The following is a 72,089-nucleotide window of genomic DNA, read 5'->3' as shown; positions in this document are numbered from 1 at the left end:
AGGAGGCCAGAAGGAATTGTAAAATGACGTGGGGGATTCTTACCTGGGTGCTACTGAAAATACTGTTGTATGACCGTGTCCCTGTTGTCCATGTCGTCCCCGTCGTCTTCCTCCTCTTCACTCTCCACAGGCTCCACAGCTGCTACAACACCACCATCTGGACCATCCTCATGCAGAAAAGGCACCTGGGTCGCAATGCAAGATTGTGAAGCATACAGCAGGCCACGATGATCTGGCACACCTTCTTTGGTGAGTACATGAGGGATCCCCCTGTCATATGCAGGCACCTAAACCTGGCCTTCAGGAGGCCGAAGGTCCTTTCTATGATCCTCCTAGATCGCCCATGGGCCTCATTGTACCGTTCCTCTGCCCTGGTCCGGGGATTCCTCACTGGGGTCAGTAGCCACGGCAGGTTGGGGTAACCAGAGTCACCAATTAGCCACACATGGTGTCTCTGTAGCTGTTCCATCACATAGGGGATGCTGCTATTTCGCATAACATACGCGTCATGCACTGACCCAGGGAACTTGGCAATTACATGGGAGATGTACTGGTCAGCAAAACAGACCACCTGGACATTCATAGAATGGTAACTTTTCCTGTTTCTGTACACCTGCTCATCGTCTTTTGGGGGTACTAAGGCCACATGGGTCCCATCAATGGCACCAATGATGTTGGGGATATGTCCAAGGGCATAGAAGTCAGCCTTCACAGTGGCCAATTCACCCTCCTCAGGGAAAATTATGTAGCTCCGCATGTATTTCGTCAGGGCAGACAACACTCTGGACAAAATCTTAGAAAACATAGGCTGAGACATCCCTGATGACATGGCCACTGTTGTCTGAAAAGACCCACTTGCCAAGAAATGGAGGACTGACAGAACCTGCACCAGAGGGGGAATTCCTGTGGGTTGGCGGATGGGGGACATCAGTGCTGGCTCCAGCTGGGCACACAGTTCATGTATAGTGGCTCGGTCAAGTCGGTATCGAAGTATTATATGACGTTCCTCCATTGTCGACAGGTCCACCAGCGGTCGGTACACGGGAGGAGTCATCCTTCTCCTCGCAAGTCCCAGCGGACGGTGCCTAGGAAGGACAACATGGAGCACAGAGTCAAACAACCCACAGGTACGTAACTACAGCTTGCACAGTACACGATTGTCAATGCATTGAATGGCTTGTATGAGTGGCAATGCAAGGCCTAGGCCTGTGTGACGCAGTAGTAATTAAGCCCTGTGGCCCCTTGTAATGGCGGCTGCCTGACCTGAGAAGTGTGACAATGGGATGTGAGGTCAATGCGCTGGCGTGACACACCGTGGTGGTAGGCGGTCGAAGACCGCGGCGCAAAGCCGCATTGGCTAACATCGAACCCTATGGGTTTCACGGGCCAATGACTAGATGCGCCGGCGGTCGCGGAACGCACCGCGGCGGTACGCGCCACCTAAGGGCGTGACCGCCATTTTCTATCTGATTAATCACTCGATACCTGATCATCCATAGGAGAGGACCTATACTGCAAGTGCTGCAGTGACCTCGGTCTGGGAGATACAATGGCTGCTGCGACTGGGGAAAGGGCCCCTGCCTTCACGACAGAAGAGTTGGAGAAACTTGTGGATGGGGTCCTGCCCCAGTATGCGCGACTCTACGTTCCTCCAGACCAACAGGTAAGTACACTGTGTGCACGTTGCATGGGCTATGCCTGGGTTGTGTATGGTGGATGTAAGATGGTGGGGTGGGGAGCGAATGAGGAGTGCAAGTGTCAAATAGGTCAGCGCCCATCAGAAGATCGACATTTGGCGTGCCATCGCCAAGGAAGTCCGGAACCTGGGGGTCCACAACAGACGGGGCACCCACTGCCACAAGAGGTGGGAGGACATCCGCCGCGGGACCAGGAAGACCGCCGAGTCACTGCTGGGGATGGCCTCCCAACCTAGGAGGGGTGCCAGCCGTACCCTGACCCCCCTGATGTCCCGGATCCTGGCGGTGGCCTACCCCGATTTGGATGGGCGTGTGACGACATCACAGCAGACACAAGGGGGTGAGTACCAGCACATTCAGCTATCTTTACACGCAGTGGAGGCGTCTGGGTGGGGGAGGAGGGCTGTGGGTGACATTAGGCCAGGGCGCTTTCTGTAGTGTAGTCCCCTCCTTTAGGCATGGCCCTGTGCCCCCGCCCCCAACCTCCTGTATGGTGCCAGGTACAGCTAGCCATGGTCCTGCATCACCCATGTGCACGTTTGTTGTCCCTAGACCTGTTGGCCCAGTCACAAGTACTCAGTAGTGTACCCCGATTGCGCGGCTTAGTGCATGAGGCTCCTGTGTCTGTCCTCTCCGCCAACGGTGTTGACAATGCATGTACTAAACCTTTTATTATGTCTCCCCCCACCCTTTTTCTTTGTCTTCTTGTGCATGTGTGCTCAGCATCATCAGGCGGAGGAGACTTGGCACCGGAGCACGAGGGAGCTGCGACTCACAAGGCCCCGGTGGGCCATGGCACAGACACCGAGGCCACCTGTGATACGGAGGGCGAGGGGAGCTTCACAACGGGGAGCCGTGGTGAAACCAGCGACACCGACACATCCTCGGAAGGAAGCTCCCTAGCGGTGGTGGCAACATCCGTGCCCCCCGCCTCTACTGGTACAGCCGCCACCCAGCGCACCAGCTCCGCCCTCCCAGCAGCCCCTCAGCCTACGCTCCGTGCCCGCTCGCCCAAGAAGGCGGGCGTCTCCTTCGCCCCAGGCACCTCAGGCCCTGCCACTGTTACCCCTGCTGCCCTTAGTGAGGAGGTCATTGACCTCCTGAGGACCATCATTGTTGGGCAGACTACCCTTTTGAATGCCATCCAGGGGGTAGAGAGGGAGGTCCATCGTAGCAATGCATACCTGGAGGGCATTCATTCGGGTCAGTCTGCCCATCAACGATCGTTCAATTCTCTGGCCTCAGCACTGACGGCAGCCATTGTCCCTGTTTCCAGCCTCCCTCTTCTAACTGCCTCCACCCTGTCTCTGTCTCCTGTTCCTCTGCCTATCCCACCCACACCATCAGACCAGCCTGCACACACCTCAACACCCAAGGGCAGCTCTTCCAGACATAAGCACCACAGATCACACAAACATTCACCCAAGCAACACCCAGATGCAGACATGCCAACAGCCACTACCACCTCTGTGTCCCCACCTCCTCGTCTCCCTCCTCCCTCCCTGTGACGTCGCCACTCACACCTGCATGCACACCACCAACAGCCAGTACACCCATCACCAGCACACCCTCAATTACAGTCCGCACACGTGCAGTCACCACCCCCACTGCCGTTTACACGTCCCCTGTGTCCTCTCCCACTGTGTCTGTCACCCCCTCTTCCAAGACACACAAACGCAGGCAGCCACCCACCCAACAGCCAACCACCTCACGACAGCCTCCAGTCCAGGCACCTTCACCCAAGGACAGCACACCTGACTCTCCTACAACCACCTCCTCTTCCTCCACTCCCATAACCACTGCACCTACCTTTTACCTTGGTCCTAAAAAGTGTTACCTCTCCAATCTTGACCTCTTTCCCTCACCTGACCCACCCCCTCCATCTGCTAAGAGTCCCAAGAGCACCTCAGCCACCACCAGCCCGGGTTCACGTGTCAGCGTAGTCCATGGATTTTGGAGTCCCCCCTTTGCCAGCAGTGAGACATCGGTCAGCAGCAAGGGGACAGCCAGCCCCCCCCCTGGAAAGAGGACCCGGAAAGTGAGGGGCCGCCACGGGAGGAGTGCCACGGCTGCCCCCAAGGACCAAAGTTCGGACACTTCACCTGCCGCAACATCCAGGGGAGGCAAGGCCCAGAGAGCCACAGCGAAGGAGGGCAAGGGCAGCAGGGCGGAGAAGTCAGGCAGCAGGAGCGCGGACCAGGAGGGCCCCACAAGCCCCATCCCGGGTGTGAGGGAGGACACCCAAGGGCTCAGGACACCGTCACCGAAGGGTCCAGCAACTGCACGGTCGGAGGGCGACTGAGCAGGGAGTCCTGCCCAGGTCAGACTCCCTGGAATTACAGGCCAAACACCGCTGAAGAGGGCCCCGCCGTGCAGGAAGGCAACGCTGAAGAGGGCCCCGCCGTCCTGAAAGGCACCGCTGAAGAGGGCCCCGCCGTCCTGAAAGGCACCGCTGAAGAGGGCCCCGCCGTGCAGGAAGGCACCGCTGAAGAGGGCCCCGCCGTCCTGAAAGGCACCGCTGAAGAGGGCCCCGCCGTGCAGGAAGGCACCGCTGAAGAGGGCCCCGCCGTCCAGAAAGGCACCGCTGAAGAGGGCCCGCCGTGCAGGAAGGCACCGCTGAAGAGGGCCCCGCCGTCCAGAAAGGCACCGCTGAAGAGGGCCCCGCCGTGCAGGAAGGCACCGCTGAAGAGGGCCCCGCCGTGCAGGAAGGCACCGCTGAAGAGGGCCCCGCCGTCCTGAAAGGCACCGCTGAAGAGGGCCCCGCCAAGACAGGCCCCACTCCGCTGGGCCCCGCCGTCTCAAGCACCGCTCCGCTGGGCCCTTCATCTCAAGCACCGCTCCGCTGGGCCCCGCCGTCTCAAGCACCGCTCCGCTGGGGCCTTCATCTCAGGCACCGCTCCACTGGGCCCCGCCGTCTCAAGCACCGCTCCGCTGGGCCCTTCATCTCAAGCACCGCTCCGCTGGGCCCTTCCTGTCAAGCACCGCTCCGCTGGGCCCTTCCTGTCAAGCACTGCTCCGCTGGGCCCTTCATCTCAAGCACCGCTCCGCTGGGCCCTTCATCTCAGGCACCGCTCCGCTGGGCCCCGCCGTCTCAAGCACCGCTCCGCTGGGCCCTTCATCTCATGCACCGCTCCGCTGGGCCCCGCCGCCTCAAGCACCGCTCCGCTGGGCCCTTCATCTCAAGCACCGCTTCGCTGGGCCCCGCCGTCTCAAGCACCGCTCCGCTGGGCCCTTCCTGTCAAGCACCGCTCCGCTGGGCCCTTCATCTCAGGCACCGCTCCGCTGGGCCCCGCCGTCTCATGCACCGCTGGGCCAATGACTGTGCCGGTTCTGTGTCGTGCTAATGTTCACGCTGCACTCGGCCCACCCTGCCTCCTCCATTGCCTGTGGAGACAGTTATCCACTTGATGGACTGTGACTTTGCACTCCCCAGGATATGACAGTGGGCAAGCCACCCACTGTAGAGACTTGAGAGACTGTGGCTTTGCACTACCCAGGATTGGACGGTGGGCATGGTGGCCCCTTCTTGGATCTGGCGTCGTGAACTCATGTGGCTGTGGTGCCCCCCCTTCCCTTCCCCCTGAGGTGCCTGTAGTTTTGTCATGTGATGCCCCTGCAGTGTTCTCTCCAACGGACTCAGGTCTCCTTTGTGGGCTTTGCCCATGTGTTGATACACTTCGGCCCACGGACATTTGCATTTTCTGTGACTGTGCAGGACTTTCTGCCTCTATTTCTCGGTCACGCAATGTTTACATTAGATAATATATCCATCATTTTCCTATTTTGCCATGTCTTCAATGAACCTATTTTGTACATAAATGTTGTTTCTCACTTGAATCATATCTTTTCGTTATTCTGGGGGGTTTGGGTGGGGTAACTTTGACTTGGTGCTCTGCATTGGTGTGTAGATAGTTGGGGGGTGGGTGTGATGCGTATGTGTGTGCCCGTAACCCTTCCTCCTCCCCCCCTCCCCTGTGTCGTAGGTGCGGTACTCACCGTTGTCGTCTGCGCCGGAGTTCGTACTCGTGGTAGATGAGCAGGTAGATGAGAGCGGGTAGGATGTGTAATTCGCGCTCCATGCTGCCCTCCGTCCTCGTGGAGTGTATAGAGGTGAGCGTTTTCCCGTTCGTAGTCTGTTTCCGCCGTGTTTTTATCGGCGGGGCTCCCGCCCCGGGTGAGGTGGCGGATTGGTGAGTTGTGATAGGGTGGGCGCTACTTTGTCTGCCGCCTGCCTGTTGGCGGTGACCGCCGCGCTGTTTGTCTGTCCCGCCATGGCGGTCGGAGTGGTAAAGTGGCGGGCTGTGTTGGCGGTTCCCGCCAGGGTCAGAATTCCATTTTTGGAACCGCCAGCCTGTTGGCGGATTGGCCGCCGCTTTATCACCGACCGCCAGGGTCAGAATGACCCCCTATATGTCTTCACAAATATAAGAGACTCTGACAAGAAAGAACAATTTGTGATTTCTGTTATAAAAACTAAAGCAGATTTATGTATACACAGCATTGGGCGAATTCCAGTAGGGATAAGCGATTGTACCTTGATTTTAACTATTGAGGGGGTAAATAATAGTTTTACAGCTTCACATAATATATATTTTGTTTGTGGTAACTATGGATATTACAAACTACCTGTTGGGTGGTCAGGTGTGTGTTATGTATCTTTTCTATTACCCCCTGTGTTTTTGGCCCCTGCATCATATCACCGAGATTTTAAACTGTTCAATGACATCATTAAAAATAGATATAAACGGACAATAAGTACAAATGAGGTAGACCAAATGGACACTTACCTGCAACAATATGTTGATTTTAATTTACGGTTGTTCTCCTTTGTGGGTTCTGCGTTAAACAGTAGGAAAGTAAGACGATTGACTAGGGTTGTAGAAGCTGTTACCAATCAGGCAGCTCTGGCACTTGGGAATATTACAGAGGAGCTCCAAATTGCGAGGATTGTAGCTCTCAAAAATCGCACGGTACTAGATGTGATATTAGCTGATCGAGGTGGTGCAAGTCGCATCATCAGTAGTAGTTGCTGCGTTTTCATTCCAGATCACTCACCTTCAGTATATGATGCAATATCTAAATTGCATAAAATTGCTGCAGAAATTCACACAGAGACTGGTACTTGGACTTTTTCGGGATGGTTTTGGGCTCTTGTTTCCGCCTGAGGCTGGAAACTACTGACTATCCTGTGTGTAATGATTGCAATATTTTTCACATGCTGTATCTGTATTCAGTGTGGTCCAATGTTCTGCTCCATGTGTATTACTGCTTGTATGCCTACCAAAAGAAATATTACAGAAATGAAAGCACAACACATGTTAGATAAGGAAATAGCTGAAATGATGAGCATAAATATACAAGATGAATATTTAGATTATCCCAGAAAGACGAATGTCTTCAGCTAATGCTGAAAGGGTCGTCTGTTGTAATTTAGTAGCGATTAGATTAAGCATTAGCAGAAGACATCTTGTATTTAGCAACTATTGCGAACATTTCGCGGAATCCTTTTGTATTCATGGCAGCCATTATCTCTGCCACATGCTGCCATGTGCTCGCCATCTGCTCTGTCCTACCTTCCTGTTAACTACTCTTGAAAATCTGTCTAGTGACAAGTTATATTTAGCATCTCCCACTTTCGCACATGCCCAGAAAGATCTGCAGCTGTTAGTAATTAGTAACAGACAGTATTGTGTCTACTAACCCTTGAAAACTGTTAGCCCCTCCTACCAGTTGACTGTGCATTTCCATATGACCTTATATGTATATAAGTCTTGCTTCTATAATTGTATCACCTTCTTTTTTAGCCCCTGCGTGGGTTTAAAAGGAGCATGCTCTCTTAGTTCAGTGTGCTACTTCAAACATTGCCGAAGGGTGCTTTTTGAACTGTAGTACCACCTCTTGAGGTTTAATAAACTTAGGGGGTCATTCCAACCTCGGCGGTAAAAGGCGCTTACCGCCGTTCAGAAGACCGCCATAACACCGCCGCGGTCGCGGTACACCGCCACGGTCATTCTGACCCACAACAAGCAAACCGCCAAAATACAGACATCCACAAAAGTCCACCACACCAAAGGGCAGCGAGAAACTGGCGATGACCAAACCTCCACCGTCACGCCAACAGAAAAACGCCCATGCTATTACAACCCACGAATCCACGCGGCGGTCTTTCAACCGCGGTATTCCATTGGCGGTACACACCGCCGCGCTCAAAATACACACACACTTACAAAACACAGCCACATTGGACAAATCGAAATACACACACCTGATCCACATACACACACCCAATACAACATAAAACACACACCCACATCACCCACAAACCCCCACTCCTCGAGATTCGTGAACACGAACTGAGAAAAGAGAACCGAGCACCCAGACGCGCAATTCACTGTCACCCTGCAATATTACCACGCACTTCAAACAACACACCAATACACAGCACCACACTTAGCACCACACAATCCACCCCACACATCACCCACACCACCCCATGGCACCGCAAAGACACCCCAGATTTTCTGATGATGAACTCAGGGTCATGGTGGAGGAAATTGTACTAGTAGAGCCACAGCTGTTCGGGGCACAGGTGCAGCACACCACCATTGCCAGGAAGATGGAGCTATGGAGCAGAATAGTGGACAGGGTCAACGCTGTGGGACAGCATCCAAGAAATCGGGACGACATCAGGAAGAGGTGGAACGACCTACGGGGGAAAGTGCGTTCCATGGTATGCAGGCACAACATTGCGGTGCAGCGGACTGGCGGCGGACCCCCACCTCCTCCCCCAGAATTTACAACATGGGAGGAGCAGCTCTTGAACATCCTGCATCCTGACGGCCTCGCAGGAGTAGGCGGAGGAATGGACTCTAGTAAGTCTTATCTTCACTCCTTCATCCCCTCCACCCCACCTGCATGCCGACCCATACCCCCACCCTCACCCCCACCCCCATCACACCTACTCCTTGCAAATGTCTCACCATTACAACCCACCCATCCCAACACCTAGCCCTGCATGCGTTCACAAAGCATGGACACCCATCACCAAAGCATGCACACTGCACATACACATACAACCCCCCCCCCAAACCACCGTCACAACAGCCCCCACAAAGGAATGCCAGCACTGGGGTACACGGGCACCCACCCATTGTATGCTATGACACACACAGAAGCAATAACCATACTTTTATACCCCTGCAGGACCCGAACGCCAGGTCACCGCGCAGGAGGGTCCACAAATGTCCACTCCACCCCCAGAAGAGGCCCACAGTGAGGATAGCAGCTCTGTCTCCCTGGATCTAGATGACCAGCCCGGTCCATCGGGGACCTCGGGACAGTTGGTTCCCCTCACACAGCCACAGGCCACAGCAGACCTTCCCCCCTCTGGAACCACCAGCACAGCACTCACCCAGCGGGCCCATTCCTCTGTCCCCAGGACACGTCAATCAGCGGTGTGTCCACCACTACAGGGAACCCAGGCCAACCCAACACCCCAACAACAACAGGGACCTGGGGGCAGTGGAAGTTGGCACACGGTCCAGGGGACAGAGGCCCATGGAAACAGGGGAACTGGGAGGGCTGCTGTGCGACAGGGGGGGGCAGGCCCAGGTAACCCACTCTCCACGAGGCCCTCTCCTCCATCATGGGAGCATACCACCACTCCCAGGAGACGATGGCCCCGGTCCTGGCCAGGTTTCAGGAGATCCAGCTTCTGCAGGAGCAACAGTATATGGGGTTCAGGGAGGAACTAAGAAACATCAGTTCCGCCATGGGTACCATCGTAGTGGCCCTGAATCAGGTAGTCACCACATTGCGGGACACTGTGGCACCTCAAAGGGCCCCTGACACTAGCATGGACCAAGAACTGCCTACCACCTCTGCCGGCGCTAGTGGACAGGAGGCCCGACACAAGACCAACAGGCCACCAGAACCCCACCCCCTGCAGAAGGAGAACCACCCCGCAAGCGGGCCCTGAGATCCAGGAAGAAGACAGAGTAAGATGTCAAGACCCCCGCCAGGAAAGGATACCGCCCTGATTGTCATCCCACTGTCCCACATTGTCACCCTGTCCAACCTTAAACTGCCCCTGCTCCACTTTCCACAGGCATTTGGACAATGCACCTGTGATACCTATAGTCTGGACTCTGCCATGGACAATCCTCCACCATCACCCATCACCGATTAGCAACCACCCATCCAATTTAGAGCACTTGAATAAACACACTTATTGCACAAAACAATCTGGAGTCTGGCTGTGATTTTGTACAAATGTATTAGACATGACCGTGCCAAAATATTCATTCACATTGTGATGCCAACAAACCGCTGTCACACAGCTGTAGTCCATGGGGAAACAAAGCAGATGTCACGCAGTGGGGCCCACATCTCTGAAAACGGAAGGGAAAGTCACAATACACTGGGGGAAAAAGTCAGACAGTAGAGAGGTAGGAGTCTTTAAGTAAATGTAATATGCTGGTGTGTACTCTTACCTGTGTGTCATTGAAAATACTGCTGTATTACTGTGTTCGTGTTCTCTATGTCGTCCTCTTCGCCTTCCTCCTCTTCACTCTCCACAGGCTCCACAGCTGCTACAACACCACCATCTGGACCATCCTCCTGCAGAAAAGGCACCTGGCGTCGCAAAGCCAGGTTGTGAAGCATGCAGCAGGCCACGATGATCTGGCACACCTTCTTTGGTGAGTACATTAGGGATCCACTAGTCATATGGAGGCAGCGGAACCTGGCCTTCAGGAGGCCGAAGGTTCGCTCAATCACCCTCTTAGTCCACCCATGGGCCTCATTGTACCGTTCCTACGCCCTTGTCCTGGGATTCCTCACTGGGGTCAATAGCCATGACAGGTTGGGGTAACCAGAGTCCCCTAATAGCCACACCCGGTGCCTCTGGAGTTGACCCATCACATACGGGATGCTGCTATTCCGCATGATGTAGGCATCATGCACTGACCCAAGAACTTGGCATTAACATGGGAGATGTACTGGTCAGCCAAACACACCATCTGTACATTCATGGAATGATAACTCTTCTGGTTCCTGTACACCTGTTCACTCCTGCTGGGGGGGACCAAAGCAATATGGGTCCCATCAATGGCACCAATGATGTTGGGAATATGTCCAAGGGCATAGAAGTCTCCTTTCACTGTAACCAAATCCCCCACCTCAGGGAAAATGATGTAGCTCCTCATGTGTTTGAGCAGGGCAGACAACACTCTGGACAACACCTTGGAAAACATGGGCTGGGACATCCCTGATGATATGGCCACTGTTGTTTGAAAAGACCCACTTGCTAAGAAATGGAGTACTGACAGCACCTGCACTAGAAGGGGGATCCCTGTGGGTTGGCGGATGGGTGACATCAGGTCTGGCTCCAGCTGGGCACACAGTTCCTGTATAGTGGCTCGGTCAAGAGCCTGTATGTCAGTATGCCATGTCGTTCCTCCATTGTCGACAGGTTCACCAGCGGTCTGTACACGGGAAGATTCCTCCATCTCCTCGCATGTCCCAGCGGACGGTGCCTATGAAGGACAACAGCGAGCACAGAGTCAATCAACCCACAGGTACGTAACCACAGCTTGCACATAACACGATTCCCAATGCATTGAATGGCTTGTATGAGTGTTGATGCAAGGCCTAGGTATGTGTGACGCAGTAGAAATTAAGCCATGTGGGCCCTTGAAATGGCGGCTGCCTGACCTGTGAAGTGCGACAGCGGGATGTGAGGTCAATGCGCTGGCGTGGCACACCGTGGCGGTAGGCGGTTGAAGAACGCGGCGCAAAGCTGCATTGGTTAACATTGAACCCTATGGGTTTCAGGAGCCAATGACGATGTGCACCTGCGGTACGCACTGCCGCGGTACGCACCGCCGCAGGCTTGACCACCATTTTCTATCTGCTTAATCACTCGATACCTGATCTTCCACAGGAGAGGACCTACACTGCAAGTGCTGCTGTGACCTCGGTCTGGAAGAGACAATGGCTCATGCGACTGGGGAAAGGGCCCCTGCCTTCACTGCGGAGGAGTTGGAGAAACTTGTGGATGGGGTCCTCCCCCAGTATGCGCTACTCTACGGTCCTCCAGACCAACAGGTAAGTACACAGGGACCATGCGTAGTGGGCAATGCCTGGGTTGAGTCGGGTGGATGAAAGATGGTGGGGAGGGGAGCGATTGAGGCATGCATCAAACGACAGAAGAGAGCATGTGCCACATGGCAAGGGTGGGGATGGGGGGCCACTCACATCGAGCATGCAGAAGGTGATGACATTTTTTCTCTCCCTGTACATGTCACATAGGTCAGCGCCCACCAGAAAATCGACATTTGGCGTGCCATCGCCAAGAACGTCTGGACCCTGGGGGTCCACAACAGATGGGGCACCCACTGCCGGAAGAGGTGGGAGGACATCCGACGCTGCAGCAGGAAGATGGCGGAGGCTCAGCTGGGGATGGCCTCCCAACGTAGGAGGGGTGCCAGTCGAACTTTGACCCCCCTGATGTTCCGGATCCTGGCGGTGGCCTACCCCGATTTGGATGGGCACGTGAGGACATCACAGCAGACACAAGGGGGTGAGTACACATACATTCTGCTGACTTTGCGCGCAGTGGAGGTGTCTGGGTGGGGGAGGAGGGCTGTGGGTATCCCTAGGCCAGGGCGATTTCTGTAGGCTAGGCCCCTCCGTAAAGCATGGCCCTGTGCCCCCGCCCCCCACCTCTGTAGGGTGCCAAGTACAGGTATCCATGGCCCTGTGTCATCTATGTGTGCAGTTGTCGTCCATAAGCTTGTAGGCCATGTCCCACGGATTGCGTAGTGGACCCCAAGTACGCGGCGTAGTGCAGGGGGCTTCTGTGTCTGTCCTCTCCGCCAACGGTGTCACCAATGCATGCACTCAACATATCTTTATTTCTCCCCCCACCCTTTTTTGTCGTCTTCCTGTTCATGTGTGCATTAGCATCATCAGGCGGAGGAGAAGTGGCATCGGAGCACGAGGGAGCTGCATCCCACATGGCCCTGGAGGGCCATGCAACGGAGTCCGAATACACCAGTGGGACGGAGGGTGAGGGGAGCTCCACAGCGGGGACTCGTGCTGATGTCAGTGATAGCGACTCGTCCTCTGAAGGGAGCTCCCTTGTGGCCCCCGCAACAACAGGTACAGCCGCCACCCAGCGCACCAGCACCGCCCTCCCACCAGCCCCTCAGCGTTTGCCCCGTGCCCGCTCACCCAGGAAGGTGGGCATCTCCTTCGCCCCAGGCACCTCAGGCCCTGTCACCCCTGCTGCCCTCAGTGAGGAGGTCATTGACCTCCTGAGGACCATCATTGTTGGGCAGTCTACCCTTTTGAATGCCATCCAGGGTGTAGAAAGGGAGGTGCACCAGAGTAATGCATACCTGGAGGGCATTCATTCAGGTCAGGCTGCCCATCAGCGATCGTTCAATGCTCTGGCCTCAGCACTGACGGCAGCCATTGTCCCTGTCTCTAGCCTCCCCCCTCCAACTTCCTCCACCCAGACCCAATCCCCTGTACCTCTGCCTATCCAGACACACCATCAGACCAGCCTGCACACACCTCAACACCCAAGGGAAGCTCATCCAGACATAAGCACCACACATCACACAAGCATTCACACAAGCAACATCCACATGCAGACATACCAACACCCACTGCCTCCACTGTGTCCCCCTCCTCCTCGTCTCCCTCCTCCCTCCCTGCGACGTCTCCACTCACACTTGCATGCACAACATCTTCAGACACTACGTCCATCACCAGCACACCCACCAGAACACTCCGCATACGTGCAGTCACCACCCCACTACCATTTACACGTCCCCTGTGTCCTCTTCCAGTGTGTCTGTCACCCCCTCTTCCAAACTACACAAACGCAGGCAGCCACCCACCCAACAGCCATCCACCTCACAACAGCCTCCAGCCCAAGCACCTGCACCCAAAGACACCAGACTTCACACTCCTACAACCACATCCTCTTCCTCCACTCCCATACCCACTACACCTACCCGTCCCTCTCTTGCCAAATTGCTTTTCTTTTCCAAACTTGACCTCTTTCCAACAACTCCCCCACCCCGTCCATCTCATAAGACTCCAATCAGCACCTCAGCCACCACAAAACCGGGGCCTGTAAAAACTGTTTGCCATGGACTGTGGAGTCCCCCACCCTCAAGGGCAGCCAGTTCAGCTAGGAGCCAAGGCACGGCCAGCCCACCCCCCGGAAAAGCATCCGAAGATTGCCAGTGCCCGGCGCGAAAGACCAAAAACACCAGGGACAAAAATCCCTACATTGGCTCCGGCAGGAAGTCGGGTGCCACCTGGCACACCGCCAAAGGTGGGTAAGGGCCACAGGCGAACAGGGAAGGGTGGGAAGGGCAGCACGCCCGACAAGTCCGGCAGCAGGCCAGCTGGCCAGGAGGGCCCCACCAGCCCCATCCCAGGTGTGCAGGAGGACACCCACAGGCCCGGTACTGCAGCCCAGGAGGGCCCCACCAGCCCCATCCAAGGTGTGCAGGAGGACACCCACAGGCCCGGTACTGCAGCCCAGGAGGGCCCGCAAGCCACGTCCCAGGTGTGCAGGAGGACACCCACAGTCCCGGTACTGCTGCCCAGGAGGGTCCCGCAAACAACCAACAGATGGGCAGGAAGGCCCCACCAGCCACATGTCAGGTGGCGAGTGACATCCATGCCATGGCTGGATCCGCTGGCCGGGACACTCTTCTCAAGCACCGCTGAACTGGGCACCGCCGTCTCAAGAACCGCTGAACTGGGCCCTTCATCTCAAGCACCGCTCCGCTGGGCACCACCGTCTCAAGCACTGCTGAACTGGGCCCTTCATCTCAAGCACCGCTGAACTGGGCCCTTCATCTCAAGCACCGCTCAACCGGGCACCGCCGTCTCAAGAACCGCTGAACTGGGCCCTTCATCTCAAGCACCGCTCCGCTGGGCACCGCCGTCTCAAGCACCGCTGAACTGGGCCCTTCATCTCAAGCACCGCTGAACTGGGCACCGCCGTCTCAAGAACCGCTGAACTGGACCCTTCATCTCAAGCACCGCTGAACTGGGCCCTTCATCTCAAGCACTGCTGAACTGGGCCCTTCATCTCAAGCACCGCTGAACTGGGCCCTTCATCTCAAGCACCGCTCCGCTGGGCACCGCCGTCTCAAGCACCGCTGAACTGGGCCCTACATCTCAAGCACCGCTGAACTGGGCCCTTCATCTCAAGCACCGCTGAACTGGGCCCTTCATCTCAAGCACCGCTCCGCTGGGCACCGCCTTCTCAAGCACCGCTGAACTGGGCACCGCCGTCTCAAGAACCGCTGAACTGGGCCCTTCATCTCAAGCACCGCTCCGCTGGGCACCGCCGTCTCAAGAACCGCTGGCCCATTGGCGGAAGGGGCAGGCCCGCATCTGTGTCGGCCAGGGCTGCACAAAGCACTCTGGGCACTAGTCCCCCTCCAGTACCAGTGGAGACTGTCATCCACTTGTGAGACTGTGGCTTTGCACTCCCCAGGATGGCATAGTGGGCAAGCCACCCACTGTAGAGACTTGAGAGACTGTGGCTTTGCACTCCCCAGGATGGCACAGTGGGCAAGCCACCCACTGTAGAGACTTGAGAGACTGTGGCTTTGCACTCCCCAGGATGGCACAGTGGCCATGGAGGCCCCTCGTGGATCTGGCATCGTGGACTCATCTGGCTGAGGTGCCCCCCTTTCCCTTCCCCCTGAGGTGCCTGTAGTTTTCCTATCTGATGCCCCTGCAGTGTTCTCTCCGTTGGAGGCAGGTATCCTGTGTGGGCTTTGCCCATGTGTTTTGGCCCAGTGGCCCACGAACAATGGCTGAAAGGTGGCGGATTGTGATAGGGTGGGTGGTACTTTGTCTCCCGCCTGTCAGTTGGCGGTGACCGCCGCGCTGTTTGTTTGTCCCGCCGTGGCGGTCGGAGTGTTGAAGTGGCGGTCTCTGTTGGCTGTTTCTGCCAGGGTCGGAATTCCATTTTTTTTACCGCCAGCCTGTTGGTGGGTTGGTCGCCGCTTTGACACCGACCGCCAGAGTTGGAATGACCCCCTTAGTCTCTTATTTCAGTTTCTGTGCCAACTTCTTCCTATATGGTCTGAGGACTATGTGCAGAGAAGGGCGAACCCCTTGCACTAGTAGGCCTTGCTGAGGCTTACTTCGACACACCCACACACTCACAACACTATAAAACACACACCCACATTACCTACAAACCCTTACAAAGTAAAATTTGGAAGAAGGCCAGAGAGAGAGATTAGCAAACACAGCACCAGCATCCACAGACACACAACAGCATCACTTATACAACATCCACGCACTTCAAACAACACAAACCAACACATCCCCCCACACATCACAACAGACAGCACCTCACACATCACCCACACCACATCATGGCACCACAAAGACACCCCAGGTTTTCTGAGGAGGAGCTCAGGGTCAGGGTCATGGTGGAGGAAATCATCCGGGTAGAGCCACAGCTATTCAGATCACACGTGCAGCACACCTCCATTGCGAGAAAGATGGAGCTATGGCGGAGAATCTTCGACAGGGTCAACGCAGTGGGACAGCATCCAAGAACACGGGATGACATCAGGAAAAGGTGGAACGACCTACGAGGAAGGTGAGTTCTTTGGTATCCAGACACCAGATTGCTGTACAGAGGACTGGCGGTGGGCCCCCACCGCCTCCCCCACAACTAACAACATGGGAGGAGCCAGTCTTGGCAATACTGCATCCTGAGGGCCTTGCAGGAGTAGCAGGAGGACTGGACTCTGGTAAGGCAAATCTCTATTACTATATCCCCCACCCTACCTGCATGCCATCACATACCCCAACCCTTACCCTCACTCCCATCACTCCATCATCTCACATGTGTCCCACTATCACAATCCACACATCTCAATACCAAGGCCCTGCATGCAACACCTATGCATGGATCAGCATCAATAAAGCATGTCTAGTACAGATACCCACACAGACCCCAAACCAATTATCACAAAAGGGCAAACACAAATATGCAAGCACAGGAGTAGAGGGTACCTCACCCAATGCACAAGATGGCACACACAGATACTAAAACTACGCATTTACACCCCAACAGGACCCATACCCAACGTCACCGGACAGGAGGTGCCAGACATATCCTGTCCCCCCACAGTGATGACATCAGCTCTGCATGCCTGGATCAAGATGACCAGCCCAGCCCATCAGGGACCTCGGGACACTCGGTAGCCCTGACACAGTCCCAAACCACCACTGAACCTCCCCCCTCAGGAAACACCACCATAGCACCCACCCAGTGGGCCCATCCCTCTGTCCCCAGGACATGTCAATCAGCAGTGTGTCCACCACTACAGGGAACCCAGGCAAACCCACCAACCTAAGAAAATCAAGGACCTGGGGTCAGTGGGCACACGGGTCAGGGGACAGAGGCACAGGATAACAGGGAAGCTGGGAGGACTCCTGTGCTATGGGGGGGACAGGCCCAGGGAACCGACACTCCACGAGGCACTCTCCAACATCATGGGAGCTTTCCACCATTCCCAGGAGACCATGGGCACGGTACTGGCCAAGTTTCAGGAGACCCAGTGGCTGCAGTAGGAACACTACCTGGGGATCAGGGAGGACTTGAAGTCCATTAACACCACCCAGGTCACCATTGCAGGGGTGCTGGCAGACTTTGTCAACACCATGAGGGACATAGTGGCACACCAACGGGCCCCTGACACTAGCCTGGACGATGAACAGCCCTCCACCTCCGCCGGCGCTAGTGGACAGGAGGCACCGCCACAGGACCAACAGGCCACCAGCACCCCACCGCCTGCAGAAGGAGAACCACCCCGCAAACGGTCCCTGAGATCCAGGAACAAAACAGAGAACATTGTCAAGACTCCCGCCAGGAAACAAGACCCTCCTGAATGTCACCCTTCTGTCCCACTTTGTCACCCTGGCCACCTTAAACTGCCACAGCTCCACTTCCTATGCCCCATTGGACAATGCACCTGTGTGACCAAGAGACTGGACTCTGCCATGGACATTCCTCCACCATCACCCCAGCCCATTTCACACACCCCTCCACTTATTTGCACAGAAATAAACACCCTTGAATCACCCAAAAATCTAGAGTCAGTCTGTGCTTTCACAAATGTGTAATTGCAAAATCTCCGAATATAGCAATGTCAATTTACTTGTTCACATACCAATGTTACAAAGCTGTTGGCCAGGAGTAAACATAGTAGAGGGCACAAATTGGGACCCAGATCTGTGAAATGGAAAGCCCAAAGTGACAAGTCAGGGTCCCTACACAGAGGTAAAAAGGCAGACTTATGCTAGGTCCTACAATAGTATGGGAAGCAGTTCCATCTTCTTACCTGTGTCTCACTGGAAGTATGGCATGATGATGTTGTTTCGGTTGTCTACATCTTCTTCTTCTGCCTCCTCTTCTTCACTGTCCACAGGCTCCACAGCTGCCACAAGACCAGCATCAGGCCCATCCTCCTGCAGAAAAGGCACCTGGCGTCGCAAAGCCAGGTTGTGCAACATACAGCAGGCCACGATGATCTGGCACACCTTCTTCGGTGAGTGGTATAGGGAGCTACCTGTCAGATGGAGGCACCGGAATCTGGCCTTTAGGAGGCCGAAGGTGCGCTCGATTATCCTCCTAGTTCGCCCATGTGCCTCATTGTAGCGTTCCTCTGCCCTTGTCCTGGGATTCCTCACTGGGGTCAGTAGCCATGACAGGTTGGGGTAACCAGAGTCATCTGCAAATATCGAGGGACAACTGTTAGACATCCTCCAAACATTAGGGTATCTCCCATATCCAGACAGCAAATGAAACTGTGTGGGGACTTTAGGCTCACCTATTAGCCACACACGGTGCCTCTGTAGTTGCCCCATCACATAAGGGATGCTGCTATGTCTCAAAATGTAAGCGTCATGCAGTGAGCCAGGATACTTGGCATTCACATGGGAGATGTACTGGTCTGCCAAACACACCATCTGCACATTCATAGAATGGTAGCTCTTCCGGTTTCTGTACACCTGTTCATTCCTGCAGGGGGACAAATGCCACAGGTGTACCATCAATGGCACCAATGATGTTGGGGATGTGTCCCAGGGCATAGAAGTCACCTTTCACTATGGGCAAATCCTCCACTTGAGGGAAAACGATGTAGCCGCGCATGTGTTGCAGCAGGGCAGACAACACTCTGGACAACACGTCAGAGAACATTGGCTGGGAAATCCCTGATGCCATGGCTACTGTTGGTTGAAAAGACCCACTGGCCAGGAAATGGAGTACAGACAGGACCTGCACTAGAGGGGGTATTCCTGTGGGATGGTGGATAGCTGACATCAGGTCAGGCTCCAACTGGGCACACAGTTCCTGGATTGTTGCACGATCAAGTCTGTAAGTGATAATGATGTTTCTGTCTTCCATTGTTGACAGGCCCACCAGGGGTCTTTACACCAGAGGATGCTGCCATCACATCACCTGCCCTAGCGGACATGCCCTATGGAGGAGAACGGTAATCAGAGGGTCATACAACACTTAGGTATCACAAGACTGTTTTGCAAAAATGTTACATTTTCTCTATCTGCCTCTGTCTGTCCGTATTCCTGGCCTAAATAGGTTTGACGCAGTTATTTGGCCTGCCATGTGGCCCCCTGAACTGGCGGCTGCTTGACCTGTAAGGTGGGACATGGGGAAATGAGGTAAATGCGCTGGCGTTGTACACTGTTGCGGTAGGCGGTAGGCGGTCGAAGTTTGCGGTGCAATTCAGCATTGGTTAACATTGGGCCGTATGTGGGTCCCAGGAGCCAATGATGATGTATGCCGATGGTGACGGTACGCACCGTCGCGTACGTGACCGGCATTTTCTATCTGTTGCCACACTTGATACTTGACCTTCAACAGGAGAGGACCTACACTGCAAGTGCTGCTGTGACCTGTGTCTGAAAGCAACAATGGATACAGGGCCTGATTACAACTTTGGAGGAGGTGTTAATCCGTCCCAAAAGTGACGGTAAAGTGACGGATATACCACCAGCCGTATTACGAGTCCATTATATCCTATGGAACTCGTAATACGGCTGGTGGTATATCCGTCACATTTGGGACGGATTAACACCTCCTCCAAGGTTGTAATCAGGCCCACAGTGTCTAGGGAAAGGGCCCTTGCCTTCACTTCGGAGGAGTTGGAGAAACTAGTGGATGGGGTCCTCCCCCAGTACATGCAACTGTACGGTCCTCCAGACAAACAGGTGAGTACACTATGAGCATGGTGGATGGCACATGATTGTATGGAGTTTTGTGGATGGAAGAGGGAGGGGGGACAGGCCAGCATTTGAGGATAGTGTGTGTGTATGTATGTCTGGGCCAGGGTGAGAGGTTTTTAGGCAATGCGTGAGAAGAACTGTACGGGAGAGTAACATCCATTATAACTTCACTTTTCCTCTAGGTCAGCACCCACCAGAAGAAGGGGATTTGGCATGCCATTGCCAAGGGAGTGCGGACCCTTGGGGTCTACCATAGACGGAGCACCCACTGCCAGAAAAGATGGGAGGACCTGCGCCGCTGGAGGAAGAAGACAGCGGAGGCCCAGCTGGGGATGGCCTCCCAACGTGGAAGGGGTGCCCGTTGCACCATGACCCCCTTGAATTACTGGATCCTGGTGGTGGCATATCTGGAGTTGGATGGGCGCTTGAGGGCATCACAGCAGCCACAAGGGGGTGAGTACACTGTCATTCAGCTGACTCTGCGCACTTGACGAGGTGTCTGGGTGGGGGTGTGGCCTGTGGGTTCTTCTCGGCCAGGGCAGACGCGCAAAGGTAAATGCATTGTTTTGTAGCCTCATTCCCACTCCAACCCCAAAGGTGGTATTTGCCCTCTACACCTAGTCAGGCTCCCATGGGTTCCAGCTATGCATGCAATGGGTCTAGACAGAGTCCCCCTTGGGCATGTGCTTTTCCCATGCACTGTTAGTGCATGGCTTAGTGCATAGGGCTGCTCCCTGTGTGTTGGGTCCGCCAATGGTAGTGGTGTTGCATGCACTGACCATGTGTCTCTTCTGTCTCCCCCCTTTTTTGGTTTGTCACCCTGTTCTTGCATGCATTAGAATCATCTGGTGGAGGAGCAGTGGCACCTGAGAAGGAGGGAGCTGCATCCCACATGGCCCTGAAGGGTGAAGTAATGGAGTCTGAAGGCACCAGTGGGACGGAGGGCGAGGGGAGCTCCACGACGGGGACAGGAGCATACAGCAGCGACAGCGACTCCTCCTCTCAGCCCAGCGCAGCCCAGCGCATCAACAGGTACAGCCGCCACCCCCCTACCAGCACCGCCCTCCCAGCAGCCCCTCAGCGTGTTTCCTGTGCCCGCTCACCCAGGAGGGTGGGCATCTCCTTCGTCCCAGGCACCTCAGCCCCTGCCCCAGTCAGCCCTGCTGCCCTCAGTGAGGAGGCTATTGACCTCCTGAGATCCCTCACTGTTGGGCAATCTACCATTTTGAATGCCATCCAGGGTGTAGAGAGGCATTTGCAGCAAATAAATCCATACCTGGAGGGCATTCATTCTGGCCAGACGGCCCAACAGAGAGAGCATTTCAGGCACTGGCCTCAGCAAAGATGGCAGCCATTGTCCCTGTGTCCAGCCGCCCCCCTCCAACTTCCTCCACCCAGACCCAATCCCCTGTACCTCAGCCTATCCCAAGCACACCATCAGACCAGCATGCACACTCATCAACACACAAGAGTGGACATGGCAAACATAAGCACCACACATCCCTCAGGAACTCACACAAGCACCATCCCCATGCAGACACAGCAACATCCACAGCCTCCACTGTGTCACCCTCCTCCATGTCCTCCTCCTCCCTCCTTGTCTCATCTCCACTCAGACCTGCATGCACTACATCCTCAGCCACTACCTCCATCACCAGCACGCCCATCACCACACACCGCTCACGTGCACTCACCACCCCCACTACCATTCACACATCCTCTGTGTCCTCTCTCAGTGTGTCTGTGAGCACTCCTCCAAAACTACACAAATGCAGGCACACACCCACCCACCAGCCATTCACCTCACAACAGCCTCTGGCCCATGCACCTTCACCCAAATTCTACAAACGTACATCTCCTACAACCACTACCTCTTCCTCCACTCCCAAACCCCCTCCATCTTCCCGTCCCAGTGTTTCTAAGAAACATTTCCTAGCTAACACGGACCTCTTCCCTACACCTCCCCCCGTCCTTCCCCTAGGGCCAGGCTGTCCAGGTCCCAGCCCAGCACCACAGCCACTAAATCCTCAAGCACGGTGGTCCCAGCAACTCGGGTCTCATCGCGGGCGCCACCCATCAGGGCTGCCAGTGTGTCACCTAGCGAGGCCAAGGAGCAGGCCATTCTGCCACCTGCTAAGGTAAAGAAGGTGCCCACATGCCGGAGGGAGAAGCCGCACCTACCAGCAAGCAAGGGCTCCTCCAAACCAAAAGGGGACAGTGGCAATACACCAGCAGCAGCATCAAAGGTGGGGAAGGGACACAAGCTGAAGAGCAGGTCAGGACAGGGCACCGTGGCTCCGGCTGAGGGACCAGAGTCACCACTGCTGTCAACCACAACATCAACCTGTACGGCGGTGGACACTGCCACCTGCACCGCCACCTTCCCCGCCACCAGCACCGCCATCAGCACCGCCACCTGCACGTCTGCTGCCTCAGCAACAGTCTCCAGCATCATCCCCAGTTGGCAGCCATCCGAGGTTGCAGGACACGTCCTGCTGTGTCCCTCAACAGGTGCAGACACATGCATCACTGCCAGCACCTCCGCTACAGACATCGCCGCAACCACCGCCACCAGCCCCGCGACGTGCTCAGACAGTGCCACCACAGCTGACATGGCAATCATCCCCAGTGGGCAGCTGTCCGAGGCTGCAGGAGACGTCCTGGACCCTGCTCAGCGTCCATGAGGCATGACTTCAAGCACTGTTTGTACCTGCAGGTGGCAGACAAAGTTGCAGCAGGGTGGAGTGTGTCTCTGCCTCCATGGCGTATCATGCTACCTGTTCCCAGGCAATCTCGTGACACACACACCCAGGTGAGGGAATGGGACCTGCCACACTGCATGTGAAGCACTCTGGGCACCAAGCCCCCTTCAGAACCAGTGGAGAATGACATCCACTACCCCAGTCCTTGGCAGGATGAAGCACTCTGGGCACCAAGCCCCCTCCAGAACCAGTGGAGATTCACATCCACTACCTCAGTCCTTGGCAGGATGAAGCACTCTGGAAACCAAGGCGCCTCCAGAACCAGTGGAGAATGGCATCCACTACCTCAGTCCTTGGCAGGATGAAGCACTCTGGGAACCAAGCCCCCTCCAGAACCAGTGGAGATTCACATCCACTACCTCAGTCCTTGGCAGGATGAAGCACTCTGGGCACCAAGCCCCCTCCAGAACCAGTGGAGACTGTTATCCACTTGAGAGACTGTGGCTTTGCACTCCCCAGGATACAGCAGTGGGCAAACCACCCACTGGAAAGACTTGAGAGACTGTGGCTTTGCACTCCCCAGGATACAGCAGTGGGCAAACCACCCACTGGAGAGACTTGAGAGACTGTGGCTTTGCACTCCCCAGGACCAATCAGATGGCATGGAGCACCCTCGTGGAGCAGTGGCGTCGTCTGTTTATCCGGCTGAGGTGCCCCCTTTCCCCCTGAGGTGCCTGTTTATTTTCCATCTGATGCCCCTGCAGTGTTCTCTCTGTTTCAAGTCAGGTATCTTGTGTGGGCTTCGCCCATGCATTTTGGGACACTGATCCATGAACAATGATTTGATTAATATCCGACTTGTGTAGTTGGTGTACATATTTGTATATACTGGTTTTCGAAATTGCCCTATCTGATTTTTATTGATTACACTTGTTACAATAATTTCCTTTTGTCCTTGTTCTTCCAGGGGGTGTATATGTAATGTTGCTGCATGTATTCGTGTGTATGGTGTTGTGGGTGAGGGTGGGGGTGGCGGTGTTGCGTGTTGCGTGTGTGTGTCACTCTCTTTTCCCTCCCCCCCACCCTGTGTTGTAGGTGCAGTACTCACCGTGGTCATCAACGGCCTCTTTCCTGCTCCTGATACAAGAGGAGGAAGACCAGCATGGGCAGGACCTGTAGTTCGGGCTCCATGGCATCCTGGTTCCTCGTTGGGTGTCGAGAGGTGAGTGGTTTCCCTTCCAAGTCCTGTTTCTGCCGTGCTTTTGATAGCCTTGGTAATACCCCGGAAAAGGTGGCAGATAGGCGTGTTGTAATACAGTGGGCGGAACCTTGTGTTCTGCCTGTCTGTTGGCGGTTACCGCCACAGTGTTTCTTTCTACCGCCGTGGCGGTCGGAGTGTTAAAGTGGCTGTCTATGTTGGCGGTTTCCGCCATGGTCATGATTCCATTTTTTTTCCGCCGACCTGTTGGCAGTATTACCGCTGCTTTAACACCGACTGCCAGGGTTGTAATGAGGGCCATAATGTGCTGTGTTACACAATTGGTTTTATCAATGCTTGTTTTACCAATGCTTGTTTGCTAATGTGAGCAGGTGTATACATGTGCTTCTAATTGGGTGTGGTGTAGACATGTGCTTCTAATTGGGTGTTGTGACTCATTCACATGTGGAAACTCAACTGCTTTCCTGATTGGCTATAAATAGCAGAGTGAATCATGCCTCCCTGCTTGGCTTTGTTTTGGTTCCTGATCTCAGCATCTGATTTGGCAGTCCAGCCCCTGCTGTCATCCTCGTATTTAGGACTTTTGAGGCAATTCTTTTGTTCGTTCCTGTACTAGCTGACACCAGGCATTCCTCCAGCACTCCGGAAAAGACTGCAGCTAAGTGACTAGTATTCTCCAGGGAGTTTGTTCTTTGAGCGCTGCGCTTTCCTAGAACAGCTGGTGTATTTCAGACCTCATATTTTGGCAGAGTGCTTATCTTGAAGAGTCAAATGCATTTATGAACATTCTACATTATTATTTTAGTTACTTGTCTAAATGTGCTTCAGGAAATCTGCTTGAGCTCAAGTACTACAAAAAGTGACAGTGCAATTTTAAAAGAGCATTTACATGACTTTTCTTTCTCTAATAGCATAACTCTTGGATTTAAATTGTGTCATTCATGCCTGTGTTTCAGGTTTGAGGAATTTGCTTTTGAAGGGTTTTTCACACACACAGTGAAACCAAACCAAACTGTGCCACCCTAACTGTTTAAACCCAGAGTGGACATTTGTATTTCTTGGATTATTTTTGTTCCTTTTAGTTTAACCCTATGCATGCAGGATAGTTATACGTGATATAATTAATGCCCTTTGTTTGTCTTTCTTGTGCATAACTGCAACCACAATTCTAATTGTAGTGTGCAACAGTGAATCTCTATGAAGCCATCCCTAGTGTGGCAGTACTTATTGTTATGGTACTCAGTTTGGGTTTTTGGTAATGCAGTGTCAGTAATTGTGCCAACAGTTATTATTATCCAAGAAAATGCTGGAGCATCCCGGTGTTCTTCTATCTGCTCCTGTGCCCATATGAGAAAAAGAGATTCAGTTTCAAGGAAGTTGAGTGCACTAACTCTACTATCACTCTGTCACCAACGACCTGCCCCCCGAAGATACAGGGTGCCTGGCTGGACCAGCAAGACGCGGCAGTGGTTTGTTTCTTTCTCTTTCTCTTCCACTCCCCTTTCCTTTTGGGACACCAGCCGGGGTTTCTGTGTCCACCAGGAAGTGCTGAGAGGTGTTCCAGGAGGTCAGGGGCATACCGTCGCCCCTGCAGACATCCTGCTTTTCAGGTGAGTGGCTCCGTCTTGACATAAAGCCAAGCCACAACATACAGGACTGCCTGGGTGATGGATTACTCAATGGGTACTTTCAGAGGTTTAGCACATGTTTTACCAGCTGATCAGGATGTTCCATCTTTGTTAGATTTAACTAGGACCATAGCGGGATTACAGAAGGAAGTTCTTTCTTTAAAGCAAGAGAACATGGACTTGCACACTGAACTACAGCGGTATTAACCCCAAGACACCCCCTGGGGAGGAGTCGAACTAAAACAAAGATCTCCAGTATTACAGGCCCCTCGGTTCAACCCATCTAATCATGTTCCTAGACCCGATTCAGGCCCAACAACTTTCACCACACAACCCATGCAGGTAATGGTCACAACACCATCCCCTGTGCCCATAGCTCCTCAACAAAGGTTTTTTGCAGATAGTGCCAAGTTCAACATTTTTCTTTACCAGTGCCAGCTACAGTGTTTGTGTAGGGCAGCTTCATTGCCCAACGATGCTGCAAAGGTAGCTTTTATTATCTGTTATTTGGGAGACATTGCAGCTAATTGGTCTATTCCTCTGGTGGAGCGCAATGGCTCTATACTGTATGATTTCAACCAGTTCAAGGAAGCCTTGTGGAAACTGTTCACCAAACACCTCTTCATGCAAGCCAGTGACAATGAGTTGCTGAATTTGCGCTAGGGAAACAAGGATCTACTGTCCTATATCACCTCTTTCAATCGGTTGGTGGCAGAGATTGAGAGGCCCGAGGAGAAGAGGACTTCCCTCTTCTCTCATGGCCTTTGGGACGATCTCAGGGATGTTCTAGCCCAAATTGTGGAACCTCCTACGGAGTGTTCTGTGTTCATTGACCTGGTGGTACGATTGGATAACCGCTTGAGTGAACGTAAGGGAGAAAAATTCCGGGGTGACCCACGCTTAGTGGTGCTCAAAACTGAGAAAAAGGAGTCCACCGTTCCCACTCATGATACACCTGAGCCCATGCAAATTGGCAATGTTCGGGGCACAATAACTAAGGAAGAGAAAGAACATAGGAACAGACAAAAGAAGGAGACTTGCTCCCTCTTATCAGATAGCAGATCAGGTGTGACTCTCATAAAAAAAATCTCCATCTTGCAGGATCCAGAAAATTAAACCCCCGATTTCTAGGCCCCTTTCCTTTGCCAAAATCATCAATCCTGTGGTAGTAGAACTGACAATGCTAGATGATTTCAAGGTACACCCCGTGTTTCATGTGTCGTTACTCCGTCTCTATTCCCCTGATGCCAGCGATGCCCCACCACCTCCCCCAGTAAAAGTACACGGGCAATGGGAATTTGAAGTGGCCAAAATTCTTGACTCCAGGCGCGTCCGTGGTGTTCTACACTATTTATTGGCTTGGAAAGGCTATGAGCCTGAGGACCATTCCTGGGAACCCGCATCCACAGTTCATGCTCCACATCTCACTAAAAGGTTCCATCTCCTGCACCCTTCTAAGCCCCACCATTTGAGAGGGTCCTTGGTGGGGAAGACTGTCAGGAATCCCCAAGGTGCCTCCTGCATTATCTGTCAGCATCCCCAGGGATTAGGGTTAAATCATGTCTCTGTTCTTGGTTAAACCTTCATGTTTCTAAGTAAACATAATGTGCTGTGTTACACAATAGGTTTTATCAATGCTTGTTTACCAATTCTAGTTTGCTAATGTGAGCAGATGTAGACATGTGCTTCTAATTGGGTTTGGTGTAGACATGTGCTTCTAATTGGGTGTGGTGACTCATCCACATGTGGAAACTCAACTGCTTTCCTGATTGGCTATAAATAGCAGAGTGAAGCATGGCTCCCTGCTTGGCTTTGTTTTGCTTCCTGATCTCAGCATCTGATTTGGTAGCCCCTGCTGTCATCCTCATATTAAGGACTTTTGAGGCAAATCTTTTCTTCATTCCTGTGCCAGCTGACACCAGGCATTCCTCCAGCACTCCGGAAAAGACTGCAGCTAAGTGACTAGTATTCTCCAGGGATTTTGTTATTTGAGCGCTGCGCTTTACTAGAACAGCTGGTGTATTTCAGACCTCGTATTTTGTCTGAGTGCTTATCTTGAAGAGACAAATGCATTTCTAAACATTCTACATTATTATTGTAGTTACTTACCTAAATGTGCTTCAGGTAATCTGCTTGAGCTCAAGTACTACAAAAAGTGACAGTGCAATTTTAAAAGAACATTTACATGACTTTTCTTTCTCTAATAGCATAACTCTTGGATTTAAATTGTGTCATTCATGCCTGTGTTTCAGGTTTGATGAATTTGCTTTTGAAGGGTTTTTCACAAAGACAGTGAAACAAAACCAAACCGTGCCACCCTAACTGTTTAACCCCAGAGTGGACATTTGTATTTCTTGGATTGTTTTTGTTCCTTTTGGTTTAACCCTATGCATGCAGGAAAGTTATAGGTGACATAATGAATCCCCTTTGTTTGTCTTTCTTGTGCATGATAAGTGCAACCACAGTTCTAATTGTAGTGTGCAACAGTGAGTCTCTGTGAAGCCATCCCTAGTGTGGCAGTACTTATTTTTATGGTACTCAGTTTAGGTTTTTGGTAATGAAGTGTTAGTAATTGTGCAAACAGTTATTATTATCCAAGAAAAGTGCTGGAGCATCCCGGTGTTCTTCTACCGCTTCTGTGACCATATCAGAAAGATAGACTCAGTTTCAAGGAAGTTGACTGCACTAACCCTACTATCACTCTGTCAACAACGGCCTGCCCCCCGAAGATGCAGGGTGCCTGGCTGGAATGGCAAGATGTGGCAGTGTTTTGTCTCTTTCTCTTCCACTCCCCCTTTGCTTTTGGGACACCTGCTGGGGTTTCCATGTCCACCAGGAAGTGGCAAGAGGTGTTCCAGGAGGTAGGGGGCATACCATCGCCAGTGCAGACATCCTGCTTTTCTGGTGAGTGGCCCCGTCTCGACAGTCTTGTGGTAGTGTACATGGTGGGCACTGGACGATGTGTGTGCCAATGGTGATGGAAACGGGATTGGTGGGCCTTATGTGTGACAGGCTGGATGTTATGGTTAATGATGTCCTCCTGTCTGTGTTTTTATCTTAGGTCAGTGCCCATCAGAAAAAGGAATTGTTGTGTGCCATCGTTGAGGATGTGCGGACCCTGGGGGTCTACAGCAGGCGAAGCACCAGCTGCAGGAAATGGTGGGAGGACCTGAGACGCTGGACACGGAAGACCACGGAGGCCCAGCTAGGGATAGCCTCCCAACGAGGAAGGGGTGCCCGTCGGAACCTGACCCCCCTGACTGCCCCCATATTGGTGGTGGCCTATTCAGAGCTGGATGGTTGATTGAGGACATTACAGCAGCCACAAGGGGGTGAGTACAGTGGGCATTACTACAATAATTGGAAGGTGGCATGGGATCCGGGTGCTGTGTGTGAGTTAGTGGGTGCCCCTTAATGCTAGACCAGACATTGCAGCATGATCTGGCTCAAGGGTAATGGGTGTATGGTAAATGCAGGTGATCTATCTTATTTGCATTCCATGTCAGTCAGGGCTTAGTGGGTCCCAGGAGGGGTGCAGTTGGCTGTGTTTGGCCCTCATCTTGCTGTGGAATCTATCCAAATCAATGGCAGTGCAATGCACAGTGCTCAATCCTGATCCCTGTATGTGATGGTGCTGTGTATGCGAACTGTGGTGTTGGTGCTGTAATTGACCCAGTGTTCCCTTTGTCTCTTTCCCCCCTTTTTTCTTGTGTCATCCTGTCCATGTGTGCATTAGCATCATCTGGCGGAGGAGCAGGGAGGGGTACCAGCAACAGAGGGAACTGCATTCCACAGGACCCAGGAGGCAGAGTCGACTGACACCGAGGGAACCAGCGAGACGGAGGGCGTAGGGAGCACCACGGCGGAGACTGGAGGTAACACCACAGACTCAGATACCTCCTCCGATGGAAGCTCCCTGGTGGTGGCGGACACCTCTGTGACTACCCCAGCTGCAGGTACAGCCGCCACCCCCGTACCAGCACCACCCTCCCAGTAGCCCCTCAGCCAGTTGCCCGTGCCCACTCAACCAGGAGGGTTGGCATCTCCTTCGTCCCTGGCACCTCAGGCCCTGCCCCAATGTGCCCTGCTGTCCTGAGTGAGAAGGCTATTGAACTCCTGAGATCCATCTCTGTAGGGCAGTCAACCATTGTGAATGCGATCCAGGGGCTGGCATTCCAGATGCAGCAATGCAATGCATTCCTGGAGGGCGTCCACAGTGGATTGGTGGCCCAACAGAGATCGATTTAGGCTCTGGCCTCCTCTCTGATGGCAGCCATTGTCCCTGTTCCTACCGTCCCCCCTCCAGCTGCCACTTCCCAGTCCCAGTCTCCTCAACCCCAACCCATCCCATGCACACATACAGACGAGCATGCACACAAAACATCACACAAGAGTGGCACAGTCAAACACAGGCACTACACCTTATCCCACAAGCACTCACACAAACACCAGACAGTTGCACATACAACCACATCCACTGCCTCTACTGTCTCCTCCTCCTCCTCCTCCACTTCTCTCACAGTCACGTCCACACTCATACCTGCATGCACTGTTTCAACATCCACCACCAGCATCACCACACTAAGCAGCACACACACCTCACTAGCAGACACCTCCACAATATCCATCCACGCGTCCCCTGTGTCCTCTCCCACCCTGTCTGCCCCCCCTCCTAAAGGACACAAATACAGGCACTCAGACACCCAACAGCTATCCACCTCACATCAGCACACTGCCTATGCACCTGCACCCAAGTCCAGCAGACGTACTCCTCCAAAAACCACTCCTTCAACCTCCACTCCCATCCCTCCTTCCTCATCCTGGCCCACCGTCCATAAGAAGCTTTTCCTTTCCCAACTTGACCTCTTCCCTTCCTCTCCCTCCCCCATTCTATCTGTAAGAGCAGGGCCCCAATGACCCAGCCCAGCACCTCAGCCAAACAGTCCACGGGGACAGTGGAGGCACCTCCTAGTCGTAGAGCCAAGACAGTGAAGGATCCCACTCCACCAGCCAGGAAGGAGAAGGATACTACACCAACAGCCAGGAAGGGGAAGGATCTCACACCAACAGCCAGGAAGGAGAAGGATCCAACTCCAATAGCCAGGACAGGGAAGCAGCCCTCATCTCCTGCCTTGGAAGTGAAGAAGCCCCCACCTCCAGATGCCACACAGCAGCCCTCACCTCCTGCAGAGGCTGCCCAGCAGGCACCCTCACAGCTGAGAGACAGCAGCCCTCACCTGCTGCAGAAGCTGCCCAGGAGGCACATTCCCCAGCTGAGACACAGCAGTCCTCATCTCCAGCAGAGGCTCGCAGGGTATCACCACCACCATCAGTGGTCATGGAGCCCTCACCTCCAGCTGAGACATTGTGGTTCTAAAAATTCTGGACCCATGTAATTTACTTTGCCACAGCAGTACGATTTTAGTATCAAAAGACCGATAATGACTAGTACACTAAGCATGAGCATTTTCGCTCAATTCCAGCAGCGTTTTCACCTCGAAATCGCCATTTTCGTCCTGCACTCGTGGCTCCCATTTTATACACAGCAGCCATTTTTAAAAGTTGCCCTCACATAGGCTTATAATACAGTCAGATTTGATTCCAAGGACACGTACACCTTGATTTACTTTTCTCTGACCTGGGCAAGGTGGAACCATTGCCTCAGGCCAAACCTGTTTGGTCAGTCCCTCTCCCAGTGGCCGAATCAGATAGCATCAAGGCACACCATGCCATAAAACCCTTATTATCGCTCACACACCCTGCCTAATCTTGCTCACACCTGCACCTGCTCTTTTCTACTTCTTACTTTACGAGGCGGAGGTGCCCGTTTTTATTGGGGGTCCACACTTATCTGATGTAAAATACTAGGCCTTGCCGGGTAATTTATTATGGGTTGGATGACATGAAATATGAGGTTTCATCATGACACTGTTTTTTCCTTTGAAGTGAAAACATGTGAATGACCAACCAAAATGTCAAAAATGTTTGCCTGAAGCTTAAAAAACTGTATATAAGGAAACCTGACTTTGCATTGAAACACAGTCTCCTGAGAACATACAAACCGTGCTGTTGTACTTCTAGGACGCTTGTTACTTGGTTGCAGCCAATAAATTCGATCTTTGACTTCACCTAGAAGACTCTGAGTTTCTGTGGTCTGAATCAGGAAAGTACCCGAGGTCTTTGGGTGTACCCTGGCACCACTGGGTTACCGGATCAGTACCGGTTCTGAAAAACCCAGTACCTCAACATGTAGGCCACCCTCCAGGGACTACTGTGCAAGGAGCCCCCTCCAGAAGTAGTGGGCGGGTTCCGCACATGAGAGACTGTGACCTTGCACCCCCCAGCAAAGGAAAATGGGCATGGAGCCCACTCCAGAACCATTGGGCGAGTTCCTCACCTGAGAGATGGTTCCATGGCAGCGTTGTTCTTCCCTGTGTGTCTGATGGTGAGTATTTGCTCTTCTGTGCAGTGTTTCTGCTAGGCTTTTGATGGCGTTGATACCGCCCCGGAAATCATGGTGGTGTGCTGTGTCATAATATGGTGGGCGGTACCTTGTCTTCCGCCTTGCTGTTGATGGCCACCGCAGTGGTCAGTGGTGTTTACACCCTGGCGGTTGGTGTTGTACATTGTCTGTCAATTGTTTGGAGTTATCACTGCCATGGTCATAATTTAACGGTAATTACCGCCAGCCTCTTGGTGGTATTTCCGGCACTTCATCACTCTCGGCCAGTGTCATAATGACCACCATAGTGTGCCAGTCACCGCTAGGTACTTATAGTTAGGTCTACTTTTCCATAGATGGGGCATTTCTTGGTTGGCTAAAAACATTAACCACTTTTGTTGAATTTTAACAAAATATTCTAAAAAATAGTTAATCCAATTCAGCTCCTTACTGGAAAGTTTCAGAGTGTTCCATCAAGCGCGGACTGAGAAAAACTGGGTCCCAAAACATAAAATCCACATTCATTTTATTTAAGACAGGTTTAGCAAAAACTGATGAATAAATTTACTCCAAATTCATCAGGAAGCTAGATCTTGGTCTGCTGATTGTTCCTTTTGTGATTTGGTTCAAATCCTTTCAGAAAGTATAGTGAAATTCAGGGTAAAAAATAATTGTAAATCTTGGAAGTTGAGAATTCTAATTTAAAAATTCTCCCTGTGAGTTTTATTTCCTTTGAGCCAATTTGCTGCCACAGAAGTCAGATTTCAATGTGCACATGCTAAGAGAACCACTTAATTGGAAAAAATGCTAATGGCTTCAAAGGTAGAAAAAGGAGCAGATCAAGAATCTGCTTATATGGAAGCAGGAACAGTGCATACTGAATCAGGGTTGATCATGAAAATCAAGCAAAAGAACAAAACAGATGCATATTAGTTGATGTCTCCAAAGAAGAAAAGATTATGCTTCTGATGAGGGTTTTCATTTCCACATAAAGGTAAATGTCCAGCCACAAGACAGACGTGTAAAGGCTGCAGGAAAGAAAACCACTTTATAACAGTCGCAAAGGGAAAGAGATGCCAAATGTGTCACAGCAAGAAGAGAAAATGGTCACCAGAAGGCTCCAGAAGCATTCTTGCCACACCCACAAGCTAAAAGGCAACATCAGTGACGACAAGTAGAAACCAAGCACAGTTGATCATCGCCAAGTTAATTGTATGAAGGCTCTTCAACGTCATTATCAGACACTAGTGAAGAAGACAGATGTGCGCTGATAATATTGACTAAGAAACAACATGCACATGTAGGGTTAGCTGCTAGGAAAGACAATCAAAAGTCAAAAGAAAGTTACAAAATTAACCAACAAAATTCATTTGGACATTGCACCAAAATCACATTAAAGAGAATGGTTGCTCTCTAACCTTCATTATAGATAGTGGTGCATTGATTAACGTCATGCCAGTAGAAAAGTTCAACAACTTGTCTCTTGTGCCACACCTTATTCCATCAAACACGAAGGTATACATGTAGCTTGCATCACAATTGTTAATCAATCAATCATAGTATTTATAAAGCGCGCTATGTACCCGTCAGGGTTTCGAGGCGCTGGTGGGGGGGGGGGGGAGCGCTGCTGATTTAGCAGTCGAAGAGCCAGGTCTTGAGGAGCCTTCTGAATGCGAGGAGGTCCTGGGTCTGGCGAAGAGATGTGGGGAGAGAGTTGCAGGTCTTGGCGGCGAGGAAGGAGAAGGATCTGCCGCCGGATGTCTTGCGCTGGATTCGGGGTACGATGGCGAGGTTGGCGGATCGGAATTGACGTGTTGGAGTGTAGAAGTTAAGTCTGGTGTTGAGGTAGGAGGGTCCGGTGTTGTGAAGTGCCTTGTGAGCGTGGGTCAGGAGTTTAAAGGTGATCCTCTTGTCTACCGGGAGCCAGTGGAGTTCCTTTAGGTGAGGGGAGATGTGACTTTGGCGGGGTATGTCGAGGATCAGTCGGGCGGAGGCATTTTGGATACGTTGGAGTCGTTTGATGTCTTTGGTTGGGATGCCTGTGTAGAGTGCGTTGCCGTAGTCAAGTCTGCTGCTGACGAGGGCCTGGGTCACCGTCTTTCTGGTTTCTGTTGGAATCCACTTGAAGATTCTGCGGAGCATTCGAAGGGTGTTGAAACAGGAGGAGGAGACGGCGCTGACCTGTTTGGACATGGTGAGGGCGGAGTCCAGGATGAAGCCGAGGTTTCTTGCGTGGCTGGCAGGGGTGGGCGGGGGTCCGAGGACGGAGGGCCACCATGAGTCGTTCCAGGCCGAGGGAGTGCGCCCGAGGATGAGGACTTCCGTCTTGTCGGAGTTGAGTTTCAGGCGACTGTTGTTTATCCAATCGGCGATGGATTTTAGTCCCTCGTGGAGGTTTGTTTTGGCGGTGAGCGGGTCTTTGGTCAGGGAGAGGACGAGCTGGGTGTCGTCGGCGTAGGAGATGATGCTGAGATGATGTTGGCGGGCCAGTTGAGCGAGGGGGGCCATGTAGACGTTGAACAACGTAGGGCTGAGGGAGGATCCTTGGGGGACGCCGCAGATGAGGTTGGTGGCTTTGGAGCGGAAAGGGGAGAGACGGACTCTCTGCGTTCTGTCGGAGAGGAAGGATGAGATCCAGTGGAGGGCTTTATCTTGGATGCCGGCTTCCTGGAGGCGGGTCAGTAGGGTGCGGTGGCAGACGGTGTCAAAGGCGGCTGATAGGTCGAGGAGGATGAGGGCTGAGGTTTCGCCGTTGTCCATTTGATGTCTGATGTCATCTGTGGCGGCGAGGAGAGCAGTCTCAGTGCTGTGGTTTCGTCTGAATCCGGATTGTGAGGGGTTCAGGCTGGAATTGTCTTCGAGGAAGTGGGTGAGCTGAGTGTTGACGATCTTCTCGATGACTTTCGCTGGAAAAGGGAGGAGAGAAATCGGACGGAAGTTTTTGAGATCGTTGGGGTCAGCCTTGGGTTTTTTGAGGAGGGGTTGGATTTCTGCGTGTTTCCAGCTGTCCGGGAAGGTGGCAGAAGTGAAGGAGAGGTTGATGATCTTGCGGAGTTCGGGGGCGATGGTGGCGTTGGCTGAGTTGAAAACATGATGGGGGCAGGGGTCCGTGGGGGAGCCTGAGTGGATGGTGTTCATGGTTGTTATGGTTTCTGCCTCGTCCACGTGGGTCCAGGCGGTGAGGCGGCAGTCGCGGGAGGAGACGTCGGGGGTGGGGTCTGGCGGTGGACCGGTGTTGAAGCTGTCGTGGATGGTAGCGATTTTCTGGTGGAAGAAGGTGGAGAGGTCGTCGCAGAGTTTCTGGGAGGGCGGGATGTCGTTGGAGTAGGCTTTTGGATTGGAGAGTTCCTTCACGATGCCGAAGAGTTCTTTGCAGTCGTGGGCGTTGTTGTTGATGCGTTCGATGAAGTGGGCGCGCTTGGCGATGCGGATCCGTTGGTGGTGTTCGCGGTTGGCGTTTTTGAGGGCGGCGAGGTTGTCGGGTGTGCGTTCTTGGATCCATTTCTTTTTGAGCTTCTGGCAGATGCTTTTGGAGGTGGTTAGATCGTCTGTGAACCAGGCTGTTTTTTTCTTTCCTTGGATGGCGGTGGGTTTCTTGAGTGGGGCAAGGGTGTTGGCGCAGTCGAGGATCCATTGATGGAGGTTGATGGCGGCTGTGCTCGGGTCGGTTGCGTCGGGTGGAAGGTTGTTGATGAGGGTGCTGGTCAGTTGGTCTTGGGTGACTTTGCCCCAGCGGCGGTGGGGAGGTAGCTGGATGCGGTGTTGCTCTGTGGTTTTCTTATAGGTGAAATGGACGCAGTGATGGTCGGTCCAGTGGAGTTCGGAGGTGTGGCTGAAGGAAATGTGGTTGCTTGAGGTGAAGAGGGGGTCAAGGGTGTGTCCGGCGATGTGGGTGGGCGTGTTGACTAGCTGGCGGAGTCCGAGGTTGAGGAGGTTGGAGGTCAGTGATGCGGTGTTGACGTCGTTGGCATTTTCCAGATGGTAGTTCAGATCTACCAGGAGGATGTAATCCGGGGAAGCGAGGGCGTGGGTGCTTGCAAGGTCGGCGATGGTGTCGCTGAAGGGGGCTCTTGGTCCTGGAGAGCGGTATATGAGGGTTCCTCTGAGGGTCGTGTTGGGGTCCGTGTGGATCTGGAAGTGGAGGTGTTCGGCTGTCCTGAGGGTGTCGTCCGAGTGGGTGTGGATTTTGAGGGTTGCTTTGTGAGCGATGGCTATTCCGCCGCAGATTCCGTTGGTTCGATCTCTTCTGGTGATTTTGTAGCCGTCCGGTATGGCGATGGCGATGTCCGGAGACGAGGAGTCGTTCCACCAGGTTTCGGTCAGGAAAGCCACATCAGGAGCAGTGGTGTCGAGCAAATCCCAGAGCTCGATGGCGTGTTTTCGTGCGGAGCGGGTGTTGATGAGGATGCAGTTCAGGTGGTTGGGGTTGAATGTTTCAGTAGTTGGATTGGTCGTTCTGATGCAGGAGAAGTTGCATGTACGGCAGGAAAAAGGTCCTTTAGTGTGCTTCGGGGATGCCCGGCAGCATTCAGTGGAGGGGCCGGGGTTGAAGGCGCGGAGTTCGTTGATCGAGTAGCGGATGCGGGGGGCGCGAGTGCCAGGGGGTGTGGCGCTGGGCGCGGTCCAGGCGCGGACGGGCGCAGACGGGCTTGCCTCTGCAAAACTACAAGCAGTTACAATGAGAAAATACAATCAGAAATACAATCAGAAATACAATAATGGCACAATACACGATCGGGGAGACAGCAATCAGGGGGGCACAAAGGGGGCAGAAGCGCCGGCGGCGAGGTGCTGAAAAAACGAAAAAGCCAAAAAAACACTTACAGGACGGCGGAAGCGGCACACGGGTCAAGTGAGCCCACTAGCCACCAGGGATGAGGCGCAGGAGGATGCCTGCGGGTGGAGGAGGGCCTCGAACACGCAAACGGCAGCGTGCTCGTGGGACAGAGGCAGAAGGCAGCAGGTTGGTGCTGCGGTCGTGGGGGGCGAGCTCAGGACCTGAAACAGGTCAGAGTTCGCTCACTCGCGACGCGCAGCGCCAGCCATTAAGAAGGGAGGGGGGAGGGAGGAGCAGCTGGGAGGCGGGAGGGAGCGGCAAATGGGGGTGCGAGGGGGGCGGGGCCGCAGGGAGGCAGCGGCAGGGAACGGGGAGCGCACAAGGGGCAAAAAACACTGAAAACTAGCAAAACTACAAGCAGTTACAATGAGAAAATACAATCAGAAATACAATCAGAAATACAATAATGGCACAATACACGATTGGGGAGACAGCAATCAGGGGGGCACAAAGGGGGCAGAAGCGCCGGCGGCGAGGCGCTGAAAAAACGAAAAAGCCAAAAAACACTTACAGGACGGCGGAAGCGGCACACGGGTCAAGTGAGCCCACTAGCCACCAGGGATGAGGCGCAGGAGGATGCCTGCGGGTGGAGGAGGGCCTCGAACACGCAAACGGCAGCGTGCTCGTGGGACAGAGGCAGAAGGCAGCAGGTTGGTGCTGCGGTCGTGGGGGGCGAGCTCAGGACCTGAAACAATTGTTACACAGTCAAAAGTTATTTGCAGCAACTTTGGAACATGAAACAATGTCAGTGCAAGCATCAATTCATGTCCTCCTAGGAACTTACTCTAGTGCCCGCTTTCTTAGCTTTGGCACTGCTGCTGACATGGGACTGATATCTTGCAACTACAACATCCATGCTCAGTGTGAAATTGTGAGTCAGTTCTCTTTGTTGTTTCATGGCATAGGAAGACTGAAAAAGATATAAGTACAACCTTATATTAATGAGGACATTCACCCTGTTGCCCAACGGCACTGCAGAGTCGCTTTTCCATTACAAGCAGCTGTCGAGAAAGAACTAGAAACTGTTAAAATAAGACATTATTGAATGTTCCACCAGTCCTACTGGCCATGGGTTTCGTCCAAAGTTGTGGTACCAGAATAGGATACTGTTGTGCGATTCACATTTGTGTTAATATCGCCAAGCCAAGAAAGCCATTGAGAGAGAAAGAGTACCACCTAGAGAACACTATCATGCAGCTGAACAGAGCTAAAAGCCCTCATTCTAACATTAGTGGTAAATACCGCCTACCGCCGTGGTGAAGGCCACCAACGTACCACCACTGCGGCTACCATCTGTCCGCCATATTATGAGCACTGCCTGACTTCTGCCACAATAAGGGCGGAAATCTGGCAGAGTTCATTGTGGTGGAAGGTTGTAACCTGGCGCTGCTAACACCAGCACCGCCACACCAGTAGAACGCTGCTAGCCGTATTATGACCAATAATACGTCCTGGCGGTGTTCTGCTGGTGGGGCGCTGCTGGCAGTAGCAATGCCTCTTCCCTGCTTGACAACCTCCTCGCTGGCCAAAGTAAGTCAGGCGTCAAACAGGGGAGGGGATGGGAGGGTGGGGGGTGTTGTGTGTGTGTTGGAGTGTGTGCATGAATGTGTGAGTGTGTGTGTGAATGTGTCTATGAGTGTTGTGGTGTATGAGTGGTTGTATGTGTGTGAGTGAATGAGTGTAAGAAGGGTGAAGTGGGTGCTTGTCTGCATGTCAGTGTGATTGTGTGTAAGAATGTGTGTGAGTATGTGTGGAAGTATGCATGTATGAATGTGTGTATGCCAGTGTATGTATGAATGCATGAATGCCAGTGTAAGTGAATTGGTGTATTCATGCTGCGTGTGGGTGTCTGTGTGTGTGTATGCAGAGAAGGGTGTGTGGGGTGAGGGGAGCTGTGACTGTAGTGGAGTTGGGGAAGAGGGTGATGTGTGTGTGTGTGGCTGTGGGGGTGGGATCAGTTGTTTGGTGTGTGCATGTCTACAGGTGTGTGCGTGTATGGGGTAGGGGGTATGAATATATCAGAGAGGGTGGGGGGCGAGTGAGTGGATCGGAGGGGATGGGGGTTAGTTTATGTATCGGGATGGGGGTTAGTGTGTGTATGGGGTGGGTCGGGTGAGTTTGGATGGAGGAAGGGTGGGAGACATCAGACGAGTGTTGGGGGGGGTGGGGAAGCCACCTACCGGTGACACGGAATGAATTCCCTGTCACCGGTAGGGCGTACCTCCACGGTGTTCGCAGCGTTTCTAACGCCATGAAAACTATGGTTGTAGGCCGGCTCATAATGACATGGGCGGTACTCTGTCAGTTGCCGGGCTAGAGGTAGACATTTCTGGCCCAGTGGCTCATAACGCCATGGCGGCCAACCTGCCAATCTCATAATGTGGTGGTATGTACCACCAGACTGTTGGCGGTACTATTGCCACATTTGGTCATGAGGGCCCAAATCTTTCCCCGTTTTGACCTGAACAAAGGATGTCGTCACCTCGAACTGGAAGAGAACTGTAGGTACATTACTACTTTTTTGACTCATTTTGATTTGTTCAGATACAAAAGACTGAGGGTCTGATTTAGCTTTTGAGGGACAGGTTACTCTGCCACAATGTAGGCAGATATCCCATGTGCCGTAATATAAATCCAATAGAAAATCATGGGATTATATTTCGGCAGACAAGATATCCGTCACCGTTGTGACAGAGTAACCTGTCTACTGAAATCTAAATCAGGCCCTGAGGTTTGGAGAATCATCGGCTGCGGAGCTATTTCAGGATGTTACTCATCAAAATATTCAACCTGTTCTGAATGTTTTCAATTACAGCGGTGACATACAGGTATTTGGGGGACGACACAAAAGGAGCATGACAAGGCTCATACGCAATTGTGTCAGTTACTTGCTGATCCAGTCTCACTCTGAATGCAGCAAAGTGAGTTTCACAAAACCAAACTTAAATTCTTTGGGCACATATTCTCTGAGGGGAATATGACTCCTGACCTGGATAAGTGAAAGTACTGTCATCTACCTCCTGCCTACAAAATGTAACCATTCTATTATCCTTCTAAGGCATGGCCAGTTATTGCTCAAGGTACGTTTGTGACTTTTACAGTGAGTGCCCTATTGAGAGACTTAACAAAACAGAATGTCCCATGGGCAGGGCTGGGGGCAATCCTTGATCAGCACAATGGCCTCCGAATGCCCAGGGAAACATTGTGGCCTCTGCTAGTAAAAGTCTCTCTGAAACAGAATGTGCCTACTCTCAGCTAGAGAAGGAGAGTCTGGCTGTAACTTGGGCCTTCAAACATTTTAATGTGTTTCTATATGGGAAGCCTTTCACTACCATCACTTATCACCAGGCCTTGCACACTATCTTTGAGAAACCCGAAAGCTACGATGCCCCCTTGCATGGAGAAGTGGTGGTTGCGACTGCAAGAGTATGACTACATGATTGTACCAAAGCCAGGGAAGTGCAAAAAACCTGCAGACTACTTTTCAGAAGGGCTGCTACATCACCATAGTTTGACATTCAAAGTGGCTAAAGAGTATCTCAGTTTCATTTGTGATGTCCAGCACAACAGCACACTATCCACTGAACAAATTATTGTTGCTACCAAAGCAGTTAAAGATAAGCTCACTCTCAAAGACCTCTGTACAATGCAATCTTAGAAGACAAGTGTTTGACCTTTTGCTGATGATATGTAATTCCAAAAGTTGAAAAATGTACAGGATGAACTATCCGTCACTCAAGAAGGTATCATATTGAGGGGCTTGAGAATTGCCATACCTTAGAGACCGAGGCAGCAAGTCATCGAGCTAGCCCATACAGGACATTGTGGCATTGTAGCCACCAAAAGATATTTAAGAGACCTAGGCCCTCATTATGACATTAACGCGGTCATTATGAACTAGGAGGTGTGGGCTGCCATGCCAGCAGTGGCGGGAAATCCCACCAGTCGGCATGGCGGCCCACACCGCCACATAATGAACCCATGGAGGGCCGCCTTGGCGGCCCTCACTCACTGCCAGGCTGCCTCCGTCAGGCAGCCTGGTGGTGGTCGGCATCATTATCCAACAGGGCAGCGGTGCTGCCCCTCGGATAATGATCCCTTAGCCTCCAGCATTTGCCTGGTGGGTTTCCCCGCCAGGGAAAGGCTGGTGGAAGGGGTGCACTGGGGCACCCCTGGGGGCCCCTGCACTGCCCAAGCACTTGGCATGGACAGTGTAGGGGCCCCTGTGCAGTGCCCCATCGTGCAGGTCACTGCCTGATTTACGGGCAGTGATCTGCGCGACAAGTGCAACTGCACCCGCCGCACAGAGGCATTGGCGGCGGCTCCATGTGGAGCCACTGTCAATGTCCCGGCCAGGCATTCCTTTGGGCCAGCAGGTGGAAACAATGTTTCTGCCCGCCGGCCCAGAGGAATGTTCATAATACGGCCGGCGGTGTTCCGGGGGCGCTGGCGGTCACGGAGAAGACCACTAGAATGAACACGGCGGTTTTCACTGCCATGTTCATAATGATGGCCTAAGTTCTGCTTACCGCTATGCCGACTGCCGGCAACATACCGCCGCCGTGGCAGTTTACCGCTACCCATAATATGACCCACACATAGCAATCCGTCAATATGCAGCCACACACACAAGTCCACCAGCCCAAAGGCCAGTGATAAACTGGCGGTACCAAAACCCACACTATTACGCCAACAGAACTATGCCCACAGCATTATGACCCATGAAACACCTGACACACATACACACACCACACGCACACTACTATAAAACACACACACACTACCCACAACCCTTTACGACTCAAAAAAAGTGACAACAGAGAGAGAGACACACCAAGAGCACCCACAGAACCAGAGCCACAGAACACCATACACCATCCACGCACCTTACAGCACACACCCCAACACATCACCCCACACACCCTCACACACACCACTAACACTACACCCATGGCACCACAAAGACACCCCAGGTTCTCAGAGGAGGAGCTAAGGGTCATAATGGAGGAAATCATCCGGGTAGAGCCACAGCTAAATGGATCACAGGTACAGCAGACATCCATTGTTTGGAAGATGGCGCTATGGCGGAGAGTCGTGGACAGGGTCAACGCTGTGGGACAGCACCCCAGAACAAGGGATGACATCAAGAAGAGGTGGAACAACCTATGGGGGAAGGTGTGTTCCGTGGTTGCAAGACACCAGATAGCTGTACAGAGGACTGGCGGTGGACCCCCACCTCCTCCCCCACAACTAACAACATGGGAAGAGCAAGTCTTGGCAATACTGCATCCTGAGGGCCTGGCAGGAGTAGCAGGAGGACTGGACTATGATAAGTTGAATCTCTATTACTATCACCCCCCTACCTGCATGCCATCTCATACCCCACCCCTGCCCTCACCCCCATTACCCCACCACCTCACATACACCCTACCATCACAACCCACCTATCCCAATACCAAGCCCTGCCTGCATAACCAATGCATGGACATCACTCACAGCCCTGCATGGACACCCATCACTAAAGCATGCACATTAGAGAGTATCATCTATTCCACAAAATCACTACTCATGCAAGGCAAAGCTGACAGGGCAATCACAACCATACAGAGCAACACACCCATGCACAAGATGTCACACGCAGAAACAATAACACTACATTTACATCCCCACAGGCCCCCCACTCAACGTCACCAGAGAGGAGGTGCCAGCAACATCCAGTCCCCCCACAGAAGAGGCCAACAGTGATGACAGCAGCTCCACAAGCCTGGGTCTAGATGACCAACCTGGCCCATCAGGGATCTTCGGACAGTCTGTTACCCAGGCACAGTCCTATACCACCACAGAGCCTCCCCCCACAGGAAACACCAGCACAGCACCCACCCAGCGGGCCCATACCTCTGTTCCCAGGACACGTCGATCAGCAGTGTGTCCACTACTAGAGGGACTCCAGGCAACCCCACAAAAACAGGCGATCAGAGACCTGGGTCAGTGGTAGCGGGCACACGGTTCAGGGGACAGAGGCACAGGACAACAGGGAAGCTGGGAGGACTGCTCTACGACAGGGGGCGGACAGGCCCAGAGAACCGACTCTCGAGGAGGCACTCACCAACATTCTGAGAGCATACCACCATTCCCAGGAGACGATGGGCCAGATACTGGACAAGTTGCAGGAGATCCAGTGGCTGCAGGAGGGACAGTACCTGGCGATCAGGGAGGACCTGAAGGACATCCACACCACCCTGGTCACAATTGCAGGGGTGCTGGCAGACATGGCCAACACCATGAGGGACGCAGTGGCACACCACCGGGTCCCTACCACTAGCCAAACCAATGAACAACCCTCCACCTCCGCTGCCGCTAGTGGACAGGAGGCCCCGCCACAGGAACAACAGGCCACCCGCACCCCTCGCCCTGCAGAAGGAGAACCACCCCACAAACGGTCCCTGCAAACCAGGCAGAAGCCAGAGAACATTGCCAAGACCCCCGCCAGGAAATAAGACTCTCCTGATTGTCACCCTTGTGTCCCACTCTGTCACCCTGTCCACCTTGAACTGCCATTACTCCCCTTCCTATGCCCCATTGGACAATGCACCTGTGATACAAATAGACTGGACTCTATCCTGGACTTTCCTCCACCATCACCCCAGCCCATTGCACATACCCCTCTACTTATTAGCACTTAAATAAACATCATAAAAAAAATACAAGTATGGAGTATGTCAAATGATTTAACTATGTGTTCGTTTAACAAGGTTTAAACACTGCCATACACCTGTATAGTAATGTATAAATAGGAATGACCTGTAGTTGGCTGCGGTCACCAGGTGCCAGAGTGTGGCACAGATATCTGAAAAAAGAGATACCAAATGGTATAGTAAGTGGCCATAGCATTGGGAGAATCAACCTGCCATGTACAATGTCAATGCAAAGTGAAGTTACAGTGTCTTCCCTGTGTGTCACTGGAAGTACTGTCATATCATAGCTATTCTGTTGTCCGCATCCTCTGCCTCCTCATCTTCACGGTCCATAGGGTCTACTACTGCCACACACCTATCTCCAGCCTTAACCCCCTGCAGAAAAGGCACCTTGCGCCTCAAGGCAAGGTTATGCAACATGCAGCATGCCACAATGATCTGGCAGACCTTCTTTGGTGAGTAGTACAGGGATCCACCTGTTAGATGGAGGGAACAAAAAATGGCCATCAGGAGGCTCTCTATTGTGTTTCTTGTTTGACCATGTGCCTCATTGTAACGTTCCTCTGCCCTTGTCCTGGGATTCCTCACAGGGGTCAGTAGCCATGAGAGGTTGGGGTAACCAGAGTCACATGCAAATATCGAGGAATACCTGTTAGCCAAACACTAACCCTTATGGCCTACACCATACCCATACACCAACATATACTGGGTGGGAACCATGGGCCCACCTATTAGACACACCCGGGATGCTGCTGCTGGGATGCTGCTATTCCTCAGGATATAGGCATAATGCACAGACCCAGGATACTTTGCATTGACATGGGAGATGTACTGGTCCGCCAGGCACACTATCTGCACATTCATCGAGTGAAAGCTCTTTCGATTTCTGAACACCTGTTAATTTCTCCGGAGGAGGAAAAATGCAATATGTGTACCATCAATTGCACCAATAATGTTGGGGATATATCCCATTGCATAGAAGTCAGCTTTCACTGTGGCCAAATTCTACACATGGGGGAAGACAATGTAGCTGCACATGTGTTTAATCAGGGCAGACAACACTCTGGTCAGCACGTTTGAGAACATTGGCTGTGACATTCCTGCTGCCAAGCTGACTGTCACTTGGAAGGAGCCAGTTGCCAAGAAATAGAGCACTGATAGGACTTGCACAAGAGGGGGGATCCCAGTGGGGTGACGGATAGCAGATAGCAGGTCAGGCTCCAATTGGGCACACAGCTCTGTGATTGTGGCCCTGTCAAGTCTGTAGGTGAGGATAATATGCCTGTCCTCCATTGTTGCCAAGTCCATCAGGGGTCTGTACATGGGGGGATGTCTCCATCTCCTATTCATCCGCAGCGGTTGGAATCTAGGTGGCAAAACGGTGAGCAGCTGGTCAGTATTCCACATTTCCAAACACTACACTGCATTGCATGATGTGACTGTATCACAATATAGTTGCATAGGTCCAAATGGTGCCTATGTGTTCTGAGACGCAGTTAGGTGCCATGGCCTGCCCACTCCCCCGAAATGGCGCCCCCCCCAAAATGGAGTCTGCCTGTCCTGTGTGGAGGGACATGTGGAAATGAGGTAATGCCGCTGATGTTGTGTGCCGTTGCGGGAGGCTGTCGAGAACCGCTGTGCAACTCCTCATTGGTTACCATTGGGCCCTATGGGTTACAGTGGCCAATGGTGCTATACACCGGCGGTGACGGTACGCACCACCATGGACGTGACCACCATTTTCTATCTGTTCACTCAATTGCTACCTGACCTTCAACAGGAGAGGACCTACACTGCAAGTGCTGCTGTGACCGGTGTCTGGAACCGACCATGGCTCATGTCACTGGGGAAAGGGCCCCTGCCTTCACCGCTGCGGAGTTGCAGAGACTGGTGCATGGGGTCCTACTCCAGTACCGAATTCTGTATGGGCCTCCAGACCAACAGGTGAGTATACTATGAGCACGATGCAAGGGGCATGGATGCATGGAGTGCTGTGTGTGAGGGCCTCATGTGGTGGGGTTGGTGGAAGGGTACTGGGCAGCGTGCTGCATGTATGGTGGGCAATGTCTGTGCATAAGGGGATGTGAGGGCTATGGTGGGCCATGAGTGTAACAGGCCGGACGGTATCACTGATACCATTTTCTATGTTTCTTTTTCTGCAGGTCAGCGCCCATCAGAAAAAGGGTATATGGCATGCCATCGCCAAGGACGTGCGGACTGTGGGGGTCTATGGCAGGTGTAGCACCCACTGTCGCAAACGGTGGGAGGACCTGAGACGCTGGGCAAGGAAGATGGCGGAGGCCCAGCTGGGGATGGCCTCCCAACGAGGAAGGGATGCCCATCGAACAGTGACTCCCCTGATGGCCCCCAACTGGCAGTGGCCTATCGGGAGCTAGATGGGCGCTTGAGAGCATCACAGCAGCCTCATGGGGGTGGATACAGTTTCCCAATATACTACTTGCGTGTGGAGGGGTGGTCTCTGGCTGAGGGATGTGGGCCTGTGGGTGCCCCTCGGCCAGGGCGAACATTGCAGGGTAGGTCCCATGTTGGTCAGGGACTGATGAACTCCACCTACTACCAAGCTAGTAGGCATCCACTACTGGGCAGGGCTCTGTGGGTGTCAGGTATGCTGCTATTGGTGTGAGGTATTCCTGTCCATTTGTTTTGTCACCCTGTCCTTCTGTGCATTAGCATCATCTGGCGGAGGAGTAGTGGCTATGGAGGGAACTGCATCCCATAGGGCTCAGGAGGCCGAATCCACCGACGGTGAGGGCACTAGTGGGACGGAAGGCGAGGGAAGCACCATGGCGGAGACAGGAGGGGACAGTTCGGACACTGATACCTCCTCCGATGGAAGCTTCCTGGTGGTGACGGACACCTTTGTGCCCACCCCAACTACAGGTACAGCTGCCACTCCCGTACCAGCACTGCCCTCTCAACAGCCTCTCAGTGAGTTTCCTGTGCCCGCTCACCCAGGAGGGTGGGCATCTCCTTCACCCCAGGCACCTCATGCCCTACCCCAGTTAGCCCTGCTGCCCTGAGTGAGGAGGCTATTGACCTCCTGCGATCCATCTCTGTTGGGCAGTCAACCATAGTGAATGGCATCCAGGGGCTGGCAGCCCATTTGCAACAAACAAATGCATTCCTGGAGTGCATTCACTCTGGCATGATGGCCCATCAGTGATCAATCCAGGCTCTGGCCTCCTCCCTGATGGCAGCCATTGTCCATGTCTCTAGCCTCCCCTCTCCAACTTCCTCTACCCTGTCCCATTCCCAACAACCCCAACCTATCCCAAGCACACATTCAGACCAGCATGCACCCAAGACAACACACAGGAGTGGCTCAGACAAACACAAGCACCACACATCACCCCACAGGCACTCAGACAAACACCATCCAGATGCAGACATACCAACATTCACTGCCTCCACTGTGTCCCCCTCCTCCTCATCGTCCACCACACTCCCAGTAGCTTCTCCACTCACACCTGCATGCACTACATCCTCATCCACTTCCCCATCACCATCATGCCTATCACTACACACCCCTCACCAGCAGTCTCCACCCCCACATCCATGCACACATCCCCTGTGTCCTCTCCTACTGTGTCTGTGCCCCCTCCTCCCAAAGTACACAAACACAAGCCATCCACCTCACAACAGCATCCAGCCCATGCACCTGCAGACAGACACCTCCTACAATCGCTTCCTCTTCCTCTTCCTCCTCCTCCACTCCCAAACCTTCTCCTTCTTCCCGCCCCAATGTCCCTAAGAAGCTTTTCCTCTCCACCGTTGACCTCTTCCCTACCCCTCCCCCCTTGTCCTTCAGGTCGGGCCAGGGTGGTGAGAACCCAGCCAAGCACCTCAGCCACCCAGTCCACGGCCACAGTAGTGTCTGCAGCTACTCCAGGGAACCAGCCATCAGCACTGACAGTGTGTCTGCACCAGCTGCCAAAGGGAAGGACAAGGAGGCACCACCAGCTGCCAAGGGGAAGGGCAAGGAGGCACCACCAGCTACCAAGGGGAAGGGCAAGGACTCACCACCAGCTGCCAAGGGGAAGGGCAAGGAGGCACTACCAGCTGCCAAGGGGAAGGGCAAGGGGCCTGAACATGCAGGCAGGATGGACCGGAGGCCTGGTGCTGGGACTGATTCTGAGCCCCTACCACCAACCATGGCAGTTCAGACATCCGAAGCTAGAGCCTCCCCTCATCACTGGCATCCCCACCACCAGCACTGCCACCAGCACGGCCACTAGCACCACTGCCAGCAGCCCCAGTGGGCAGCCGCCCGAGTCTGCAGGGGAAGGGCTGGAGCCTTCCCCCACCACTGGCATCCCCGACACCAGCACCGTCACGACTGAGCAGCCGTCACCGCCGGGCAGTGTATAGTCCTGCCTCCATGGGCTGTAGTGCGTCCTGGACCCTGCAAATCCTGCAGGTGTGACACCCAGGTGAGAGACTGTGACCTTGCACCCCCCAAGTTCTGCATCACAGGGCAAAATGCCCCCTCCAGAACCAGTGGAAGAAGCCATTCACTCTCCCTCTCCTTGCCAGGATGAAGCACATACGCCCAAAGACCCCTCCAGAACTGGTGGAAGAAGCCATCCACTCACCCACTCCTTGCCAGGATGAAGCACACTGGGCACAAGGCCCCCTCCAGAACCAGTGGAAGAAGCCATACACTCACACTCTCCGTACCAGAATGAAGCACACTGGGCACAAGGCCCCCTCCAGAACCAGTGGAAGAAGCCGTTCACTCACCCCCTCCTTGCCAGGATGAAGCACACTGGGCACAAGGCCCCCTCCAGAACCAGTGACGAAGCCGTCCACTCACCCCCTCCTTGCCAAGATGAAGCACACTGGGCACAAAGCCCCCTCCAGAACCAGTGGGTCAGACACCTACCTGAGAGACTGTGGCCTTGCACTCCCCAGGACCAAGCAGTGGTCAACCCACCCACTAGAGAGACTGTGGCCTTGCACTCCCAGGACCAAGCAATGGGCAAACCACCCACTAGAGAGACTGTGGCCTTGCACTCCCCAGGACCAAGCAGTGGAGAAGCCATCCACCAGAGAGACTGTGGCCTTGAACTCCCCTGAACCAAGCAGTGGGCAAACCACCCACTTGAGAGACTGTGGCCTTACACTCCCCAGGACATTGCACAGGGCATGTGGCCCCCTCCAGGACCAGTGGCGTTGTACCATCTTCTGGCTGAGGTGCCCCCTCCCCCGTCCCCCTGAGGTGCCTGTGTATTTTCAACCTGATGCCCCTGCAGTGTTCTCTCCATGTTGTTGCAGGAGTCAAGTGGGGCCTTAGTCTATGTGACGTGGCCCTGTGGCCCACGGACATTGAGGACTGGGCAGTGTCCCTCCATTTGTATATATGCATGTACTGTTTTGATTTTTAAGCACGTATTTCTACTATTTTATCTTATTACACTCACTTTAATCAATTCCTTTTGTACTTGCTTTATTCCTGAGTGGTACGGGGTAGATATGTGATGTTACTGCATCAGTTTGTGTGTATGGTGTTGGGGGTGGGGGTGTTGCATGTTGCGTGTGTGTGTCACTCTCTTTTTCCTCCCCCCTCCTTTGTGTGCTAGGTGGCAGTACCCACCTTGGTCGTCTTCGCCTGCCGTGCTGTTCGTAGTGCATGAAGAGGTATACAAGCATGGGGAAGATGTGCAACTCGGGGTCCATTGCATCGTGGTTCTTCCTTGAGTCTCCAGAGGTGAGTCCTTTGCCTTCTGTGTACTGTTTCCACTGTGCTTTTGATGTCGTTGGTACTGCCCCAGAAAAGGTGGCAGACAGGCCAGTTGTAATAGTGTGGGTGGTACATTGTCTTCCGCCTGGCTGTTGGCGGTGCTTGTTGTTACCGCGTTGCAGTCGGTGTGTTAAAGTGGCTGTCTGTCTGAGCGGTTTCTGCCGTGGTCATAATTCAATTTTTTTTACCGCCGGCCTGTTGGTGGTATTACCGCCGCTTTATCACTGTCCGCCAGGGTTGTAATGAGGGCCCAAATGTGGTTCCTTCACCTAGATGAACACGTTGATAAAGAGTTAAAAGCATGCAATTTCTGTAATTGTTTATCCCCCAAGGTTACAGAGCATCTAGTGACAATGTCTGACCTCCCTGTACATGCCTAGGAGAGAGTTGCAGTTGATTTCTTTGGCTGCTGGAAAACGAACATCTTCTCATGGTAGTCATCGATAAATACTCACGTTTTCCTTTGGTTGAAGTCTTATCATAGACAACCCATGACAAAGTAGTTGAGCGGCTTGATGGCATCTTTAAAACATAAGGCAGCCCTGCCATTCTAAAATCTGACAATGTCCTGCTTTACAATAGCAAATAATTCAAGGAATTTCTTGATTGACTCAATGTTAAACACCAAAAGAGCACACCTCTTTGTCCCCAACCCAATGGTGTTGCTGAACTATTTATGGGCACCCTCAAGAGGGTAATTGTGCGGGCAACGATGGAAGGAGTCAATCTAAATCAAGCCCGATCCCTAGCACTTTGGGCCTCATTTCGACCCTGGCGGTACAAGACCGCCAGGGCCGGGGGCAACGGAAGCACCGCCAACAGGCTGGCGGTGCTTCATTGCCCATTCTGACCGCGGCGTTAAAGCCGCGGTCAGAAAAGGGAATCCGGCGGTTTCCCACCGGATTTCCCCTGCTTGGGCAGACCCTCCATGGCGGCGCTGCAAGCAGCGCCGCCATGGAGATTACGTCCCCCTTCCCGCCATGCTGTTCCTCGCGGTTTTTACCGCCAGGAACAGGATGGCGGGAACGGGTGTCCTGGGGCCCCTGGGGGCCCCTGCACTGCCCATGCCACTGGCATGGGCAGTGCAGGGGCCCCCTAACAGGGCCCCAGAGAGATTTTCTGCATTGCATTGCAGACAGTGAAAATCGCGACGGGTGCAACTGCACCCGTCGCACCCCTGCAACACCGCCGGCTCCATTCGGAGTCAGCTTCAATGTTGCAGGGCCTTTCCCGCTGGGCCGGCGTGCGCTCCTTTAGCCAATGGTGCTATACACCGGCGGTGACGGTACGCACCACCATGGACGTGAACACCATTTTCTATCTGTTCACTCAATTGCTACCTGACCTTCAACAGGAGAGGACCTACACTGCAAGTGCTGCTGTGACCTGTGTCTGGAACCGACCATGGCTCATGTCACTGGGGAAAGGGCCCCTGCCTTCACCGCTGCGGAGTTGTAGAGACTGGTGCATGGGGTCCTACCCCAGTACCGAATTCTGTATGGGCCTCCAGACCAACAGGTGAGTATAGTATGAGCACGATGCAAGGGGCATGGATGCATGGAGTGCTGTGTGTGAGGGCCTCATGTGGTGGGGTTGATGGAAGGGTACTGGGCAGCGTGCTGAATGTATGGTAGGCAATGTCTGTGCATAAGGGGATGTGAGGGCTATGGTGGGCCATGAGTGTAACAGGCCGGACGGTATCACTGATACCATTTTCTATGTTTCTTTTTCTGCAGGTCAGCGCCCATCAGAAAAAGGGTATATGGCATGCCATCGCCAAGGACGTGCGGACTGTGGGGGTCTATGGCAGGTGTAGCACCCACTGTCGCAAACGGTAGGAGGACCTGAGACGCTGGGCAAGGAAGATGGCGGAGGCCCAGCTGGGGATGGCCTCCCAACGAGGAAGGGATGCCCATCGAACAGTGACCCCCCTGATGGCCCCCAACTGGCAGTGGCCTATTGGGAGCTAGATGGGCGCTTGAGAGCATCACAGCAGCCTCATGGGGGTGGATACAGTTTCCCAATATACTACTTGCATGTGGAGGGGTGGTCTCTGGCTGAGGGATGTGGGCCTGTGGATGCCCCTAGGCCAGGGCAAACATTGCAGGGTAGGTCCCATGTTGGGCAGGGACTGATGAACTCCACCTACTACCAAGCTAGTAGGCATCCACTACTGGGCAGGGGTCTGTGGGTGTCAGGTATGCTGCTATTGGTGTGAGGTATTCCTGTCCATGGGCTGATGGCCAGCATTGTGACTGATAGTCCTAGTGCGTAGGGCTGTTCGCTGTGTGTGTGTGTGTTGTGTACGTCAACGGTGGTGTTGTTGCTGCCATTGACCAAGTGTATCCTTTGTCTCTTCCCCCCCCTTTTTGTTTTGTCACCCTGTCCTTCTGTACATTAGCATCATCTGGCGGAGGAGTAGTGGCAACGGAGGGAACTGCATCCCATAGGGCTCAGGAGGCCGAATCCACCGGCGGTGAGGGCACTAGTGGGACGGAAGGTGAGGGAAGCACCATGGCGGAGACAGGAGGGGACAGTTCGGACACTGATACCTCCTCCGATGGAAGCTTCCTGGTGGTGACGGACACCTTTGTGCCCACCCCAACTACAGGTACAGCTGCCACTCCCGTACCAGCACTGCCCTCTCAACAGCCACTCAGCGAGTTTCCTGTGCCCGCTCACCCAGGAGGGTGGGCATCTCCTTCACCCCAGGCACCTCATGCCCTGCCCCAGTTAGCCCTGCTGCCCTGAGTGAGGAGGCTATTGACCTCCTGCGATCCATCTCTGTTGGGCAGTCAACCATAGTGAATGGCATCCAGGGGCTGGCAGCCCATTTGCAACAAACAAATTCATTCCTGGAGTGCATTCACTCTGGCATGATGGCCTATCAGTGATCAATCCAGGCTCTGGCCTCCTCCCTGATGGCAGCCATTGTCCCTGTCTCTAGCCTCCCCTCTCCAACTTCCTCTACCCTGTCCCATTCCCAACAACCCCAACCTATCCCAAGCACACATTCAGACCAGCATGCACCCAAGACAACACACAGGAGTGGCTCAGGCAAACACAAGCACCACACATCACCCCACAGGCACTCAGACAAACACCATCCAGATGCAGACATACCAACATCCACTGCCTCCACTGTGTCACCCTCCTCCTCATCGTCCACCACACTCCCAGTAGCTTCTCCACTCACACCTGCATGCACTACATCCTCATCCACTTCCCCATCACCATCATGCCTATCACTACACACCCCTCACCAGCAGTCACCACCCCCACATCCATGCACACATCCCCTGTGTCCTCTCCTACTGTGTCTCTGCCCCCTCCTCCCAAAGTACACAAACACAAGCCATCCACCTCACAACAGCATCCAGCATCCAGCCCATGCACCTGCAGACAGACACCTCCTACAATCGCTTCCTCTTCCTCTTCCTCCACTCCCAAACCTTCTCTTTGTTCCTGCCCCAATGTCCCTAAGAAGCTTTTCCTCTCCACCGTTGACCTCTTCCCTACCCCTCCCTCCTTGTCCTTCAGGTCGGGCCAGGGTGGTGAGAACCCAGCCAAGCACCTCAGCCACCCAGTCCACGGCCACAGTAGTGTCGGCAGCTACTCCAGGGAACCAGCCATCAGCACTGACAGTGTGTCTGCACCAGCTGCCAAAGGGAAGGGCAAGGAGGCACCACCAGCTGCCAAGGGGAAGGGCAAGGAGGCACCACCAGCTGCCAAGGGGAAGGGCAAGGACTCACCACCAGCTGCCAAGGGGAAGGGCAAGGAGGCACTACCAGCTGCCAAGGGGAAGGGCAAGGGGCCTGAACATGCAGGCAGGATGGACCGGAGGCCTGGTGCTGGGACTGATTCTGAGCCCCCACCACCAACCATGGCAGTTCAGACATCCGAAGCTAGAGCCTCCCCTCATCACTGGCATCCCCACCACCAGCACTGCCACCAGCACGGCCACTAGCACCACTGCCAGCAGCCCCAGTGGGCAGCCGCCCGAGTCTGCAGGGGAAGGGCTGGAGCCTTCCCCCACCACTGGCATCCCCGACACCAGCACCGCCACGACTGAGCAGCCGTCACCGCCGGGCAGTGTATAGTCCTGCCTCCATGGGCTGTAGTGCGTCCTGGACCCTGCAAATCCTGCAGGTGTGACATCCAGGTGAGAGACTGTGACCTTGCACCCCCCAAGTTCTGCATCACAGGGCAAAATGCCCCCTCCAGAACCAGTGGAAGAAGCCATTCACTCTCCCTCTCCTTGCCAGGATGAAGCACATACGCCCAAAGACCCCTCCAGAACTGGTGGAAGAAGCCATCCACTCACCCACTCCTTGCCAGGATGAAGCACACTGGGCACAAGGCCCCCTCCAGAACCAGTGGAAGAAGCCATACACTCACCCTCTCCTTACCAGAATGAAGCACACTGGGCACAAGGCCCCCTCCAGAACCAGTGGAAGAAGCCGTTCACTCACCCCCTCCTTGCCAGGATGAAGCACACTGGGCACAAGGCCCCCTCCAGAACCAGTGACGAAGCCGTCCACTCACCCCCTCCTTGCCAGGATGAAGCACACTGGGCACAAAGCCCCCTCCAGGACCAGTGGGTCAGACACCTACCTGAGAGACTGTGGCCTTGCACTCCCCAGGACCAAGCAGTGGTCAACCCACCCACTAGAGAGACTGTGGCCTTGCACTCCCAGGACCAAGCAATGGGGAAACCACCCACTAGAGAGACTGTGGCCTTGCACTCCCCAGGACCAAGCAGTGGAGAAGCATCCACCAGAGAGACTGTGGCCTTGAACTCCCCTGAACCAAGCAGTGGGCAAACCACCCACTTGAGAGACTGTGGCCTTACACTCCCCAGGACATTGCACAGGGCATGTGGCCCCCTCCAGGACCAGTGGCGTTGTACCATCTTCTGGCTGAGGTGCCCCCTCCCCGGTCCCCCTGAGGTGCCTGTGTATTTTCATCCTGATGCCCCTGCAGTGTTCTCTCCATGTTGTTGCAGGAGTCAAGTGGGGCCTTAGTCTATGTGACGTGGCCCTGTGGCCCACGGACATTGAGGACTGGGCAGTGTCCCTCCATTTGTATATATGTATATACTGTTTTGATTTTTAAGCACGTATTTCTACTATGTTATCTTATTACACTCACTTTAATCAATTCCTTTTGTCCTTGCTTTATTCCTGAGTGGTACGGGGTAGATATGTGATGTTACTGCATCAGTTTGTGTGTATGGTGTTGGGGGTGGGGGTGTTGCATGTTGCGTGTGTGTGTCACTCTCTTTTTCCTCCCCGCTCCTTTGTGTGCTAGGTGGCAGTACCCACCTTAGTCGTCTTTGCCTGCGGTGCTGTTCGTAGTGCATGAAGAGGTATACAAGCATGGGGAAGATGTGCAACTCGGGGTCCATTGCATCGTGTTTCTTCCTTGAGTCTCCAGAGGTGAGTCCTTTGCCTTCTGTGTACTGTTTCCACTGTGCTTTTGATGTCGTTGGTACTGCCCCAGAAAAGGTGGCAGACAGGCCAGTTGTAATAGTGTGGGTGGTACATTGTCTTCCGCCTGGCTGTTGGCGGTGCTTGTTGTTACCGCGTTGCAGTCGGTGTGTTAAAGTGGCTGTCTGTCTGAGCGGTTTCTGCCGTGGTCATAATTCAATTTTTTTTACCGCCGGCCTGTTCGTGGTATTACCGCCGCTTTATCACTGTCCGCCAGGGTTGTAATGAGGGCCCAAATGTGGTTCCCTCACCTAGATGAACACGTTGATAAAGAGTTAAAAGCATGCAATTTCTGTAATTGTTTATCCCCCAAGGTTACAGAGCATCTAGTGACAATGTCTGACCTCCCTGTACATGCCTAGGAGAGAGTTGCAGTTGATTTCTTTGGCTGCTGGAAAACGAACATCTTCTCATGGTAGTCATTGATAAATACTCACGTTTTCCTTTGGTTGAAGTCTTATCATAGACAACCCATGACAAAGTAGTTGAGTGGCTTGATGGCATCTTTAAAACATAAGGCAGCCCTGCCATTCTAAAATCTGACAATGTCCTGCTTTACAATAGCAAATAATTCAAGGAATTTCTTGATTGACTCAATGTTAAACACCAAAAGAGCCCACCTCTTTGTCCCCAACCCAATGGTGTTGCTGAACTATTTATGGGCACCCTCAAGAGGGTAATTGTGCGGGCAACGATGGAAGGAGTCAATCTAGATCAAGCCCGGTCCCTAGCACTTTGGGCCTCATTTCGACCCTGGCGGTACAAGACCGCCAGGGCCGGGGGCAACGGAAGCACCGCCAACAGGCTGGCGGTGCTTCATTGCCCATTCTGACCGCGGCGTTAAAGCCCCCTGCTTCGGCAGAACCTCCATGGCGGCGCTGCTTCCGACCCCCTTCCCGCCATCCTGTTCCTGCCGTTTTTTACCGCCAGGAACAGGATGGCGGGAACGTGTGTCGTGGGGCCCCCTAACAGGGCCCCAGAGAGATTTTCACTGTCTGCATTGCAGACAGTGAAAATCGCGACGGGTGCAACTGCACCCGTCGCACCCCTGCAACACCGCCGGCTCCATTCGGAGCCGGCTTCAATGTTGCGGGGCCTTTCCCGCTGGGCCGGCGGGCGCTCCTTTGGCGGGCGCCCGCCGACCCAGCGGGAAAGCCAGAATGGCCTCCGCGGTCTTTTGACCGCGGAGCGGCCAAGTGGCGGTTCCCGTTTGGCTGGCGGCAACCGCCGCCAGCCAAACTCAGAATGAGCCCCTTTGTGCCTATTGATCAACTCCTCACTCCACAACTGCTGAGCATCCTATTACCTTGCTTTTTAGGAGAGTCATCAGAACTAAACTACCACAATGAATATCGAGCCAATCAGTGAAAGGACACGGATGTTTTTCAAAAGTACAAAATGAAAACATATGCCGATCAGCCCCAAGGCACCCAGGAACCAGACTTTGAGAAAGGGGACTTGGTATTGGTCAAACAGAAGTGGAAGCATAAAACCTACACTCCATTTGCTCTTGACCCTTGGAGGGTCATGAGATGCAAAGGACACAAGCCGATAGTGCATTGTTTTGGAAAATCCATCACACAAGACTCGTCACACTTCAAACATCTACCTCAGTGGTCATCAGCTCCCGAAATCGCAAATAAGGCAACCCCACCTGACATCCAGGTCGCAAACCTGCACCTATGCATGATAACAATGCATCCTAACTACCTCATACCACCCGATGTGGCATACCAGTGCGATTGCCTGAATGACTCATTGAGAAAATATGGTGTTAACGTTGTTTGCACATTCTATTTAACATAGGGAGATGAGGTGTCTTTGATATCATCCATGCTAGGGTCCTCGGGTCCTGGGTGGACTCTAGATGAGACCCAGGCAACTGCCAACATGCTCTCATGTCCGAGCTCCTCCAAGCAGCCACCAGCGCCTCCAGCCTCCCAGAAGAACCATAAATGCTGCCACCAGCTGGCAGCAGTGTGTCTGTGTCCCACCACTGATGCCCCCTCATGCTCAGACCACATTTTTCAGTGCTGCGTCCGTTAACACCTCATGCACCTCAAGCAGCTGGTGACATAGACAGAGGAAACCCTCAATTATCTTTTTTAATTTTGTGTTTTGGTGGGAAGGACAGTTGCTGTGGGTGGAGTGGGAGGTGGGTTTTATCTCTTTGGACATACTAGTTGGACTAGTTTAGACTTACTTTTGTTGAACTTTGGTTGGGGACTAGGCAATTTGTTTGGGGAGAGATGTGAGCCTGTTGTGGGTGGAAGGTTGGGTTTTATAATTGTAAATAACATAAGGGAAACTTTAGTTATGCCTCAGATCTTTATTTTGGTGTTTTAGTTAGCACTTCTGTCTTTTAGTGTAGACTGTTTTTTTAAATCTGCCTCAAAAGTGTAGGTCAGTTATTTATACCCCTTGCTCTACTGCCCTCTGTAACTATATTAATTATTAGGGGGTGACTGCCATTGCCTGTGTTGTCTACTAAAACCCAGATGCACACAAGCAACATCTTCATTAGCAGTTAAATACTAACTAAACAAGTTCACTTCAATCCATATTTCTCTTATCTAAATAGATGAAGCAAGGGCTGCTACCTCAGTCTTCTTACTGCAGGGTTTTTCCAAGGTGGCATCTTATGGTGGTGGCTGTAGTGGCAGGCTAGCGCACTAACAGGGAAGACATCACAAGCAAGGTATCACGCTCACGTATGTGAACTCCAATTGTAGGATTAATCAAATGATTATTCATCACTGTCAACTAGATTGAAAGAAACAGAGTTAGTGGGTTATATCACAACTTTAGAAAGACTGAGATCAGACTACTATGATGACAGTATGATTGATGACACACAACAAATACGACCTGATATGATAATAAAAGCTAATAATATTAACTTCTTTTGAGCAATGGGGAGCTAAAATTTAATGAAAAGTAAAATTAGGAAATTAAATCCTCGAGTCAGGAGACATGGACTCAGAGTCATCAGAGATGTGGATAAGGTTAAGCCTTTACTCTGCACACAACACAATGCATGAATGCTGATGTTGATGATTGATGCGAGGGTGGGTAAATGGGGCCGGTGTTGGCTATTGCTCAGGTAATATAATATCATGCAGTGAGGTCTTGCACTTTCACTACATCCACCACAGCAAATGTGTGATCGATTTATGGTGTAAAATTAAGTCATACCTCAATAAAAATCACACAGCTCAGGGGAAGATGGTTAGGGTACTGATGAATCGATGGGAAAGAGGATTTGGGGAAAGGTGTGACAAAGATAAACACTACACAAAAGAAACATCAACAATATTCATTGGGTCCTGAGCAGCACCCCATCATTAATCTGTTGTTGGAGGAAGTGAAGGAATGAGTATGACACAGTTCAGTTAAATGCATTGCAAACAGTCTTTCAGCCCCAGAGAGACCCAAGATCATATATCTCCAAATTTTCTGTCTTCCAGGTTTGAAAAATACAAATCATGAAGGAGTGAAGTTAATCCACCCAGTTCTAAAAATTATCATGGTTAAAAATAAAATGCTAGTGTACTTCAAAATTGGGTGATGCATCTGCATTTGTCTCGGAAAGTCTGTCACTCTTGGGGGCCTGGCTGAACCTGTCTGGTAGGTAAGATGGAATGTTGAGCTTTCACCAAGTTTCATTTGTGCAGGAGAGGAGACGGCCAAGGATTGAAAAAAAGAAACTGTATTGTAGAGTCAAGGAGAAGGAAGCAAGGTAAGCTTCATGAGGAGTCAGGAGGGTACCAAGAAGACTCAGAAGCAGAACTATTACTTAAAGAGGAGTTTCATGTTTGAACCACAATGCAGCAAGCACACAGTCAGTAGCATTTCCCAAATCAATGCACTTCTCTCCATACCACAGAGCTGAGTGAGTACTACATCTCAGACTCTTCATCATCATCATCATGGCTTGTCTTTGTAGATGATAACTGTCTTCTTCTAGCTGTTGAGGTAGTCCTGTCCTGACTCCTTCCATCCTTCTCCTCCTTATTTTGAGTAACCCCATCCCACTTCCATTGCGAGCGAGATAGATCTGTGTAGTGCACTGCTTTTGAAGAACAAATAGAGAAACATAATTGGAATATTTTGTGTAGATTTGTGTTTGTTAACTGAAGCAACTAGTTTGGTCCCTGAAGAACCAGAAAAAACGGAGTGGACCCTGCAGGTAAATTTCGCTAAGTTTGAAAGGTTAATTACCTTCAGGAAGAATTAGCACTATCAGCCACAAAACATTGCATATCAAGTTAACAAATTTGTTGAACATCCTTCTTCACTGTCTGCCATCACATACTTCATCAATCTTCGCTCACAATCACTCAACATATCATCGCTCATTGGTGAAATAGTTACCTCTTCAACTCCAAGCACAGTGATAGATACAAAATTGTATATCCTCTTTTGTGCATCAGAACTTGGCAATGGCACTGACAGTCTTTTAATCAATGATCTTCTGGGGCAGCCTTGCTAGGTGATGCAAAAAAGGGATAAGCAATGGCATGTGAGGGACGCAGGCATGCCTCATATGTCCTGAAGGGAATGTGGGGGCTTCTTCAGTGCATACTGGTCCAACTCCAATTCTGCCATATATGTGAGTAAAAAACAGTGGGGCAGCATAAAGCTGACACAAACATTATGTTCCAGTAGCTACTTTTTTTTTGCAATGAAATAAGTTCAAAGATAAATAATTAAAAAGTTCTATGGTGGCACTGGAATACTCAATCTGGGGAGTAGAGTTTATCCTCAATTTCAGGTGGTTCACCCAGAAGTTGGTCAGTTTACACACTTGCATCTGACCAATCATCCTCTTCCTCCTGTAGTGTTTCTGGAATGGTGTAGTCAGGTGGTATGAAATGTTAGTTCATTTTGATCATGGTCAATCTCTCGACATTTTGAGGTGAGAGACTGGTCCTTCTCACTGCAACAACTGCACCAGCTGTACTGAATCCACTCTCAGTGTCTGTAGCACACTGGCTGCAGGACAAACCAGACTTTATTGCCAGCCTGCTGACATCTGGCATCTGGTTTATCTTCGCATACCAATACACCAATGGGTTTTGATTCACATACACCTATATTGGTTCATCCAGATACTCTTGGAACATCCTCTGAAGTGTCATTGATGCTGCCACTTGCTTAACTTCGTTTTACTTCACCTCTGCACTTGACTTAAGACCTGACACTTGAAACCAAACCAATGCAGAGGTTGGGTCTGAATCTTCTGATGCTATTGTTGACGTCATCCTTGTTGCTGGTGTTGGCTACTGTGATGAGACAAGCCTGTTTTCTCTGGAAGTTGAAGGCAGCACCCCAGAATGGTGGAGTTGGACTCTAAGTTCCAGCCGTTCTTCTTCCTGGTTTCCGGCTTGCTAAACAATTCACCTCTTATATTTTGAAACGTAGCTGATGCAACAATGGGATAGCATGGCCCATTGTATTGTCGCCCCTGCTAAATTCCTGTTTGAAAATCTCAAAAGGGAGTAGCATCTGTGTCAGACAATTGACTAGGCCCTATTTGTCTGTATCCATGGTCATAGCTTTCCCAATTACATTTTCTCCTCTTCAAACAACATAGGGGGTCATTCTGACCCCGGCGGTCATGGACCGCCGGGGCCAGGGTTGGAGGGAGCACCGCCAACAGGCTGGCGGTGCTCCGCAGGGTATTCTGACCACGGCGGTTCAGCCGCGGCCAGAAAGGGAAAACCGGCGGTCTCCCTCCGGTTTTCCGCTGCCCTGGGAATCCCCCATGGCAGCGCAGCTTGCTGCGCCGCCATGGGGGATTCTGACACCCCATACCGCCATCCTGTTCCTGGCGGTTCGCCCGCCAGGAACAGGATGGCGGTATGGGGTGTCGTGGGGCCCTTGGGGGCCCCTGCAGTGCCCATGCCAATGGCATGGGCACTGCAGGGGCCCCCGTAAGAGGACCCCACTTTGTATTTCAGTGTCTGCCTTGCAGACACTGAAATACGCGACGGGTGCCACTGCACCCGTCGCACCTTCCTACTCCGCCGGCTCAATTCTGAGCCGGCGTCCACGTGGGAAGGATGATTTGCACTGGGCTGACGGGCGGCCTTTTGGCGGTCGCCCGCCAGCCCAGTGCAAATCCCAAAATACCCTCAGCGGTCTTTCGACCGCGGAGCGGTATTTTGGAGGGGGGAACTCTGGCGGGCGGCCTCCGCCACCCGCCAGGGTGAGAATCACCCCCATAGTCATTGATCTCTCTGTACTGCTCAGACATTGCAAAATGTAAAAGGTCGAGTTCCATTGTGTTGGCACCTCCTGTATGAGAGCTTTAACTGGTACTCTATGAGCACGCTGAATAATCCTCAACTGCTTCTGAGCTGTAAAAGAATGGCTCAAATGAGTGCATATTCTTCAACATGTGGCCAGTATGTTGCTGAGTATGTCTTTATTTTTTGAGAAACTCCTGCAGAACCAGGTTGATACAATGGCGTCAAACAAAGGACTCTGAATTAGCCATCATCTGCCATGGCCTTGACTATGTTAGTTCCATTGTCTGTGACAACAAATCTGATTTGGAGACCTCTGGGTTGACACCTTGCTATTAAATTTGTCCAAGATGTTTGCAGCTGTATGTGATTTCTTTATGGTGAAAATGGCTACTGTTGCATGCCGCTGAATGTTCTTAAAACTTTCTTCAGGCCAAGATCTGTAGATAGATTTTGCTTTACCCTCACAAAAGAGACCCAGTGTACAGTGATGCACATGTAATCAGTCGCATGACAGCTGTTCCAGATGTCTGTCATCAGGTGGCTAGTGTGGACACCACTTTGCTGAAAACCTTGTCCAACCAATTGCAGCACATCGTGATGCAGCGCTGGAACAGCAACTCTGGTGAAATAGGTCTGACTTGGAACCTTCCATTTTGGGCTAGAGGCTGCCACAAATGTTAAGAATTCTGCTCCTTCCACAAACAAAAAGGGGGGGAGGTTTGGTGTCAACATTTTTGGCAGATTCCCATTGTACAAACGTGTCTTTGGGTGGTTGCAGTTGTAGGGCCCCTCCTGCCTAAACATGGCCATAATAGTAGCCTGGATTTTCTTCTTTTCAGTGGCCACTGATGCAGACAAACTTTGAGAAGTAGGTGGTAGTAGACTCAATATGCATTGTGGGGCAGTCACTGTATGATGTGCTGCTTCCATCTGACTCTAAGGCCCTCATTATGAACATGACGGTGAACAAAATCCCGCCATTTGCGGTGAAAAGAAACCCGCCATATAAAGATGAAAAAATCAGAATCTGACAAAAAAATTCCTGCCACCAGTCACCGCCAGGGCTTTGTTGGTGAAAATACTGGATATCCCACCCCGCCACCGCTGAGCACACAAATTCCTTGCCCTCCAAATAATGAAGCACAAATCACTGCGGCGGTCAGTGAAAGTTGAACGACCGTTGGCGGTACAGACTGCCACGGCCAGAAATGGGACCCAACAGTAAGAATTGCACACATTGGCGAGTTTGAAACCCATACACCTGACACACATCCACAACACCATAAAACACTCACAGACACACCCCACAGTCCTTTGCATCACCAATAGGACAACTGAGATTGAGAACTCCACAGGCAGACACTGAATGCCACAACACACGATTTACACACACAACCACACAACAACACCTTCACCTAGATCCACACAAAGCATCACTCACAACACACACCATGTCACCCCCCAAGCACCCACGCTTCACAGAAAGGGAGCTATGGACCATGGTGGATGAGATACTTAAGGTCGAGCTACAAATATTCAAGTCCCAGGTCCAGCACACACCCATCTCCAGGAAGATGGAGTTATGGCAGACCATTGTCAACAAGGTCAATGCAGTGGGAACCATCCACACACGAGGGATGACATCCGCAAGAGATTGAACGACCTAAGCAGGAAGGTGAGGTCCATGGCATCTCAGCACAACATTGCGGTCCAGAAGGCTGGGGGAGACCCTCCACCAACACCACCTGACTACACTGACTGGGAGGAAAAGGTACTGACCATCCTGCACCCTGAGGGGCTCACTGGACTCACTGGAGGAATGGACTTGCGTAAGTCATCTACAATTACCCCATATCCACCACACCTGTAATGCATGCACCACCTCACCCCTCCAACAGCCACCAGGACCACTGCCTCACCTAGGCCACAATCACAACATCCAGTCACCCTGCATACCCACAAATCCACGAACAGTCCCACATTACTCCAACTGTGCACTGCCACCTACCCATGCAAGAGATCACAATGGCACCTCACCACCCACAATGCACCTCCACAACCCAAGCAAAATGCAATGGCAACCTCACAAAGGCACCCTGCATGGCCCAACAGTGGAAAACCTGCACAAAATAGCCCAGCCTGTGCACCCCATCCGATTTTGCAATTGTAACAGACATGTCCATTCCCCCCAACAGGCATCACCACCCATGCCAACCTGAAGGACAGGACAAGGAGTGGCAGTGCCCCACATGGAGACAGAGGTACCACTCGGGACACTGGAGAGGGACCCTGGACAGTGAGGAATACCCTGGCCCCTCACACAGGCCTGGACTGTCACCTACTAGCAGCCCCACCCAGGACATCACTGATACCCCTACCACCCAGCCACCAACATCAGCCCAGGGCAACCAGCCCCACACCTGTGTATCCAGGCCACAGACTGGTGGAACACAAGGACAGAGGCCACAGTCACCACCTAACAACAGGCAGGAAGACAATGGCCCCAGTACAAGTGTTCTGCCAGACCTGTGCAGGGGACACAGGCACAGGGGGCTAGGCCAAGTGGGAGGGCATCAGTGGCCCAGGGGGGAGGACACCGGATGGATGCTGCAGCCCAGGATGTGATCTCTGAGGTCCTGGGAGCAGACCACAATACCCAGGACAGACTGGCCCAGATTGTGGCCACCATGGAGCAGAGTAAAAGGCTGCAGATCACCTGACACCAAGAGACCATGTAGCAGTGGAAACTGCTCAATACCACCATGCCCCCTAGCAGGTGCACCATGTCTCAACCCAGCCTGAGACCTCCACAGACCAAGAAGCCCCTACAACAGACCAGGATACAGACCAGCCAGCAACATCAGCAGCAGCAGCAACTGGACCTGTGCCACTATCTGAGGACACACAGGAGATCAGCACCTCAACCCATACAGGCCAACACCAGGCACCCAAATGGTCCCTTAGGCCCAGATATGGCACTGGAACACCTGCCAAGACCAAGGCCCGTCTAAGAAGTGACTCTGACAAGAACTGTCCCCGAAGTGTGCCACTGAACCACCATCCCCACCGTGAAATAGCAACCCCAAAACTTGTAAATAACAGATAAACACATTACCACTGCAAACATTCGCTGAGACCATGTAGCCAATATGGATATCCACCAGTAGCCCACTCCCATCACTGTAAAGAGCACCATGGCATCCCTGACACCAAATAAAGCACCTGTTCACCAATGTAAATGTCCCCTGTCAGTATGTTGAATGAAATCAAAGTGTGCATGCAGTTGAAATTGAAATAATGTATTCATATCTTTATTGCAGGAATGGCACCCTAGGCATTAAATGGGGTGGTGCCAACAGAAATGTCTAACAAGTTGTCCATCATGTCACATGTCCCATGCAAACCTGGTCACAGTGACAATGTCTATAGACCCAACACCCCCATAGAGGATAAGGCATACCAACAGTATGCTGCACAGACAACAACAGCATCAAATAGTACCTCTTAGCTACTGGAAGTACAGTTGGATCAGTTGGTTCCTGGAGTGCACATCTCCCCCCTCCTCATCATCACCATCACTCTCATCCCCTCTCAGAGGAAGCTGGTTTGGATATTCAGAACCCTCCTCCTCCAAGAGGGGAATAGATTTCCTCACAGCCACGTTGTGCAGCATGCAGCAGGCCACCACTATTCTACACACCTTCTCAGGCTCATAGACCAGGGATCCCCCAGAGATATGGAGGCAACAGAATCTAGCCTTCAGGAGACCTATAGTGTGCTCTATCACCCTCCTAGTACGTCCATGGGCAAAACTGGACTGTCACCGACAACCCTCAGTTGCAGACAGCCTGGCTGTTAGCTATGGGCCAAAAAGGGTCTGACACACTTACCTATGATCCATCCTCTGTCCCCTTGTAGATGTTCCATCAAGTGTGGCACACTGCTGTTCCTCAGCACAAAGGAATCATGGACTGATCCAGGTAGCATGGCATTCTCATGTGAGATGTACTGGTCTGCATTACACAACAATTGAATTTTCATGGAGTGAAAGTTCTTCCTGTTTCTGTACACCTGTTCACTTACTCTTGGGGGGATGAGAGATATGTGGGTTCCATCAATGGCACCTATCACATGGGGAATGTTGGCAAGGGCATAAAAGTCTGACTTGATGGCAGGGAGTTCAGCACTTTGGGGAAACCTCACATAGGACTGCAGGTGTCGTAAACTTGTATTCAGGAATCTGGACAGTATGAGGCTAAACATTCAATCACAATATTTATAGAGCGCACTACGTACCCGTTAGGGTTTCAAGGCGCTGAGGGGGGGGGGAGGCTACTGCTACTGGTCGAAGAGCCAGGTCTTGAGGAGTCTCCTGAAGGTGAGAAGGTCCTGGGTCTGTCGCAGGGGGGTCGGGAGGGTGTTCCAGGTCTTGGCGGCGAGGTAGGAGAAGGGTCTGCCGCCGGAGGTCTTGCGTTGGAAGCGGGGAACGATGGCGAGGGCGAGGTTGGCGGAGCCGAGTTGGCGGGAGGGGGCGTAGAAGTTGAGTCTGTTCCAACACATAGCTTTATTCGGTTACTTTCAACCATAAAAGCAAAACAACCAACAATTGAATGAAAAAGGAAATATAAATTAGGTTAAAAAGAATAAGAATAAGATAAAAACATATATTTCAGCCTTAAAACACATACAATTATTTTCCTTAAAAAAAAGCTCCTAACCTAACCCCCTAATACCTAACATTTAAATAGACAAAGGGTTTTGTTTCAGTCTATGTGTATAGTTAAAATTTGGCAACTAAAACACTTTTTTTTTTGGTCCTCATCATCATTATTTCCCCAGAAATTTAGTACGTATATGCCAAGCAGCTACAATATACTTACTAACCGCACAGGATAGAGGGAGAGAAGTTTCCCTCATAATGATCCTTAAGGCAACAATACAATGTCTTACCCCCATATTACTGCACACAGGTCGTAACCACTTCCGTCGTGCAATCAAATAAACAGGGCATATAAACATAAAATGTACAATAGATTCAGAAATTTGATTACAACTCGGACAAGTATCAGGACTTGCGGTCGCACTCCATGTGCTGCCATAGGATTTAAGAGGCAGACAGCCATATCTGAACTGAATATATAGACTCTTACTTAATGGGTCAAGAATTGTATCCATAAATGGTTCCAGATACGGGTACCATTTAAAATAAAAAAATTGTGAAGTCAATCTGCCGTGTGTTGAACACAGCAAGTAGTTTTCCCTGACATATATCCAGTAAACAATTTTTAAATGATTCTTCTGATCCTTCCTTATACTTTCTGGATGACTCCAAAACTCACTAAGACCCAATCTGTGGAACCATTTTGAGATGTGGCTAAACCAGGGAATGGTAAGTACATTTGGTCTGTCTAGAATGTCTTGAATAGACTCTTTGTATGTGGATAGCTCTGGGGTGGTCCATACACGAACCCAGAATAGCAATGGTCGTAGGGCAATTACATCAGAGATGCGTGAAAGGCCAAGGTCCCAGAACATAGGCAGCAGTGGGGTATTGCGAGGACAGGCCAGAGTCGACCTTACAAAGTTGTTTTCCCCCACTGCAAGCTTGCCAGTGTTCGAGGACCCCCAAATTTCAGACCTGTAGACCACAGCGCTCTGTGCCTTTGCTTGGTAAATTTTAATAGTTGGAGTAATCACTCTCTCAGAAGTAGATTTGTGAAAGCGTAAAATGGCCCCAGATCTCTGCGCCAGAATAGCTGAACTTTTTTCAATTTGGGCCCCCCAATGCAGATTGTTGCTAATTCTCACCCCCAAATAATCTATGGAGCTTACCATACCTAGGGGGGTACCATTATGGATAATTGAATATCTCTTAGTGGGGCCACAACCCAGGGTCATAAATTTAGTTTTGCTATGGTTGAGTTCAAGGCCATAGTCACCACAAAACAAACTAAACTTATCCACAAGTACCTGGAGACCCATAGGGGTTCTGGAGATCAGGAGGGAATCATCAGCAAATAGCAAAATTGGAATTTTATGGTTGTTCAAGGATGGAGCATCATTTTGGCAGTTGGTAACGACTTGCACCACCTCGTTGATAAACAATGTAAATAGCGTTGGGGCAAGAACACAGCCCTGGCGTACTCCTCTCTTAATATCTATTTTGTCGATGAGTTCCCCCTGCTTACCCCATCTGACTTGTGCAAATGTTTTTTCATGTAATCTTTGGATCAAATGCACTAGATTTCCTGGGATACCGATTTTATTTAATACTCCCCATAGTTTCTCTCTTGGGACTAAATCAAATGCAGATCTTAGATCTACGAAAGCAACATAAAGTTTTTGCTTAGATAGGGTGACATACTTCCAAAATAGTAATGACAGCCTGAGGACTTGGTCCATGGTGTTAGTTTTAGGCCGAAAACCGGCCTGTAAGGGGGATAAAATTTGGTTGTCTTGAATCCAATCGGTAAGCCTATCTAGGACCTGCTTAGCAAACGTCTTCTGAAGAATATCAATTAGGCTGATTGGTCGATAATTTGCAGGTGAACCTACATCACCCTTTTTGTGAATCGGTATTATTTCTGCGCCACGCCAGGAATCTGGAATAGGGCTACCAGCTGCTATGGCATTAGACAATACATTGATGTACCATGCCCATATCTTTGGTTCTGATTTGAACAGGTCCCCTGGGATCTTATCTGGACCAGGGGCTTTGGCTGGCCTCAAAGAATTAATTGCAGCTGTTGTTTCGGCTAAAGTAAAAACAATGCTCTCAGTTGTGGTCTTGTTAACAGCCCAACACTCATCATATCCAGGGTCCTCCAGAGATTGTGGTGCAGGCAGAGCATAAATTCCAGAAAAATAGGACACCCATCTTTCGGGCTGTATGTACATACCAATGTCATCATTGCCCCTTTTCGAACTAGAGGTCAACAGCCGCCAGAAGGAACTATCATCTTTGTATTTGACTGCTGCAAGCAGCTTCTGCCATATCTCATTATCCCAGTCTTTTTTTGCTTGTTTCAGGGCATTAACATACCTCTCCCTATAGAAGATACCCTGTAGGGAATCCACCAATTTATTGTGGATAACCATAATGGGAATATCAGAGGCTTCTTGTTCCTCATAATCTGCGAAGAGTTTTAAAAAAAATGAATATATTTCCCCAATCAAATACGGGTTGGATTCCACCTTTGGCCAGCAGACCCGAGAACGTCTATGATTCAAATAAGGGAGTGGGACGTTAGTGATCGTAGTGTGCTGGACTCTTAAAAATGCATGGTTGGTCAGTACAAGGCACAGAGGATTATGATCGCTATCCAAGCGAGGTAAGATTTCCATGTCCAGTGAACTTGACCATAGCCTAATATCCACCAGAATATAATCAATAGTACTAAAGGAAAGCCCTCGCTTGAAAGTGATGGCTCGCTCTGAGTCAGATTTAGTGCGGCCGTTACATTCTCTCAGGCCATATTTCAGACAAAGGGAAGACAACTGAGATGCAACACGGGAAGTGGGCAAAAACGCCGTTTCCTTAGATTGGGGAATACCCCAATATTCGTCCTCCTCAGTAGTCAGATTGCTGATGGTGTTGTCCAACACAAAAGAACAATTAAAATCACCTGCTATAATCAGAAGATCTGAAGGGTCCAGAAGCTCTATATAGTCCGTCAGCTGGGTGAGAACAGAAAAGTTGAGTCTGTTATTCAGGTAGGCTGGTCTGGCGTTGTAGAGTGCCTTGTGAGCGTGGGTGAGGAGCTTGAAGGTGATCCTCTTGTCCACGGGGAGCCAGTGGAGGTCTTTCAGATGGTGGGAGATGTGGCATCGGCGGGGTACGTCGAGGACCAGTCGGGCGGAGGCGTTTTGGATGCGTTGGAGTCGTCGGATGTCTTTCGCTGGGATGCCTGTGTATAAAGCGTTACCGTAGTCTAGTATACTGCTGACGAGGGCCTGGGTCACAGTTTTTCTGGTTTCCGTCGGGATCCATTTGTAGATTCTACGGAGCATGCAGAGGGTGTTGTAGCAGGAGGAGGAAACTGCGTTGACCTGCTTGGACATGGTGAGGGCGGAGTCGAGGACGAAACCCAGGTTGCGTGCGTGGTTGGCTGGCGTTGGAGGGGGTCCCAGCGCGGTGGGCCACTAGGAGTCATCCCAGGCCGAGGGGGTGCGTCCGAGGTTGAGGACCTCCGTCTTGTCGGAGTTCAACTTCAGGCGGCTATTTCTCATCCATTCGGCGATGGACTTCAATCCCTCGTGGAGGTTGGCTTTGGCGGTGTGTGGGTCTTTGGTGAGGGAGAGGATGAGCTGGGTGTCGTCGGCGTAGGAGAGAATGTTGAGGTTGTGCAGACGGGCCAGTTGTGCGAGGGGGGCCATGTAGACGTTGAACAGCGTCAGGCTTAGAGAGGAGCCTTGGGGTACGCCGCAGATGATGTTGGTGGCATCGGAGCGGAAGGGTGAAAGTCGGACTCTCTGGGTTCTGCCGGAGAGAAAGGAGGAGATCCAGTGGTGGGCTTTTTCTTGTATTCCGGCTTTGTGGAGGCGTGCTAGTAGGGTGCGGTGGCGAACCGTGTCGAAGGCTGCGGAAAGGTCCAGGAGGATGAGGGCTGAAGTTTTGCCGTTGTCCATTTGCTGTCTGATGTCATCTGTGGCGGCGAGGAGAGCAGGCTCGGTGCTGTGGTTGCATCTGAAACCGGACTGGGAGGGGTCCAGGATGGAGTTGCCCTCGAGGTGGTGGGTGAGCTGAGCGTTGACGATCTTCTCGATGACCTTCGCCGGGAAGGGGAGGAGGGAGATCTGACGGAAGTTTTTGAGGTCGTTGGGGTCTGCCTTGGGTTTCTTGAGGAGGGCGTGGATTTCGGCATGCTTCCAGCTGTCCGGGAAGGTCGCGGTTTCGAAGGATAAGTTGATGACCTTTCGAAGTTGGGGGGCGATGGTAGAGTCGGCTTTGTTGTAGACGTGGTGGGGGCATGGGTCTGAAGGGGATCCTGAGTGGCTGGAGTTCATGATCTTGCAAGTTTCAGCGTCATCTACGTGGGTCCAGGCGGTGTAGCGGTTGGCGCAGGTGGAGTTGTCGGGGGTTGGGTCTGACGGAGGCGTGTTGTTGAGGCTGTCGTGGATGTCGGTGATCTTCTGATAGAAGAAGGTGGACAGGGCATCGCAGAGTTCTTGGGATGGTGGGATGTCGTTGACATTGGCGCTGGGGTTGGAGAGCTCTTTCACGATGCAGAAGAGTTCTTTGCTGTCGTGTGCGTTGTTGTTCAGGCGTTCTGCGAAGTGGGAACGTTTGGTGAGTCGGATTAGCTGGTGGTGCTTGCGGGTGGCCTCCTTGTGGGCTGCCAGGCTGTCGGGTGTCTGTTCGAGTAGCCATTTCTTCTTTAGTTTCTGGCAGGTGCGTTTGGAGGTGAGGAGTTCGTCAGTGAACCAGGTGGCTTTTTTCTTTCCTTGGTTGTCGGTGGACCTCTTGAGTGGTGCGAGGGTGTTGGCGCAGTCCTTGATCCACTGTCGTAAGTTGAGCGCAGCGGTGTCTGGGTCGGTGGAGTCGGTGGGCGGGTTCTGGGCGAGGGTGCTGGTCAGGTGGTCTTCTGTGACTTTGCTCCAGCGGCGGTGGGGTGGTAGTTGGGTGCGTTGGTGTTCGATGTGCTTCTTGAATGTGAAGTGGATGCAGTGGTGGTCGGTCCAGTGGAGTTTGGTGGTGTGGCTAAAGGTGACGTGGTTGCTTGCGGAGAAGATCGGATCGAGTGTGTGGCCGGCGGTGTGGGTGGGTGTGTTGACCAGTTGTCTATGGCCGAGGTTGGGGAGGTTGTCGATCAGGGATGTGGTGTTGGCGTCGTTGTTGTTCTCCAAGTGGAAATTGAGGTCTCCAAGGAGGATGTAGTCCGTAGAGTTGAGCGCGTGGGTGCTCGTGAGGTCGGCGATGGAGTCGCTGAAGGGTGCTTGTGGTCCTGGGGGTCGGTAGATGAGCGTTCCCCTGAGGGTGGTGTTGGGGTCAGTGTGGATCCGGAAGTGTAGGTGTTCGGCGGTCTTGAGAGTGTCGTCCGTGTAGGTGTGGATTTTGAGGGTGGATTTGTGGGCGATGGCTGTTCCTCCTCTGATTCCGTTGGGGCAATCTCTTCTGGTGATCTTGTAGCCGTCCGGGATGGCTATGGCGATGTCAGGTGCTGAGAAGTCGTTCCACCAGGTTTCGGCTGTGAAAACCATGCACCCATGCTCACGGTCACCTGAAATGAGCCTGTGGCCTGGAAATGGAGTGCGGAGAGCACTTGAACTTCAGTAAGGATGGCATGCTGATTCTGATTAGCCGGTCTCAGTGCTGTATCCAGTAATGCTCAAAGTTCATAAATAGTCCCATGGTTGGGTCTGTAATTGATAATGATGTGACGCTCCACCATGGTCCCCAAATCAACAAGTGGTCTGTACACCGATGGGGCCCTCCCTTGCCACATGGGTCTGTACCTAGGAGGAGTTGAGAACAAATATGAGGAACACACATACATTTGCCCAACATGTTAAATATTCAGCACTGCTGGCATACAAGTCGATGACACATATGCATAGTAGGATGTTAAACTGGAGTGACATGTCCTCAATGATACATCAGGACTGTTCTGGTGTGTAAATGTATATTTGCTCATGCCTATGGGGATTGCGAAAAATAGGGCCTGCATGGGGCAAAGAAGAAATTAATAGCTGCGTAGTAATGGCCATTATGTCTGCCCCCTGTAATCCACAAATGTTGTAGTGGAAGTGACCTCATACCACTAGCAGTTGTCGTAATAGCGTAAGCCGGTGTTCACCTCCGTGCGACCATTCATTGGTTAACATTGTTGTCAATTGGGAATATGAGCGTATCATGATCACCGCCGGCGGTGACGGAGCACACCGCCGCGGAGCGCACACCCTCTCGTCACCCCAAATTCACTTGTCTCTCGGATTATGTGCATGCAGGTACTCCACTGAGTGTGTTGCTGTGTCCTGACTCTGGTCCTGGAAATGGCACGAGTGGCAGAGGAAAGGGCCCCAGCCTTCACCACCGAGGAACTGGACAAGCTCG

Source organism: Pleurodeles waltl, chromosome 6 (genome assembly GCF_031143425.1).
Source record: "Pleurodeles waltl isolate 20211129_DDA chromosome 6, aPleWal1.hap1.20221129, whole genome shotgun sequence".
In the NCBI taxonomy this organism is placed as follows: Eukaryota; Metazoa; Chordata; class Amphibia; order Caudata; family Salamandridae; genus Pleurodeles; species Pleurodeles waltl.
Note: the sequence above shows the minus strand (reverse complement) of the source record.